The following is a 72,089-nucleotide window of genomic DNA, read 5'->3' as shown; positions in this document are numbered from 1 at the left end:
AATCAGGACCATCACGATATTTAGATGTTTGTCTTTCATCCTGACCGATCTTTGGTCAGGAGGCAAATTGTCCCAATATTTTGCTCTGCCAGCAGCGTTCAGGTGTAGGGTTTTTTTTTTTGGTGGGGGGGGGTGGCTTTCTTCCTTTGCTGGCAGACCCCCCCCATGTGTCCTGATATTTTTCTCTCTCTCATCTAGTCCCCCTAGCCCCTCCCACACTCTGAACCCCTTGGCCCCATCCCAGAGCCTGCACCCACTTCTGAACCCCAGCCTGGAAGGAGGGGGGATGAAGTGAGTGGGGCTGGGCCTCAGGGAAAGGGTGGGGGTAGATCCTGGGTTGCACTTTAATTCAAAAAGTGATCTTGTGCATAAAAAGGTTCGAGACCATTGGCCTAAGAGGTGGTGAGTAAGTATGTACATGCAAAAGAGATTCTACTTTCAGCCTTGATCATACATTCATTGAAGTCACCAGAAGAACCATAGATGGGAGTAGAATCTGGCTCTGAATGACTAGAGACAATTTTCACAAGATGTAAAAGTTCTCTGCAAGGTTGTAGCTGTGTTGGTCCCAGGAAATAAGAAAAGGTGAACAATGAGGGTTAGATTGTTCATGCATACTGAATACACATGCTGTTAGGAGACCATATAAAATGAAGTAACTAATTCAGGGTCAGAAGGAGTGAATTACAAATTGTTATAGTGAGCCATAAAACTAGCATCCCTGTTAAGTCCATTTTTGCATGTCTAGAGTAATGGATTTAACTTTGCGGGCTTGTCTTTTGAAGGTGTTGTGCAGGTTTCCTGTGCAGATGAGTATTGAGAGATCAGATGTGTAGCAATCGCTTTGTGACCTATGTTTAACAATCTATCCCAACATGAGTTTAGCTCAGATTCCCTTCCCCACACAAAGAAGAGCTCTACTTAGCCCAAAAACTTGTACATTCCACAACAGAAGTTGATCCAATAAAAGATATTGCCTCCCCTACTGTGTCTCAAAAAATCTTGGCTTTTAAAGAAAGGATGCTGGATATCTTGCATATCGAAGTCAACAGTTTTGCCTGGCTACTTCTCAGGCTCAGGCTGGCCACCCCTGCTTTAAATCTGGGCAGCTGAATCCCTATTTAGGCACATTAATGTTGTCCTTATTTTTCCAAGGTGCTGAATGCTGGTAGCTGCCAGTGCAATTGGTGCACACCCTCTGAAAATGAGGCCCATTGTTCAGGTGCCTAAGGATGAATGTAGGTGCCTGGCATTAGGTACCAAAGTTTGACTTTGGCTTAACTTATTGTCCATTTCTGTGATGGATAACACTTCCATAGTCTTGGCCACACAGCAGACATTCTTTATATGGTTATGCTGCTGCTTGGTTACACAGCTGTTAGTGGTAACGAGATGAACAAGTATGGGAATTACTGTCATGATTAGACATGGATGAGCTGATTATGTTCATAGAAGAACTCTCTCCCATTTTATCCAATAATTCCTGTAGTCAGCTGGGCTGCTTCTCTAATTCTCTCCCCCAAATCCCTCCATTTGGAATAAAATGTCTATAATTGGGCACAAGAACATAACATGATAAAGCCTTACATTTGTTTTTAAATTCTACAACTAGAACATACATTGAGCCAGGGCCAAAGCATAGTTCCATTGAAAATAGTGGGGGCACACTGACAACAGCAGATCTGGCCTAGTATTGCTAATTATAGTAGCTCTCTTTCATTATTTTTAACAAATGAAAGAAGGATAGACTTCATTAAAGCTTTTCTGACACAGACATTGGATCTTTAATCTCAATAACATCATAAATCCTGATTCTCAATAGCATAACTGAGATCTGGTTCTAGCCTATTATCTGTTGCTCTAAAGCATACTTATGCCATGTTAACTGCCTACTACTTATCCTTCCTGGAACAAGAAAATAACCAGGACCTGAGAGCTGGATCTGCTTTCTTGATATTTTTTAACTGTTTTTTTTTTCCCTAACATGTTAAACAGTGCTCAGAATTCCTTTATTTTGCAGAAGCTAGAATCCTTGTCACTGTATACCAAGTGCTAGCTCCTAGTGTGCGATTCATAATATAATTTATTAGCTGATTTTCACCTTTCTCTCTACAAATTGTGTGGAGACCGTACTTTCCTTAAGTATTCTTCATAACAAATATCTTTTTTTAGGAGGATACTCTTTAAAATCTAGCTTCTTTGGGGGTCTTTTCTCAACTTTTGAAATGAAATACTCAGGTGTGTTCATTGGACACAAGTCATAGGGTTTGTTTTTGTTGCCTGAATTAAACATAAGAACAGTCATACTGGGTCAGACCGGTAGTCTGTCTAGCTCAGTATCCTGTCTTCTGACAATACCAGAGGCTTCAGAGGGAATGAACAGAACAGGATAACTGAGTGGTCCGGTCCCAGCTTCTGGCAATCAGTGGTTTAGGAATACCCAAGTATGGGGTTTCATTCTGTACTATCTTGGCTATGGTTCATGGAGAACAGGTCTATCGATAGCTTTCTCTCTTTTTAACTTGATTATACTTCTGGTCTGCACAACGTTCCATGGCAATGAGTTTCACAGGTTGTCTAGGCATTCTATGAAGCAATACTTCTTTATGTTTGGTTTTTTAAACTGCTGCCTATTAATTTCATTGGGTGACTCCGGGTTCTTGTGTTACAGGAAGGGGTAAATAACACTTACTTTCTCCATACCATTCATGATTTTATAGATCTCTCATACTGTCTCTTCCTCCTCCCCTCCCCAATCATCTCTCCTCTAAACTGAACATTCCCTGTCTCTTTAATCTCTTGTATGGAAGCTGCTCCGTACCCCTAATCATTTGTTACCCCCTCTCTGTACACTTTCCAATTCTAATCTTTTGTTGACCTGCAGTAACCAGAACTGCACAAAGTGTGAACATATTATGGATTTATATAGTGACATTATGATACTGTGTATTCCTTTTCTAACAGTCATGCCAATTTTGCAGCTTTTTTTTTTTTTGACTGCTTCTGCACATTGAGCAGATGTATGATTGCAAGATCTATCTTGAGTGGCAACAGCTAATTTAGACCTCATCATTTTTATGTACATTTGGGATTGTTTTTCAATGTACATTACTTTGTGTTTATCAGTACTGAATTTTATCTGCCATTTTTTGTTGCCCAGTAACCTAGTTTAGTGAGATCCCTTTGTAACGCTTCTCCGGCAAAACCAAAACTGACTATCTTGAGTAGTTTTTGTATCATCGGCAAATTTTGCCACCTCACTGTTTACCCACTTTTCCAGATCACTTATGAATATGTTGAACAGCACTGGTCCAAGTACAGATTCTTGAGGGACCCTGCTATTTATCTCTTTCCATTCTGAAAACTGGCCATTTAATCCTACCCTTTATCTCCTGTCTTTTTAACCAGTTACTGATTCATGAGAGGACCTTCCATCTTACCTCATGACTGCTTAGTGTGATTAAAAGCCTTTGGTGAGGGACCTTGTCAGTTGGTTGATTGTAACCCTCACTTGCACAGAATCCTGATTCTACTTTTTCAACATTAACTTTCTAGAAGCAGTTTGCAATACTCAGTTCAGTTTTTGGTGAACATGCACGCCAATTAATCTGTTAGAATGGTACAAATCATGTTAATGGGACACAACCCATCCTATGCAAACTCATATAAACATTCACATGAATATTTGTAAAATATATCTTCCCAGCTGTAATCTGTAACAAACTTATCTGCATTCTTGAGCTGTTAATGAAACAAAATAGCATCTTTGGGTAAAACTAAGTGGAAGCAAGATTCAATTCAATAATACTTTTAAACAGAACAAGGCGGGTTTCTATCTGTTTACATTACACAAACCAACAAGTTCACAGGACCAGCTGCCACTAAATTTTCTTATTTTGCCTATTTTTTCAAAAGGAAAGATTCAAGAACAAATATTACTGTCAGTTGCTTCATTAAGGAAACCTAAGAAAATGCAAGCTTTCTTCTTTAGATCAAGATATAAACTCAACAGCCTGGCAACAGAATATACACTTGTGTCCAGAGGGAGCATTATAATCTTCTTTGTTTCTTTTAAAGTGACTTCTAAGAATTTCATGCTTTTTCTTTAAGGCAGAAATACTGATGTGAAATAATAAACCAACAATGAAGATGGGCAAACCCACTTCACCATATGTCAGACCTATTTGAATAATTCCCAGCAGTCTGTGTCAAGTCTGGAACTTCGTGCTGACTGTCCAAAGTGAACAAGATGCTGCTCCACCATTGTCAGCGCTTCTTATTTCTATGGCTTTATACCTGTATTTCTGACCATATCATGGAAATCCCAGATTGGTGTTTGAAGAAAGCCACAAGTGGATTCTAGCCATGATTAACATGTGGAATTACAGATCTTAAATAGAGGACCCTTGATAAACAAAACTGCAAACTCAGAGGCTTCCACATAGTTTGAATTCCAGCTTTGTCTCCTTTGTTTACCAGAGACCACACTGTCTGGAACTCTGTACAGCGGACATCTAGTGGCCGAATAATTTACTCGCAGTATATGTATCCTTACAGTGATCCTATCTGGACAGGAACTGTCCTGCCCGAACTTCATGGGAGGCTGGATTCACACATGTTGTGGTTTCAGTCCTCGGATACTTAGTCTAATGTGGTGTGATGGAGTCCATCTCAGGCCTGTTTACACTTGGTCCGTGTACAGTAGAAAGTAGGTGCCTGAAACTTGGACCACCTTTTTAGTTTCTCAGCCTGTAAGTTACATTGCTGTTAGCACCCCTACATCGTTGGTAAAGCAAGTTCTCAGTTCTCAAAGTCTAATGGAAACAATCTGAGTGTAGCTTACACATCACTTCTGAACTTGGCCCATGGTATGGGCATGTACAGATGCTTCAGACACTGCAGATAGAAAGCAGTCCAATACAGATGGGTAGAAGGTCAGGCAACAGCACATGAGCGGCTCTCTGCAAGGAGATGGAAAAGGAGTGATGCCTGTATTCAGGACACTTAGTATTTTCTGCTTTTCAGTGATACAGAAATGAATTGGTACATCTGTCTTGTAAGATTTGTTACAGGAGGCGAAATGAGCAGTAGTAGATGGTACCTGAAGCATTTCCTTAATATTCTTCTGGGTGTAAGTTTCCTTTTTAATTCATGTGCATCTCTTTATCCTCAACTTCAGTATGTCGGCTACCCATATTTGCCTTATGTAATAGTCTTCAACTTTCTGCTGAAAGGAGCTAACGTTAGACTAGCTACAGGCTGCCTTGCAGCCATTTCCCTAGAACTGTTTCACCTTTCCTCAACAACCCCCCCAGGAGCTCAAACAAGGTGAATTTGAGGGTGGTTCTGGCCTTGGTTCTGTGCCAATGTACTATGTCTGGCCACTAAAGGGAGGACAATAAAATCAACATTGTAGATGTACAATTCCCCTTCCCCCAACCTAATACAATCAAATATTCCTAACGTTTACTGTATGTCACAGCTGGATTAACTATACAGGTGTGGTTCATGTGTTCACTTGAATTTTTAAATGTTTGCATAGGGGACACTTTTTTTGTTCTGGGTGGAAATGACATACCCCATACTTGCACCACTGCACAAACCTAAGCATGTTGCATGCTTTCAAATAGGGCAGGATCTGACTCTATCACTGTAAAATCTTTCAGGCAGGGACCATGTCTTGTTCTGGAAGCAAAAGTGGGCATAAATAGGACTTAAATGGTAATCAGCATTGTGCTGGCCTCCTGCAATGGCAGAATTTCACCCTCTAACATTGGAGCAATCACATTTTAATTAACGTGAAAGTGTATGGAAAGCAGATTTGAAGATCACAAGGTCGAGGGTGGTCTAGATAATACTTAGTCCTGCCATGAGTGCTGGGGACTGGACTAGATGCCCTCTCGAGGTTCCTTCCAGTTCTATGATTCATGGAAATAGGATTTTAAATTTGCATTCAGCCCAGCCATGGTACAAAACAATACCCTGTAACTCATTTGACCATTGCAACTAAGAAGGGACTGGTTGTGAACTATGCTAGTTAATAATAACTGGATATTCATTGTGAATTATTCACTCCTCTGCTATGAGCGAAAACCTGGCCCAGATTCTCAGCAGGTACTAATCAGTACACACCTTTGACATGAATGAAATTACTTTTATTTAGACCAGCTAATTGATATCAAAGGTACTAGGTGAATTTGCATCAGCTGAGGATCTGGCTCCTGGAGTGCAATCACCTCTGCAGACAGCTAGCAAAAGTTTTTGATCAGTTTTATCACCAAGTTTTATAACGCCCACAAGCATGCTACAACAAAGATAAGCACTTCTCCATAAAGATACAACTAGAGCTAGTTTGGGATTTTTTCCATTAGGAGGAAAAATCATTGATGATGATTTGACATCTTTATTGAAAGTTTTCAAATGGTTTTTGTAGAGCAACTGGAAACTTGAACTTTCAAAAAGAAACTGGTTTGTAAAAACTCCCATTTTTGACACTTTCTGGCAAGTTTCAAATGAATTTTTTTCAGACAGGAATTCTTACAATCAAACATCCTGATTCTGATCTTGTATCACATCGTCTTCTCAAATGTAACTCCCTTGTCCTCAGTGGAGTAACTCCTGACTTGCACTGGTATGGGTGTGAGAAGCAGCAAGGGCTAGCCATATGGCACTTTCCACTGGGACCAGGAACAAAAGTGGTATTGGAATCTCATGAGCTTTTTGGTCCTGTTTTGCAGACAATAATTCTGAAAGTATATAGGACAGAGTTAAAAAGTGAATTTGTCTCTTTCTTGGGCAAAATTGCCATTGGAATTGCTGAAATCAATGGGAAGTTTGATTCATACACTCCAATGCCAGAAAGGACCATTATGATCATCCAGGGCAGATCTACAATTATTATGCTACACCAGTGCAGCTGCACCAATGCAGCTGTAACGTGTTTAATGAAGGCACTCTCTATGCCGACAGGAAGAGAGCTCTCCCGTTGGCATAGCTACCATCTCTCATGCAGATGGAGTAACTATGTCAGTGGGAGAAACCCTTCTGCTGACAGACCAGTGTTGAGGTCAGTATAACTAGGTCTCTCAGCGGTGTGGATTCACCCCGAGTGATGCAATTTTTACTGAAGTAAGTCTCTAGCTAGAACTGCCCCTAGGCTGACATCCTGCATGACACCAGCCAGAGAACATCCCCAAAATCATTCATGAAGTGCATATTTCAGGGAAAAAATCCAATCTTGATTTAAATGTTGTCAGTGGTGCAGACTCCACCAGGACCTTTGGTAAATTGTTCCAATGGTTAATTATGCTCGCTGCTGGGAAATGTGCACCTTTTTATGTCCAGACTGAATTTGTTGAGCTTCAACTTCCAGCCATTGGGTCGTGTTAGACCAGTGATGCTCAGACCTCAGGGGTTCAGGAGCCAAATTAGAGATCAGCATCACCCAATGGAGCCACAGGAGGGTGAATTCATTGTTTCATTTACTATACTGCTATAGATTCATATGTGAACAGTATGATGGGGAAACTTTGTGTATGCACGCATACACACACGATAGCAAAATGACTGACCAAGTATTTTATCAATTAGAATTTGTTTAATAAGATAACAAAAGCATCCTGATTGGCTAATAATTAAATCTTTGTTTCAACGTGAGCTGCAGGAACCACATTCAAGCACCACTTGCAGCTCTGGAGCTTCAATCAGTGTTGCTGTTTGACCTTTCTCTGCCACACTGCAGAGCCCATTATTGCATATCTGTTCCCCATATAGGTACTTAGCCTGTATTCAAGTCATCCCTTAACCTTCTCTTAGATTGAGTTCCTTCTATTTGGTTTACCAGTCACTATAAGGCATGTTTTCTAATCCTATAGATGACCTCATGGTTCTTATTAGACCCCCTCTCCAATTTATCAACACCCTTTGAGTTGGGACTGTGCAGGAAGTGAATTAAGACTTTAGGTCCATGAACTTACCACAGGTGAATTTCAAACTCTCTTTTGAGACTTCCCCAGCAATAGCAGAAAACCCAGCTAGAGCAACTGTTTTGTCAATGTTCTCCATTATCTGAAATTCTCTTCCTGCCCTAGAGAAATCTCATGGTACATCTTTAAGAGACAATTTAATTTATTCCTTCAACTCCATTTATTTACATACTGACAAATCCTTTTTTAATCAATCTGGTTACATTTGCTTTCTCCAAAAATAGCACTGCGTTGACTCATGACAAATGACACTTCAGCCTCTGACATCCCTCACTTCAATTGGTTTTAAGTGAATCTGAATAAACATATGATTAAATTACTCTTGCTAAAAGCATATTTTGCCATTCAGTATCTTACGCTGTAATCAGATTCAATTCCTTGCCGTCTTCCCTCTTGACAAATCCCAGTGTGCAGTGTCCTATAGAGTTGGCCCATTAGGAAACTGAATCATCTAGAATCTAAAAAAGAGAGGGGACAATTATACTAGGTCTGTAAACTCAGGGGGCCCCCAAAACATCTCTCACTACTGAAATGAGAGGGGGTGGAGCCCCAGTGAGCATGATGTATTGGAGCCCCAAATCTCTGGACATGCCTGAGGATGACAAGTCTAGATTCTTATAGAACCGTTAGCAGAATGAGTGAGGAAATTATCCTCCATAATCTCTGCAGGTATGGTTGAAATTCAGCCTCATGTAGAGAGCCCACCACAAGCCTATGTGTCCCTTAAGTCTCACCTAGCCCTCTTTGAGATCTTAAGGGGGACATAAGTACCCCATAAGCCTTGTGCTGGCTCTTCTGTACAGATGGAAATTCATTCCTGTACCTCAGTAAGTAATGTCCTAAAATCAAGAAAAGACCTTTTAATGCATTTTCAACTCTTACAAAAGAGAACAATCAAGTGACAGTACATAGGCAGGTAACTGAATAGCCACCTTTCCATTGTTCAGTGGAGACCCCGTCCATCTCTCCAGTCTTCTGCTGTGATGTGGGAGGCTGGACTGGATCAGGTCACTTCCCACTTTAATATCTAGGCAGCTGTAAGCTCATCTTTCAATGCCCTGATAACAGCAAGCTCACAAAACTTCCTACAGCATAACAAAGAAGCCTTTATTGAGTACTCGGTGCTGCCTTGAAGCTTCAGGCCCTTTCCCATCAGTGAATGGAGGGCTGCTCAGAGTTTTCTCCTCCCACCTTTGTGCTGTTCGATTGGCACTTTTGCTAAGCTAATAGTTTAAAGGCACAGGGTTCTATTTCTTGTCTGTATTTAAAATACTGCATTGGTAGAAAGCATTTGTATTTAATAGCAGCAGCAGCACTGCCAACCACAAATGTTCAAAAATCAGGCCACGGTAAATCATAAGACTAGATTAAAAAAAATAACACAAGCTTTGTGGTACTTGGCATCCAGCTTTTCAGGGTTTTCTGTAACTGTAAGGGACAGAACTGTGTGTGTGTGTGGTGTGTGTTTAAATGTGAGATTCTTGTGTGCATTTGTTTCCATAAGCTGGGGCTTAAAACAATTATTACAAGAGCTGGAAACAGTACAACTTGAAATAAGGATCTTGCTCAAATATGGAGGTTATCATTTGTTAAAGTGCTCTAGTTACTTTATGATTTAAGGAAATTAACCCTTGTTCTTCCAGCAGGCATTTTGATTGGGGGAGGTGTGGAGGATGGGGGTTCATGGAAGAGTCAAGGGGCTTTTTTATATTCTTCATTAAATATGAATGTTTACAAAATAACTTGCATTTAAACTGGAGCAGCCTGCAAAACAGTTAAATCACAAGTTATTCTTGTGCATATTTGGGGGAGGGCAGCAGAGGGAAGAATTAGCCTATGGCAAGAAAACATTACACTGACTTTTGGTTTGTCAGAAGAAACACTTTTTTGCCTTTTCTCCTCTGATCTCAACCCTAATTGACTATTTTTTTTTTTTTGACAAATCGAGACATACAGTGTAATTTTTTTCTTGCCATAGGTTAATTCTTCCCTCTGCGCCCCCCTCCAAAAAATAAAGGTACAAAGAGGTACTCTTTCAGACTTAAAAACCCAGAGATGATGGTTTTTGTTTCAAACTTTGTTTCTAAGAAGTTGCTGCTCTTGACAAACAATCAATCCTTGGTGAAAGCTTTATGATTTATGGCTTATACAACTGGATATATATATTAAAAACCTTGTAAGGGTCAGGTTGCTATATCTGCTTTCTCCAGGACTGCAGGATATAAATATACATAGAAAATTTAGGCTGAATATGATAATAAAGTCAGATCATGACTCCTGTACTTAGCCAGTGAAAGGAGGGAAAGAACATTTAATATGTATGGAAATTTCTGTATTAAACTGGAAACTTATTTATTGATGCCTTGATAGGCCCGTTATGATTAGCACCAGTGTGAGCAAACAGAAATATAACACTGAACTCAAAACACTATTTTAAAATGTTTTTCAGGGCTAAGACACAAACCAACAAAAGCAGGAATAGTCTGAGTTTTAGGAGAAGGACTCTGACATACTGTATTAGATAGAAGATGAGTGGATTAATGCTTTATAGGTGAGCCTCCCAAATAGGTTGTTTGAGGTTTCATGGCAGAGACACTTCTAACAAAGGGCCTAATTCTGCTGCCATTGCCCATGTTGAGTGGTATAGTACTCTGCGAGTAGTACCAGTGAAGCCAAATGAGGTGGGATGGGCTAGCACAGAGGGGAGAGGTGACAGTACATATCCCTGGTCCAATTTCCTTTTGATGACCTCTAATTGTAGTTTCTAGAGCTACGTGGAAAATGGAGATCCTTTCTTGTGGCCATTTTGTGCTGATCGGGAGAAAGTAAAAATCAACACTTGTTGAGATGGGATTTGCAGGAAAAAAATTTATTTCAGGAGAACTGAAATTGTTTCTTGGTCAGGCAGGCGGCCTGGTTTCCACTGAAACTTTTCACAGAACCAACATGTTCCCATGGCACCTTTCTATTGTGTCCAATCAGCATTTTCCAATGGAACTGTTTGGTTGCACAGTGGAATTACATCAGTGGAAGGATGAATGAAGAACTGGGAGGGGAGAGAATGTGTAAAAAGTAGAGCAGAACTTGTGAGTTTGTGTTAGCAGATCTTATTTTAATTTCTATCACACCTTGCTGCTGTTAGCAGTAGAAGTTCCCTTAACAAAAAATTAGCAGGCTGCCAAGCAGCCATGAGTGTGTGGCAGGGTGGGGTGCAGTTATTTTGAAGCTTCAGCCACATTTGCAGTGGAAAGTGTGCAGGTGAGCTGAGACTGGTGAGCTCTGAGCCCTATTAATGACATGGATCTTGGCCTGTCATGAGAATTGTTGGGCCATTCTTCTCTGCTAGTTCTCACAAGCAGCGCTACCAAAAAAGATTGGATCAAATAATACAGTAGAAAACACTGGTTTTGTTCTCATTTAAGCTGAATTTTGTATTAATAGCAATCACAAAATTGCCTACCTGGTGCAGTGATTCATCATAATCCATTGGTTTTAATGACATCCGTTCATATTTCTGCTGCTTACATTGGCTTTGGTTACAATATTAGATATGCCAACACATTGCTTGCCTCATACAAGCAGAGATATGGAAGGTGTCAGATACAGGGCAAGACAATATAGCAGGCAGTATAAAACTAAAACAAAAAAATAGGAATGATCAAATCTGAAGACAACATTTTTTTTGACTTTGACTTTGTCCCAGCGCTTCTAGGTTTTCATTGGGGGCGGGAGGGAAACAAGTTTTCTTTCTCTTTCCAATGAAAACCAATAAAAATCTTCAGTGGCTTTTTTATTGAGGGGAGAGGAAATAATTTTTCCATCAGCTCTAATAAATACAAGTATATGCTTTTATGCAGGTCTGTAAAAAGATTGTACACCATTCCTCATAAGGTACAGTACAGAAATACTTATTCAAAATTCATACAGTTTGCTTTGAGAGAACATTCATTTTTGTTAATAAAAATGTATGAGCTTTGTATCTCTTTTTAAATTTTAGATTTACCATATGTTGAGTACTGGATCTCTTATCTAATCTATCATTTATATTGCACCAAAAGGTGCTAAATGACATCTTAAGGTCCCTCGCAGTGCTGCATATCTATGATTGTATTGTAGATTTAAATCTGATGCTTGTAAAATACAAGAAAACTGCGTGACTTGAGTCTTGCTCCTGGAAAAACTAGTAGTCACTTCCCTTCTGGTCATAGAGGCATATAAAGCCAATTATTTGTCCAATCACTAGGTAGGAAACATTGTAAGACTCCTGTAGATTCCAATTCTGCTGCTATTGGCTTATATCAGCCCAATGGATTCGAGAAGCTAGGTACCATTGGTCCTAAAATGGGTCAGTCATGTAGGTGGAGGAGCAAGTGGTCTGTACACCTCTTGAGGGAGCCAGGGTTGTCCCTGAAGGTTACTGTTAGAGGGATTTTCCTTTACGCTTTTTACTTTCTGGCTTTTTTTACACAGACCACAAGGACCAAAAGACTAGATGTTTGAAGTGCAGACTATGTGATGTCTGTTGGCATTAGTTTTTAAGCAAGCATGTTTTGAAGCCCTGTGTACCAGTTGGACTTTCAGTGTTTTTATTTTTAGCTGTGGTGCTGCAGAGCATTTACCTCATATTCCCCTTTCCAGCTCTGACACTGCAGAGCCTTGCCTGTGTCCCTGTTTCTTCCCCACCCCAGCAAACATTCCAATTTCTCTTCTCACTTTGTGTTTGACTCCAGTTCATACAGTAATATTCTCCACTATACTTTATCCTATCATTTTACTGAAATTTAACTAACCAATCCTAACATTGTAACAATTCTCTAATCAATTATATCTCACTATCTTAACTTATACCTAACAATTTATTATACAGTAGACAAACAATTAGAGAACCAGACCGATTAACAATAGAAAAGTGGGGGCCATAAAGATAACATACAGAAATGAGGGTTTCACAGCCATTGATAAGTGATTTCTTGCCAGACAGGATGCTAGCAAACTAAGTGTTCCTTAACAGTCTCTTTATCTGGTCATGATGGGCCCTATTAGGACAGGATCATCTTCCTAAGAGCCCGATATCACTGTGTTTCAGTGTGACTGGTTTGGAATGTGAGGATGTGACTGTGTATGCTTCTCGGCTTATGGCTGCACCTGCTGCTTAGCCAAAGGCCTTGGCCTAAGAACAAGGCCTCAGACTATCCTAGTGAGAGAAGGCCCTTACAGAGACAGACTTGTGGGGTTTTTTAAACCTCTATAACTAGCTACATGATAAAAATACACCTAAGTTCTTAAAGTATAGGCCTTTACCAGCAAGCCTGAATATCTATATTCTAACAGTTATCTACATCGCCCTCAAACTCATTGAAGTAATATAGCTCAGTATTATGTCAGGTTTCCCACTTGTAAAACTATCTGCACCTTATAGTTTAAGTGACTTATCAAGGCTACAGAGAGACTGTCAGAGCTAGGATTAAAATTCAGAAGAGCCTAATGGCAAGTCTTGTGCTCAAGGCACTTACCTGGAACAGACCTGCCATTCCAAGTTTAGCCGGTTGACACAGTGATGCTGAAGGAGTTCAAGGGACACTGAATACCCCAGTCATCATCTCTGAGGGGTGTGTTTAAAACATTCAGTTCCAATCCCCCTCTGAAATGCCTGGCTACCATTGAAGCCATGTATATGCATGAAACAAAGTCCCATCTCTCTCCCAGAACTGAAACCAAAATTGTCTGAGATCACAAAACTGTCTGAGGAACGTAGCAACCTGTAAGCTATGAAATTCCCATGTGAAACTCCCGTTCACATCCATGAGACTGTGGAGCAATAGAAGGCATAACACATATATGTAATTCTTTGGTTCTATTTTCATCAGTCTATGGCTTGGTTTTCCCCATCCATAAAATGGGGATAATGGCATTCATGTTTAATGGTTCTGAGATTTATGGATGATATAAGAGCTAGGTATAATTATTTTTTTCAATCTTCTGCCTCTTCATTTGTCTGAGAATCTAGTTATAGATAAAGAAAAAACACTTCAGAACAGGGTAAAACTTTTTTCTGGAAAATTTGTGGGTTTTTTTTTTAAAGTTTCACTAGATTACTGAAAAGGAGCCTATACATTTTGAGTTTGTTTGAAAGGATGGAGGGGTGTTTGAGGAGGGGGGAGAAATAAGTATCTTCAGCACAGATGGAACTCAGCTGAAAGGAATATTCCAAAGCAGTAGTAATCAAGTGCATAACAACTCAATCTAGGGAAGATTTGGGCAGAAAGGAGGATTGAGCAGGCTATGGAAAGAGTATCTTAATGGCTTTGAGAATCTGTCACCCCATGCCTCTGTTTCCCCATCTATAAAAGGAGGATCATGGTACTAACCTCCTTTGAGATCTGCAATTGAAAAGCACCATATGTTGTTTTTGTTTATTAATGGCCCACTCTATTGAATTTTCCAACATTTCAAAAGATGAATAATCAGTTACTCTGGCTACAAATCATCAAAGAAACTTTATTTTTAAATGAATGATTTATTATAGATAAAAAGATAGTTGTAGAGTATACATCTGACTGACATGCAATGCACACCCGCTTCCCTTGTGTCTCACTGGAAATTACAGTAACTAATGTGGAAATGCATTTTCAATTTGGATTCATCTTGCAGCTCCACAGCCCATGAAGGGTTTTCAGGGAGGGGCAACAAATGAGCCTTTTTTTTGTTCCTGTTTTGTTTTCCCTGCTCCCATTCCCCCACTTTATTCACATGAAAGGACAACAAAAGACTTAAGTCTAAAATCAATTATTCTCTTTGCAGGCAGTATCAATAGGAATGACCAGCAAAGATTTAAAGAAAATTTCAATGCCTAAGGCTGGGGGAGATAAAGGAGCCTTGCTTTTATCCTATCATGGCGTGTGTCTCTGTAAGCTTGTGTGTCTAATGGCTGATTATATAAGTAAGGGGACTCTGCTTATGAAAACTGGCATCATTCCAGCCAGTATCTAAGGTGCCTCTATCCACACAAGTCAAACAGACTATCAGAGACACCTGGCTCCCTTCACAGATAAAGACTCTGATCCTGCAGTAATTAGTCTGATTTTCTGAGGGCCAGTTCTTAGGATCAGGCCCAAAGTTCAGACTTGTTAACGGCTCAATGGGCTCAAGTGAGAATTAAGCCCTTTCCATCCTTATGTAGCCTGCATACTTGAAGATTGACTTCCCCTTATGTGCAAGATGCAATTCCCATGGTGGCAAATGGAAAGATTCTCCTTGACTTTAGTGGGGGTTAGATGGGACTCCCAAGAAATTTCAGTGGGGGAGGAAAAAGGGAAACATTTTTAGAAATGCCAAGTGTATTTGCACTTCTAGATCTCTTAAACTTGTGCTCCCAATGATCTCAGTCATTTTGAAAATATCCCTGGGAAAACAATGAGCTCTAGAGTCTACTGGTCTGGCATCCAATCACGAAGTGGTATTCTCCCAAGAATATTTCTGATACGGCTTTCTGTGATAGTGACACATATGGTAAGCTTGGGGAAACTTGGAAGATCACATGGTCTCTCTTGCATGTATATTTAAGTTAAATATTTTTTTCTTGGATTTCCACAATAAGTGCGATTAAATAAAAGGATGGTGTAGATAAGTGGTAAGATGTAAGGTTTGGGGTATTATGAGAATAGGATTTCCTTTGAATAGTGTATCTGTATATTTTTTTAAACAAAGATGATTCATTAATTTAGTGTGGAGGAAGTTTAGAAATAGATGATCTACTGGGGTTTACTTTCTCCACCCTAATCAGTGAAAGATTGATCCCTGTGGTACATTTCCCATTGGCAAAGCACAATCTAACTGCTGGAGTCATTGAAAACTACACTTCCATGACTACTATTTACCCCTCTCCATTCTGAAAATTGACCATTTATTCCTACCCCTTGTTTTCTATCTTTTAAATCAGTTATCAATCCATGAAAGAACCTTCCCTCTTATCCCACGACAGCTTAGTTTGCTTAAGAGCCTTTGGTGAGGGACCTTGTCAAAAGCTTTTTGAAAATCTAAGTACACTATATACACTGGATCCCCCTTATCCACATGCTTGTGGACCCCCCCCCCCCCAAAGAATTCTAGTAGAGTGGTGAGGCACGATTTCCCTTTATAAAAACGATGTTGACTCTTATCGAACAAATTATGTTCATCTATATGTCTGAGAATTTTGTTCTTTACTATTGTTTCAACCAGTTTGCCCAGTACTGAAGTCAGGCTTATCTGCCTGTAATTGCTGGGATCAACTCTCGAGTCCTTTCTAAAAATTAGAGGATAGCTAATGTAATGCCAGTCATTGGTACAGATTTAAATGATAGGTTACAGATGACAGTTAGTAGTCCTGCAATTTCACGTTTGAGTTCCTTCAGAACTCTTGGGTGAATACCATCAGGTCCTGTCCTGGTGGATTATTACTAGTTAGTTTATCATTTTGTTCCAAAACCTCCCCTAATGACACTTCATTGTAGATGAGCTTTGCCCTCATTTTAGAGACTGAATCACTGGCTTGATGGATTAACAATGAGCTGTTTTGGATCATCAAGTTAATACAGCAGGCTGACAAAAAATTGTTTTTAGTAATCCTTGCATCAAGATTGACTGACTGAAAGAGGTGTTTTTGCTTTAATCTAAAACCCACTCATCAAGAGATCCTGTCTGAACAGTGAAATCAACTTAGCTGGTGTAAAATGTAACTGTTCCTTTTAAAGTTTAGAGCAGGGGTGGCCAACCTGAGCCTGAGAAGGAACCAGCATTTACCAAAGTACGCTGCCAAAGAGCCCCTGTAATATGTCAGCAGCCCCTCTCAGCTCCCTCCCAGTACCTGTTACCCACCAGCAGCCCTGCCAATAAACGCCTCCTGATCAGCTGTTTTGTGGCATGCAGGAGGCTCGGGGGAGGAGCAAGGGCACTGCAGGCTCTAGGGAGGGGATGAGAAGGTGTGGAATGGGGGCAGGGCCTGTGGCAGAGCCAGGGGTTGAGCAGTGAGCACCCCTTGGCACATTGGAAAGTTGGCCCCTGTATCGCCAGCCCCAGAGTCAGTGCCTCTGCAAGGAGCTGCATATTAACTTCTGAAGAGCTGCATGTGGCTCCAGAGCCACAGGTTGGCTACTCCTGGCTTAGAGCCTGAATAAGGAAGACCACACTGAGTGGTAAGTATAGAAACCAAATTGGTTTCTAACCACAACCTCGCTAGTACTATGCTTCCTCCTAGAATTGCACCTTTTTGATAGCTGTTCTACACTTCTTATTCCCCCTCAGATGCCCTATGTGGGTTCACCAAGTGCCTTCAAACGGTCGATTACTGAACAATTCTTGCAGCCAGCAATAGCCACTCTGAAAAACACTTTCACCTCAGACACTTTACTAATGGCATGGCAGACTTAGGGTTTAGGGATGAGGGCATTTTTAAAGCACTGTCTCCGCAAAGTATGGTCTCTCACAGTTGCTCAATTAGAATAAGGAGTCATCCTTATCTTAAGATAAGAAATGGGGGGGGGGGAATTAGACAACTCAGAGTTGACTTGAATTTTGTCTATTTCGTGGGCTTGAGATCTGTGCTGCACTTCAGTGCTGTTACTGGGACCAGGTGATAGAGGAGGTTGGTCAGAGCTCTGACATTGGCAAGGGTGGGGGCCCTTGGGAGAGAGCAGACTGGCATAGCTGATGATCCAGAGTCTTCACTTACTCTTACCCTGGGTGGCCTGCCCATAGGAAATAGGAGGAGTGTATTTTAGTTGTTGACCTGGGAAAGCACTCTTCCCTTCTGCATAGCCTTGACCTGGGGGGGGGGGGGGGAATTCCTGTAGCACCAGTTTCACCACCAGTTAGGTGGCCTGTACATGCTGGATACCCTCCATGTGCTAATCCTCTCGCAGGGGACTGGCTCCAGGCCTGAGGTCACTTATAGTCCCCTGAGTGGGACTTCCCAATATTTCTGGAATTCCATGCCTGCAGTCACATGGCATCTGTTCTCTCAAATTCCAAATCGGAGGGGCTTTCAGGGGAAGCAATGACCAGCTCCCATCTTGGTGATAGTCATGGGGGGCTCACTCTTAGCTTCAACACTACAGGTTAAGCCATTTCTTAAATAACTACAGCCTCCCGGCAACATACATCCTTCTTTCATAGCCCACACATCGAGGAAGGCAATTGGAAACCAAGCTGTGGAGGCGCCATCAAGGTAAAGTTCATAACTTCCCTGGTAACTTTCACCCTAAAACCAAAGAACGACCGTCACACTTTTATCAGAAACAAATTCCACTTTAACACCCAACAATTCAAGTCTATACTAAGGCCCAACTTGGTGTGGTCTGTTCTCCTCACATGGCATAACAGGCACTTAAAGGCAATACACCCTGTCTAGGGAAAGATTCCCTAGTGCAGGAAGTGTGGAAGGACAAGCTGGAAGGCTGCTCTTCTGAGAACCACCCCTCCTCCCCCACCCTCCCACCCCCCAAAAAAAGCTCCTGTGCTGGGGCCTGCACAGATAGTGAGGACTGGGCTGCAGCACTTGAGATTTCTGGCAGTGCTGTGGTTCATAGGCTGTGAAACACCATGGTTCCTGATTCCACCTATGCTACAAGTTGGAGGCACAGCACAGAATCTGTGCCCCAGCTGTGAACTGGAGTTGATGATGCTTCCTCTCACCCGTGAACTGTCTTGTCTACTTAAATTGTAAGCTCTTCAGGGCTGAGACTCTTACCACAGCTAGTATCTCTACACTACAGCTGGAAGGTTTAATTTCCAGCTTTGATTTGAGTAAGCATGCTAAATGCTGTAGGTGAGGAGATGAGCTAACATCATAAGAATGGCCATACTGGATCAGACCAAAGGTCCATCTAGCCCAGTATCCTGTATTCCAACTGTGGCCAGTGGCAGGTGCTTCAGAGGGAATGAACAGAACAGGTCGTCATCCAGTGATCCATCCCCTGTTGCCCGTTCCCAGCTTCTGGCAAACAGAGGCTAGGACACCATCCTGGCTAATAGCCATTAATGGACTTATTCTCCAGGTGTTTGTTTTGGTGGGTTTTTTTTTTTAAAAGAAAACCCAACCCTGTTAGTCTTGGCTGTCACAACATCCCAGGTGGGATTGTATTCAGTGTTGCTAAGCCAGCCTGCTGCCACAGCGACACTTTTAATTTCAGCACATGAACACTCTATCAAAACTAGCACATACTCAAAATTAAACCCCTAGCTCCAGTATTAACGCACCCTGTATGTGCAGACCCTGATCTCAAGTGGGACTCCAAGGTAATATTATAATACAGCTGTTAATAATGAAAATCCCTTCCCCTATCCTAAAAATTAAGCTAGTTAAACTTTCCTGCATCTGTGACATTGTGAGGATTCAGTAGGTAGCTCTTGTGAGGTACTTTGAATTTAAGCAGCTTTCATCTGTTGCAATCACATACATCAAATCTCCTATACTATACTTCAACTTGCGTCCTTACCGATTCAAAGTAATCTTGCTTTACATAGTTTTAAACTTTAAAAATTACATCTTGCTCCTTCTCTTTATTGAAATATTCCTCCTACTCATTCACAGGGTAACTGAAGGAATGTAACTTGTCTGTTTAAATGCATTTGAGGGTCAACTTTTGTATTAATCTGGTTTAGTTGCTATTCAGTGTGCCTGACCTACTTAATCTTACTAAATTTATTTAAACAGATTTTTCTTTTCAAATCCTAAAGGAATTCCAATCCAGTTTCATGCGTGGTATCATCTCTGGCTATAAAGCATCACATCAAATAAGATGAATACTATTGGGGCTTTTTAAACAAAACAGTGAGAAATCCAATCTTGGAGCCATTATCTGCTCATATGCATACTTCCCCCCACCCCAGTCCCCCAAATCTCTTGCAGACTCATGGTATGTGATCCTTTCTAACAGTAGACTATTTTTAATACAGAGAATTTTGTTTTATCAATAGTATTGTTACCAGATATTTTAAAATGATTCTGCATGGGATTTAACTTGCATTTATACTGTAACACTTGGCATATACAGGCTTTGGACCTGATCCTGCAAACACTTAAGCCCTGTTTCAAGAAAACACAGAAGCATGTCCTTAAGTCCATCCCTCTTCTGTGAACCAGGTAGCACATGCTTAAATATACGTTTCCCTAAATCCAATTGAATTCAATGGAACTGTAAGAATATGCTTTGTTAATTGGGGATGATTTGATTAATTGCAGGCTTACTATGAGTGTTCCCACTAATTTCAATAGGACTGCTCTTAGTAGCAAGTCCTACATTCAGTGTTAAGTGATTGCAGAATTGGACCATTTATTTTATTTAAGGCATATTAATATTTTTGAGAAGGAGATAAGGAGCAGTTCAAACATTCTATTCCCTTTTTGTGTCCACAATTTTATATTTGAACAGAATTCCAACCATGTATGTAGACATCTCAGCTGAGCATGGTTTGATGCAACTTTTACTCCTGAGGGCATTCTGCGCCAAAAAATTAAATTCTGCATGCAATATTCTAAAATTCTGCAAGTTTTATTTGTCAATAAATACGTATGGAGAGGTTCCAGCATGGCGGTGGGAAGCACAGGCCACAGACTGCACAAAGGTGGGAGATCACCCTGCAGTGTCCCCACACCTGGGACATGGACTCAATGGTGAGGCTGTACCTGACCCTGACACAGCATAGGGCCTGGGCCTGTCCTAGAAACACCCTAGGGCCGTGCCCCTTTGCACCAGGTGCACCAGTTCTGGGGCAGGCAGACTCAACCAGGCAGGATCCAACTGTAAAGGGGCTCAGTATTGGGGGGGTCCATGTGTGGGGTGAGAGGGTTGTGTGGGACAATCTGGGTGCAGGCAGCTCAATGGGGGGTGTCTAGGTGTGTGGGATCTAGATGCACAGAGGCTTCTTGGGGGTATTCTAGGCGCATGGGAATGTGACTCTACAGGGGCTTCCAGAGTGAAGGTGGTTGGGGCTCAGCAGAGGGATCTGGGTGCGTGGAGGGGCCTCAGTGGGGAAGAGTGGGGCTTGGTGGGATGGGGGGCTGGGTGCAGCTAGTTGGGGGTCAGTGGTGTGGGTGTCGGGGCTTATCAGGGTGGAGGTCTGAGTGCAGAGAGCTCAGTGGGGGTGGTCTGGGATGCAGGGGTGGGTGTCTGGAGGCAGGGGGTCTTGGTGAAGAGGTTCTCCAGGTGCAGGGGATGAGGTTTGGGCATGGAGTGCTGGGGTGTTCTGGGTGTATGAGGTAAGGCTTGGCAGGGGTGTCTGGGTGTAGAAGGTCTGGCTGCATGGGGGTTGGGAGGATGGAGGCATAGCTACACATACAGTGACCCCCCCCCCCACCCCCCAAACTGAGGAGTGATGGGGGCAGGAGGATGCTGAGCTTTCTGCAACTGGGGGGAGGTTTCTGGGAGATGGGATGGGAAGAGGAAGTCTTGTCCTCTCCTGCCTCCAGCCCAGCCAATACTAGCAGCTAGTCTCGGCTCAGGGTAGGAGCCCCTGGCTGGGGTGTGCCCAGACCCATGGTGATTGATCTTTCTGTCAGCTGCTCTGGGTGCCTGAAACTATGTTCCTGCACAGCTAGGGAGTGGTGCATGACTGTTCTTGCAGCTTCCCTGTCAAAGTCACTTTTCTATGGGGAAGCAAAGAAATCTGCAGGGGACATGGCTCCTGCACACATGCAGTGTCACAGAATTCCCCCAGGAGTAAACTTTGAAAACCTAGAATGAAATCTCCAGTGCAGGTCCCTGTCTCTGGGGAGTCCCAGACAATGCAACAAGAAATGAGATATCAGGAGTCCATGTAGGCAGATCTCGATACAGGAGCATGGTCTGATGTATTGAGCATAGCATTGCAGTTGGACCAACTGTACACTGGGGGGGGGGGAATGCCAAAATGAAAGAAGGAGGAAGCAGCCACATCTCCATTACAGCCCTTTGCAGAGCAGTGTATATACCATCTAAATATTGATTCATAAAGTGATACTTATTGCTAGAAAACACAATCCACACATGGGCATAACTGCATATCTACCAAACATGTTTACAAATGCTAATTGTAGGGGTGAATGATGTCTCAAGTTTCTTCTGGTGACAAGCAGGGTTTTGTTGCATGATCTCTGTCTTCTGATTGCTTTTTATTAGCACACAGGTAGCTCTGCCCAGATACCATCACTGTGGTGCTAACTCTTTCTTAAAAGTATCATTTTGTTAGAATATGCAGTGTTGCTGTAGCCACGTGGGTCTCGGGATACTGCAAAAGAAAGGTGGATGAGGTAATATCTTTTATTGGAGAAACCCCCTTGTCTCTCTAACTTGTGGTAAGAGCTAAAACAGGTGAAAATTTCCAAAGTTTAATGCTAACTATTTTTGATTGAAATTTTGGGGGTTGGGGTGGAATGGGATAACTTCTGCAGCATTTCTTGAAAAATTCATCATTTTTTGGCAAAATTTAAACAATTTTGAACATGGCAAAACATTGACATCTGATAGAACCCAAAGTATATTCAGCATGGGGCAGATACATAGTAAGACTATATTTTGTGCCAAAAAGCTAACAAATTCAGAAGACAAAACAATAAGTAGGGGTGAGAAATGGATTCAGCACACAAGCAAATTAGTATCAGTGAAATATTGTAGCTAATACAGCTAATATAGTCTTTGGCTTTATAAGCAGGGGACTATCAAGTAAGAGTAGGGAGGTGATAAATCCTCTGCATATAACACTGTGATCCCATTACTGCAATAATGTCCAGTTTGGATATTGAAGTGTTGGAAATGGTCCAGGAAAGAGCTACAAGAATGATTGAAGGCCTGGAAAACAACTTATAGCAGTAGACTAAAGATGCTCACTCTAACTTAGCTTATCCAAGAGAAAGCTAAGAGGTGAGTCAGTCATGGCATACAAGTAGTTGCATGTAGAAGATTGTTAGTCTATGGGAAAAGGGCATAACAAGATCCAGTGGTTAGAAGCTGAAGCTAGACAAATACAGACCAGCAATGAGGTGCATCTTTTTAACAGATGGTATCTAGGCACTACTGAAACATTTTTAGTGTGGTCGAGTCTCCGTTTTGAAGTCTTTGCACCAAGACTGGTTATGTTCTAAAAGAGATGCTAAAGTTCAAACAGAAGTTAGGGGCTTGATTCAGAAATTACCGGATGAAGTTCAGTGAATCAATGAATCTGACTTGTGGGATTTTTTTTGTTTTGGGTTTTTTTTTCCTATAAATTATCCCCACTCTATCCTCTGCCTTACTGGTAGTCCCTAGCTCGACTCCTGTCTGCAAGTCCCTAACTATAGGTATTTCTCACAAACCCACTAAAATCCTAATTAAACTAAAGCTTCTAGCTTACGCTCTGCACCTCTCTCCATAAGTGCTGGAACTATGGGTGCAGGGAGTGCTGCCGCACCCCCTGGCTTGAAATGGTTTCCATTATACACAGAGTTTAGTTTGGTTGAAGGCTCTCAGCACCCCCACAATGCAAATTGTTCCAACATCCCTGCCTCTCCCATTCACCCACAACTCAAGAAACCCAGCCTCCGGCATGGGTCCTCCCCAGACCATTCCAGGGCAGAATTAAATAATGCCTATGATACAGTCTGTAGATGCTGAAGTGGATTCAGAATGCAAATAGATGGAGAGAGGTGAAAGCATATGAGGCTCCCATGGCTCCTTCTGGATCTGCTGCCACCGTTCCAGCTGCTTCTGTGGGTACGTAAGAGCCTGGAGGAGGCCCTTCAATAGTTTTTGGGAAAGATGAGGGTGAGTGTGTGTGTGTGTGGGGGGGGGTCATATTGGTGGGAGGGATGTTTCATGCATTGCATGCTGGGAAAATAATGTGAAAGGACTGAGTTTTTTTTTTTTAAACTCCACTGCCTCTTTATTAAAAGAACTAGTCTGCTAGCTGCAGCACCTAACTAACTCTTTTGGTGCCTCTCCAAAAGCTTCCCTCCTGCAACCTGGCTTCCTCCCTCCATGTTCCACGCAGCTTGCTGCAAAGGTGGGAGGTCCTATGAGTTGTGTTGTCCTGGAAATGCATTTGCTGAGATGCTATAGTGTTAATGCTGATTTTGGTGTCTGCTGGATGTGCAGTGGCTGATACAGAAAGACTAGTAGCTAAAGGGAATGGGAGGAAGTGGGAAGGCAACCAATCAGCAGAGGGCATATGCATCTTTCATGCTATGGTCTCTTTTGGGTGGGAACTTCTAATGACTTATGTTTGTGCTTAGGACTTTCCATTGTGCCCACAGCTGGGGTATAAAAACCAAAAACAATTCTTTATGAATTGCTGTGGCTAGGAGGCAGAGCCCATTGGAGGGAATGGGGCCAGGAGGCATCACTCCAGCTAAAGCCAACAGATTAAGTTCATCTGACCCAAAACCAAATAGTTTGGTTTTGACTTTTTTTCTTTTCCTAATGGAAAATTCTGCCCAAATCAAGCTCTGCTCACAGAAAATTTGTGGGAATGAAACTCCATTTACCAACTAGAAAAATGTTCTCTTTGAATTTTGCTGAAATTATCCAGTATTTGAGGTATTTCCTATAGTAAGCCTATGAAAAAGCAGGGAAATGCTGCACCTCCTGATGTCTGGTGCCATTCACTTCACAACTTGTGCCTAAAGAGCTAGAAATCATTTATTTAGGAACAGGAAATACAGGTTCGATTAGATCCTCGGCTGGAGTAAAACGCTCTAGCTCCACTGAAGTCAAGGAAGCTGCAAGGCAGTGTTGCCAATCCAAGTGCTCCAAAAATGAGACTGGCTTAAAAATATTTTGTTTTAAACAGGAAATATTTGTTTTCCAGTGTTTTGAGTCTAAGGTCTCTGAGTATTTGGTTTGTGTTTTCAAGTTTTTTTTCTTTACAACTATAAGGGCTAGAAACTTCCTTTTAAATTAATAATAACAAGCACTGAGATTCTAATGTAGTCACATGCTTTTAGGAGCTGGGGCTTTCAGAAAAACACCAAATATCGCAAGCATTCAGTAAAACTGCAAGACTTGACAACACTATGCTGCTTTAAACCAGCGGAGGGTCTGGGCTTTTAATAGCATTCTCTTCACATTGTTTGCTAAACCTGTCATCACTAGGTTTGAGAATGAACAGTGGCAGATGGACAAAGACAGACGGATAGAACACTTCCCTCAAGCTAAGGGACTTTGCAGAATGTTAAGCCTTTTATACTTACTTATTTGTCATAATAAGTTGCTACCTGAACTCCTGTAACAGATGCTGTCAACGCTGCTGAATGTGCTAACTATTATAAACTGTAGCAGGCTCGTACTGTGCTGGTTCCTGTTTCTAAATGCAAGTGGGAAGCTATGGATACAGATATTTGTAAGAGAAAGAAGGTGTGATCCAGCACAAACCACTCCTCCAAACGGAAGTAAAATTTGTAAGTGTTAAACATCCTGCGGCATTAAAGGAAGTTATAATGTGGGGATTTCAGAGTTCCATGTTAGCATTACTGAATCCAGTGTGAGAAATAAAGACACTGGTACTGCAGATAGGCTCTTCTCACAAGACTAAGAGCCCAAATTCCAGTGCAAAGAGTATCCACTTCCACGTTTTGAACCTGTGGAACCCTCTTGTTAGGACTATCACTTCGGTGACTGCCCTGGATGTGAAATTCCTTTGTATGTTCTCTTCTAAGCCTCCAACTAGAAACTTTCTTCCAGTCCTCGGAGAGTGAAGATGTATTCATTATTTGCACTGCAGGACTATGCAGTTGTGCTATAAGGTTCAATTATATTGCTGCAGCTCCAAAAAATTTTTGGGACTGTTTCAGTGCCCTGCAACGTGTAGGACAGCCCTGTCGAAACTGAGATGGTCACATGATAAAACAGGTAGAAAACCTTTCTTATGGCCTCTTTAAAATCATTGGAGGCTAAAAAGATGTGGCCTAGTTACTATTGTTTTTAAGTATCCGGTAGTTTCTGGATTGGGCCATTTTGGATCTATTGTGCTTGTATTATAATATGATCTCTAGGTGCTCAGCACTTGTGGAACTCAGCTGCCTATGTGGAAGCTTAAGTGAGTGACCAATTTTTTTAAAACAAATTAGTCTCAGAAACTTGGCAATGAGTCAGTGCTCAGAACATGCTGGAATGTTCCCCTCGCCCTCTTCTAGTACTTCTGATCATTGTCAAGTAAATCGTCCCCTGGGTTCTTGTACTTTTTTTTTTTTTTTTTTTTAAATAAGGATCCTAGCACTACTATAGTTATTTCATGAGTGGGCAGCAGAGTAAGGGCTGGAACTTGTATTGCCTAAATTAATCCTCCAACTATACCTTGGTTGAAATTTTGTGCCTTAAGAGAATTCAGCTAATAAAAGGCTTAAAATGAGCCAGAGGTCGTACTTTACCCAAAGCTTCAAGTGCTGAGAACATTGGCAGCCCCAATCCCGTGAGTAGCACCTTGACCTATAAAGCATTAAGGGAACTTTGATAAGGTAGCTTGTAACAGCTATCACCCCCTCCTCACAATCTACTGAGATGGTAAACACAGTGCCCGTGCTTGCATCATACCAGGCACCCCCAGAGTGCTTGATAAACGTTGAACAACACAACTCATCTGTTATCATACAAGGCCCACTTGCCCCACCAGGCATTTGCAAGGATGAAGGGCTTATTGTGGTATGTGGTGGTGGTTAATGAGCCAGTGTGATAACAGTATATTTGGTTACCCATGTGAACAGCCTAAGGGCTCTCATTTGTTTGATCTGTTCTTGGTGAACAGAGCCAGAGGCAATTGTGATGGGCAGTTGTCATAGTATTCTTTCCTCAATCTGAACCTTAGAGTCCAAAAAATGAGGTACTAGCATGAAATCCTTTAAGCTTAATTACTAGCTTAGATCTGATATGCTGCCACCAATCAGGATTCTGAGTACCTGATAAACTCTGGTCTCCCCAAACCTTCCCTGGGGATCCCAAGACCCAAATTCCTTGAGTCTCACAACAAAGAGAAATAAACCATTTCCCTTCCCCCTTTTTACCTCCTCCCAGATCTTTCCTGCCTGGGTACACCAGATTACCATGCTTCAACTCCTTGAAACATAACACAGAGATCAGGTTTCTTTCCCCCTTCTCCCCCTCACCCAGAGGCAATACAGATTCAAGCTCCGTGAATCTAACACAAAGAAGAAATTTACCTTTCCCTCCCACCAAGTCCTTGGAGTACAGACTCAATACCTTAGCATTAACAAGGAGTAAAAAAATCAACTAGGTCTTTAAAAAAGCTTTTTAATGAAAGACAGAGTAAAAATAATCTCTGTAAATTTAAGATGGAATATTACAGGCTCTTTCAGCTTATAGAAAATGGATAAACAGCCTTATTCAGAAAAAATACAATTTAAAACATTTCCAGCAAACTACACATTTGCAAATACAGAAAAACAATTTAAAAGACTATACTGTCTTTTTCTACCTTTGTACTTACAAATTGGAAACAGAAGATTAGAGAGCCTGTAGATACGTGTGGTCACTCTCAGAGCCTAGAGACACAAAGGACCCACACCCAAACTTCCCTCCACCCAGATTTGAAAGTATCTTGTCTCCTGATTGGTCCTCTGGTCAGGTGTTGCAGGTCACTGTTTGTTAACCCTTTACAGGTGAAAGAGACATTAACCCTTAGCTATCTGTTTATGACAGCAGTAAAGAAAATTTCAAATTAATAAACACAGCAAGATCACAGGCAATGCACTGTTCTTAAGGCAGGGACAGCTTGTATTTAACTACTTATATTTTCAATTAAACATGATATAACACTAACACATCAGGCAGCAACTGGAGCCTGGTGTTAATTACAACCTACACCTGCCTGATTCTTGGAGTCCATCCTCTATCATGGAGGGCAGACCCTTGAACTCTGGTCTCTGTAGCCACCCCACATCCTTACACAACAACAGCAGCTCCAGGAAGGCTGAATTGCTTAGATTTTTTTTTTTTTTAATGTACAGCTCTGGATAGGGTGCAGCATGCCCACCTCTGACATGTGAGGACCATGCCTGGAGAGACAGCTTCCTCAATAAAGTCATAGCGGCAGCCAAGTCTACAGAGTGGGCATATTGAATCTGTCCTTCCATTACTGAATAAGCATTAAGCTGAGAACTTGATCTACCAGAAAATGTTGATTGAAAACAGAGGAAAATGTTGTATTTACCAATGGGTGGGGATAAAGAATATTTATACATGACTAGGCTTCAATCTCTTATGGGAGGTGGAAGCATATTGATCACAATCAAAATCCCTTAAATTACGTTATTGGCACCCAGGCTTGAATCAATAAGGCTATTTTTAATGGGCCTTATATTATTCTGTTCCAATTTATTTCATTGGCTCTTCCGTCATGCTGCCAAAAACCTATTGATCTCCTGGTTTTAATTGTTTTTACATTGGGATGATCTTTGTGCTTGGAATTATGTTGCCACTTTCAGGTTGCATTGGAATGTGGCTGAGGTTCTGTCATTCATTTCAGTTGCTTTGTCACTGGCTTGCCAGTCCAACTGCCATGGAAGCCTTGATTGGGAGTTCTGGTAGTCTGCTTACATCACAATGGAATACTAAGAAATAAGGGAGGGAGAATGCCCCTTAAAAGATACATTATTCCATCTGGAAGCCTGTTGGGGATTGAAGTGGAAAGTGAGATGAATATGAATGGGGAACCACTCGGATCTCCATTTGTGACATTATGACTGCAAGGCCTAGGGACATGTGGAGACAAAAGAGAGCCTAAATTTGAACAATGGTGTAAGTGGGTGCATGTCCACTGACGCCAAATGAATTGTATCTTCTTGCATAATATCTGAATTTGGCCTGATATGTCCTGGAAACCAAAGAGGAAGAGATATTTAACAGACGTGGTTTCTTTGATCTTGACTCCACTGAATTTAAATGTTGGAGGCACAGGACAAGATGTGAAGCATCATGAAAGCACATGTTAGAAATCAGAACTCTTTTGGTCCTTTCAGATCATCAACTGGAGATGGATGATTGAGAATGCTGTGCCAAACTTTATAGACTCCCTAGTGTAAAGGGGGAAAAAACCTAGATCCATTTGGCTGAGACTGATCAACAGACACGATCTCCAGCTAAGACTGCAAGGTGCTGTACATACACACAAGACAGCTCCTTCCCTGAAGAGCTTACAAGCTAACATCCAGATTGTGCAAAACACCTGTGTGCATGCTTAACTTTAATCAGTCCCTGTTCAGCAAAGTACTTAAGCTTAAATCCTATTGAATTCAATATTTAGATTGTCAGCTGCACTCTTGTATTACTGCATAGTGCCTTGCTTGGTGTGAAACTGACCCTTACCTGGGGCCTTTCAGGAGTTATCACAGTGCAAATAATAATAATGTAACTAATTAATTAGATTAACGCAGTACAGAGAGTGTCGCATAAACACCTCAGTCTTCCCCTTTTTGCAGCCTAACATGATTTCTTCTGCCACTTTTTATGTACATTGCAGACTATTCACAATTTTCCAGTGTCTGTCTTCCGCTGATTACACTTAACAGCTTGCCTTCTGTACTTGCAGTATGGCTGCTAATAATGTTACACCTCATATAATGGTGTTAAGTCAGAGCAATTCTGTTACCTCTATTGTCGACACCACCATGTGCCAGTAGAAGCTGTCTTATCTTGGAAAGGTGGGAGTTTTTGTAAGGATCTAGCATTTTCTGAGTATTAGCATATTGCTTACCAGGAAACAAGAATGCATGTTGTTTCCTCGGGGGTCTATCTTTAGATTCTATTAAACCTGTTATTTGGTTAAGAGAGAATTAATCAGTTCAAGGAAAGTGGTACAAAGGCACAATTTTTTGCTTTAATTGCCTCAGATCAGAACAGTGTGTTCTTGCCAAAAAATTTAAATGCATCACTTTACAAAGCTGTTTATGTTGCATGTGAATTATTTAGGATAAGTTTCATTATGGTGATTAATATGCATGACACTGCCTCACAATATAAAACCGATCAAGTCTGGATTGGGGGTTTTGTGTTTTTCTTTAGATGCTGTACAACTTGGAGGAGGGGGCGGTGGGGAATCCTTTATAAAAATCTCAATGCCTTTAATGGGTTAAATCTCCGTTCATATTTCCAAAGACGTGATCATACCTTTGAAATGTTAATTTATATGCACAATACCTTTTGTCAAATACCCTCCATGTGGAGCAGCTGAGCTTGTGGAAAATGAAAACTATATTTCCCTCTGATCTCGTGCTGTGTGAATCTCTGGAGTTTCACTCTAGTGGGTTTCCTCTTTAATTAACATTCAGGATCTGCACCCCCCAGATGCAGACTTGAATTTGAACAACCCACTCCCCAAATGAAAGAGAAACTCCTTTGGAATTACCTGGTTTCACTTTTTTTTTTTTTTTTTTTTCCTTATCAATATCATACAAGACTCTGGATTTTGCAGGAAAAGTTGGCCCTTACTGCAGATTTACAACCCTATGGATGAATCTGGATGGATTCACCCCGATTTTGTTTTGTTTCAGGTTTTATTGTATACACTTATAGCTGTAATTAAAAGCACAGAACTGGTGTTCTGCTGTCACAAAACTTCTGGGTACTCTATGCTTTCAACATGTGCGATCTTAGCTAGTGTCATAGTGTAAACTTAGTTCATACTGGCTGAGCATCATTATTAACCCAACCTATGGCCTAAGTGTTTAACGAAGGGCTCTCTTTTCACTGTCTGGGTCTTTCCTGTCAGACTCCCCAACTCTTGTTCTAGTGAAATTTCTTTTAAAATACTACTTTAATCCAGCTTCTGAGGGAAGGGGTGTGTGTGTTGCACAGTGATATGGAGTGGGGAGGGTATAGACTGGATGGTTGTGATGGTCCCATCCAGCCTTGGGATCTGAGAAGCTCTGATTTCCCCTTGTTCACCTCCTCCCTTCAGCACTGCCCGCCGCCTGCTTAGAACACCTGCAGTTCTACATTAAGATGATGATTATAATCAAATTTCCGGCTTCACAGCTTCAGCTGGTAACCTGCTGGGTTAGGTAGCAGTCTTTTTTCTTCTGACGCACAATTGGTTGGATGTGTTCCTTTTTGTCCATTGGCTTGTTTTTTCACCTTCCTCTGAAGCTTTTGAGATGGCCATATCTGGAGATGGGACACTGGATGGGTGGTCTGGTGCTCTGAGTTTCAAGATTCTTGGCTGGTATTTTGCTGCTCAGGGCCATACTGATTTTTCAGATTTGAGATCAAAGTAATTCACCCCTCCCCGCCCCAAGATCAGATTGGCTGATAATTTTGGAGGTGGGGGTTGTCGTCTTCTGCAGCATGGGGTCTGATTCACGTGCAGGATCATCTGAGCATCTTATCTTTTCAATTGCCTGCCATTGCCGGGGCCATGGAAGAGATCCAAACACCATCAATACCCATTCTCTCCATATGACACATGAGTTTTTAATCTCCGAGGACTGCTTTAATTTGGCAAAAGTATCTGGACTTAATATAAGGAGATCTGGGTGAAAATTAATGGCCTTTTTTGACACAAAGTCAGACTAGATGACTTCACAATCTATGAAGCTATCAAACATTTTGTGTTTGCTTTTTGAGGAAGGAAATTTTAAGACTTTACTTTCAATGGGCAAAATTCTGAGGTCCTTTGCTTGAGTCAGGGCCGATTATCAACTTGTAAACTCCCATAGACTCTAACTGCTTTCCCAAGAGATGGGGAAAAAATGTAAACTGAGGGCAGACCTCTGAACTTGACCTCAAACCATTGCTTTTGCCCGGGAAGGCCCTTTCCTAATAATTCTAAGCAGAAACTAATAGGGAAAATTAAAACTTCTTCAACAAATTAGATATTGAATTTAAAACTTAAGAATGGCCATACTCAGTCAGACCAATGGTCCATCTAACTTCTGACTAGTTACCGATCTATGAGAGGCCCTTCCCACTTACCACACTACTCTTTAGCTTAACAGCCTTTGGTAAGAGACCTTTTCAAAGGCTTTCTAAAGGTCCAAGTACTCTGTATCCACTGGATCCCCCTTGTCCACATGTTTGTTTGACCCCCTCAAAGAATTCTAATAGATTGGTGAGGCATGATTTCCCCTTTGCAAAAACCATGTTGACTCTTCCCTAAGAAATCCACATGCATTTGATCATTCTGTTCTTTACTATAGTTTCAGCTAATTTGTCTGCTACTAAACTTAGGCTTACAGGCCTGTAAGCCTTTCTTCCAAAAAAAATGGCATCGCATTAGCTATCCTCCAGGCATATTTCATATTTGAATTCTTTCAGAACTCTTGGGTGAATGCCATCTGGACCTGGTGACTTATTACTGTTTAAATTTATCAGTTTGTTCCAAAACCACCTACTGACACCTCAGTCTGGGACAGTTCCTTAAATATCACCTAATTGCAATTAGTGAATACATCTGACAACAAGCAAATAATGAGCAGCAACATGGGTGAGTGGCTTGTGAACTAAGAGGCCAAAAATTGTCAGAAAAGTTGTTTGCTGTGAATGGTGCACCAAATCCTTGTCGTCGTCAAATGCTACTGATGTCCTTGCTGCAGAGAGTCGTGAAGACAGCACTGTAGGTGAAAGTAAGGTGGTGATTTGTATTTTGCTAAGTAATACCATTAAACTGTGGTACACGTCCGTCCACTCATTTTACAAGTAAGGTGAACAGCTGGGATGTTGTGATTCAGAAACATCTAGCATCAAATCTTGTCAAACTCAATAACACAGAATGTATTAGTGTCCAATAAACAGCCATTAACCACCCAGCATTGAAATTTACCAATTACCAAACTGTTCCAGTCAGGAAGCTACTTGCTGTTTGCTGACAACACATTAATGAATCTCAAGTCTTAACCTTCCCTGAATTCATGAATAACAATTTGGCTCCATGAAACGTGATCACTATGAAATGCGAACATCAGTTGAGTCTAAACATTGGTTATAAGTTTGAGATAATAGAAAGAGAACCCTATTCCATCACTGGAAATTTAAACTCTCATAAAACAGAGCACTTGTCACAGTGATAAATGGGTTTTCTTGTTGTTTCACTGTCTGTATCATTTCCCAGTCAGGTTCTTCTCAAATACACAGACAACACTGTGGAAGCTGAAGGTACAATTGTCTGGATTTTATTTCTTTTCTAGGGAAATGAGTAAAGGTCACAAAATGCTTGTTTTTAAAATATGCTTGACATCATTTTTGATTGAGTCAGTATGAAAACTCATTAACTTAATGCTCGTCACCTTCACAGAACAGACATCTCTTATGGTTCTTTCAGTTCTGGTTCATTCTGTTAAGGCTTGATCCAGAGACCACTGCCATCAACAGAGACTCCCTAGTGTTAAGTGAGTTTGGGATTAGTCCCTCAAAGGTTTTCAATCTGGGTTCAGTTTGGATCCCCTCCCAAAAAGTTTGGAGGGTTATTTGGCATCTGAGAAATGGAACTAGAAATTTCATTGAAACAAGCCCTTGCATTAGTGCTCCAGCATGTCTTGCTTCCAGTCGAGCCATGAACTTTACCAGAAATATTTTTTTTATTATTTCTTCATTTTGGATTTAATTCTTTTGATTCCAGTCCTTGTTGGAAAGCACAAGCCCCAAACATGAGGGTAGGATAGGGCTGTGTGAGGAAAAATAAATAAGATTTTAAGAAGTGTACTGGGTCAAGTTCTCTGGTGTGAATTAAAGAGAAGATCAGAGTTAGATGATTGGTGGTCCCTTCTAGCCTTGGAATCTATTAACAAACTATAGCTGTGAATCAAGAGTGAGTAAAGAGAACCCACGTATAGTCTGACCTACTGAAAATAACTGTGGTTAGCCCTGAAATATTGCAAAGTAGTCGAATTTCCTTGTTGGTAGCAATCCACCCCACAGCACAACATGACTACGGTGCCTTTGCTCAGCCTTGCTGGATTCTGAATATTAATTTGTACAGTAATTGATTAAAATAAAATCATGGAGAGCAGTCTATGATCACTGAGTGTAGTAGGTGGGGGGAGAGACCTTTGTCTGTCTTACTAGGATGCTGAAAATCTGCAAATATTTGAGTAATACCAGTGATGAAATGTTGATGTATAGTAGAAATGGAGCAGATACTTTTTTGCCAGTGTTGTGAATGCTGAGGCAGAAGCCAGCAGTGTCACTTCCATGGGACACATTGTGAGGTAAGAGGCATTACCTGCCGAGTAAGAGGTACCTGCAGCCCCCAACTGGCTAGTGCATGTTGCTCTCAATAGTGAACTCTAGCAAGATGGACACAATACCCTTATACAAATGAGAAGCAAATTGTACTTGCCTAGGTACATATTTATGTGCCTTTTGTTTCCAATATATAAGTACCCATTGTATTGCCGGGGTACCTCCCCTCCCCTGCCACAAACACAATTCACGATGTGTGATGCAGTTAGAATTGGTCCACTTGTTTTCATTGGAAAGTAACTTAATCTATTATTTGGTCTACAACAAACTTTTTGGAAGAATTTCATTTTCAGTTATACTATCTTTTTTGGATGGGGAAAAATTAAAAAAAAAAAAAGATGGAGTGGGGAAAGCCACCTATATCAATTTTTTTACATATATATGTCTGTCTCTCTCTAAATATTTTGGAAAACTGAAAATGATTCATTTTCAGGAACCATTTTTGAGGGGTGGGGATGGAGAAACACGTGTGTTGGTTTGTTGAAAACTAAAAACAAAAGTTGTGGGAAATAGTGACTGCCAAAAAACTGCCTAAAAATAAAACTACAGATACACATTTTCTCCAGATGCACTGTACGGATTGGCCATATGTAAATAGAATATTTGGGGGATACCTGACTATGGTACTTACTGGTTGCCATTGCCAAAGTATATGAGCACCTCGCTTTTTTTAAAGCATTTATCCTCACAATCCCCTTGCTGAGGTAGCACAGTGTGTTTATCCCCATTTTACATATGGGGAGCTGAGGAATGTGGAGACTAGCTGTATGTCTGTGCTGTGCAAGAAGTGTGATTGCAACTCAGATGTACCTGTGCTAGCTTCAGTTTAGCTAGCGCACTAAAAATAGCATTGCTGCAGTGCTGTGAGTGGTTAGCCACTCCACGTATGTACCGAGCATCTTAGATGGGCTGATAGAATCATAGGACTGGAAGGGACCTCGAGAGGGCATCTAGTCCATTCCCCTGCATTCATGGCAGGACTAGTATTATCTAGACCATTCCTGACAGGTGTTTGTCCGACCTGCTCTTAAATCGCCAATGATGGAGATTCCACAACCTCCCTAGGCAATTTATTCCAGTGTTTAACTACCCTGACAGGAGGTTTTTCCTAATGTCCAACCAAAACTGCCCTTGCTGCAATTTAAGCCCATTGCTTCTTGCCCTATCCTCAGAGGTTAAGGGGAGCATTTTTTTTCTCTCTTCCTTGTACCAATCTTTAATGCTTGGGTCACTTAACCGCTCTTCTGCTATGGCTACTCTACTTTTAGCACAGTAGCTTGATCAGACCTTGATAGGGTGACCAGACAGCAAGTGTGAAAAATCAGGACAGAGGGTGAGGGGCAATAGCCCCAAATACTGGGACTGTCCCTATAAAATCGGGACATCTGGTCACCCTAGACCTTGGGATGGGTAGGGCTTCTGGAGCTGAGAATTGCATATCCAGTTCCAGTGTAGATACCCCCGCAAGTGACTTGCTTTAGGGTCACGCACAAAGTTTGTGCCGGGACAGGGAATGAAACACAATTGTCTCAGTTCCTTTTAACTATGCTTTAACCACTGGAACATCCTTCCACCCAGCCCTCAGTTCAACATCTCCTTGAAAGAATGAATGATGTAAAGCAAGTCTCAGCTCAATAGAGCAGTATTTCTCAATGACCAGTTGTGGACTGGTGCCGCTCCCTGAGCTTTCTCTGACACTGTTTAAGAATGCAGAAAGCCCGTCCTTGGTATCAAAAAGGTTGTGAAACACTGCAATAGAACATCCCTACATTGAGTAGCTCTATCAAGTTGTTTCACTTTAAGTTGAATATCATCAGCTCTTTGAAAGAGGAAAATAAGATTTATCCACTCTAGTGGCATTTGAGTTTGCAAAAAAAAAAGTTTGGTACACATTTATTAGTATCAGAGGGGTAGCCGTGTTAGTCTGGATCTGTAAAAGCAGCAGAGAATCCTGTGGCACCTTATAGACTAACAGACGTTTTGGAGCGTGAGCTTTCAAAGCCATTGCAAGGGTTTTGTCTAATCTTACATTATTCACCTCCTGGTAGGATAATGAAGACCCTGTATATTTAAGCAGTGAAATGAAAGAGGCCCAAATTAATGAACAACATAGACTGTACTGTACGGGGGTGGGAGGAGGAGAATCTTCTTGTCATAGGATGTAGGTGAAGAGACCGGATCTACTGACATTTTTACATCTCCAGTCAAATGTCACTGTGAATTGAAAGTAGAACATATAGAAAGTTGCTGCTGCTTTTTCTGTAGGAGCTGCAGAATACAAATCCTTTTCCATGAAATCATTATTAAAAAGGTCATCCCACTACATATGAAAATACCATGACAGTTGCTGTAGTGCTCTTTCAATTTGGAATAGGCACTTGAATGCCATCACAGAGGAATAGCAGATATTCTATAATTAAAAGTAGATTGTATTTTCACAATCCCACTATATAAATCCATGGTACTCCCACACACCTTGAATATTGCATGTAGTTCTGGTCTCGCTCCCCCCCCCCCCCCCCCCACACCATCTCAAAACAGATGCATTAGAATTGGAAAAGGTATGGGGATGATTAGAGGTATGGAAGAGCTGTGTGTATGTGTGTGTGTTTTGGGCAGTGAACAATAGGGACCTGATCTCACCCATAGGCTCTAGATGCTACTACAGAGCTAGTGACTTAATAGTAACAAATCATATTCACCAGACTCTTCAAGTGTGCAGAAGTGGCCATATATGTGAAGACAGACTTTCTCGTGACATTCTAGTACTTTTTGCTTCAGGCCAGCAGTACTTTATGAACTTCTGTTCTCATGGTATTTTGCCCTGGACTCTGTAAATGAATCAGTGCATAAAGAATCAAGGGTTAAATGTATCTGAATATTTTCTGCACCTTAATGTTTGGGTTTGGTTTGCTTCTGGAAATAGGCAAAGGTTCAACAGGGTTGAAAATAAACTGGTTGACCCATCCCTAGACTTACCCATTTTGTTACTTTGATCTGTTTGAATTTGGGGGGAGGGGGTTGGGATCCCTGATTCACAATTATTTTCTGAATAAAGTCAATGTGTTTGGTTTGCTAAACACATGGAGCTCACCTTAATTGTCCACAAATGTCCAGACAGCTGCCAGGTATATGTGAAAATGATTGTGAACCCTCAGTTTCATTAACTGTAGAAGAAATTTGTATCCATCAAGAAAACTTATATCAGAAACTGCATTCTTTGCTATATACTATTCTGTATTACAGCCATGCAGTCTCATTGCATGCACTCTGCAGGCTGGAACACAGTCAATTTTCAATATTGCTTTTTAAACTCTTTTTTGTAAAGTACATAAAATTAGGCTAGGCACTATAAAAGCTGAAATCAGCCAATCAAATCTCATTGTGGTGATATGAAATTATCTGTGTGTCCAGAAAGATTTTCAAAGCAATAAGCCTGAATCCTGTAAAATCCTTGAGCTCTGCCCATGTCCTCTTTAAGTGATACTCAACATCTCTCAGGACATATGCACCATTTTACAGGCATTCTTCTACTCTGTTTTCTGTAATACAAGCGAGTCCATGAGTTTGGCTGTTGCGCTTGTGAAATTAAAGCTGTCTCTTGTACCTACAGATGGAACTTTCATCAAACTGCAACAAAACCATCCTCCTTTTATTCTGCTTTTTGTCTTGAGGTTATGTAGCTTTGCTACTGACAGGAACATGTGATACTAGTCAAGGAATAGAAATTGTCTGTGCCCCAAAGTGCTGAACACTTCAAACAAACACAACCTCCCTATTCTGGGCTATAGTTTGCTTTCTTCTTTTTTTTCCTCTTTGTGGTACGGCTTTGTGCTGACTTTGTGGAGCTGGTGCTGTGAGATTAGAATGATAATGTGTGAAATGAAAACTCCTGCCGATCGTTCTGCAATCAATGCTTTGTGTTGCTTTTTCTTGGCTGCTCTCAAGTCTCCAGGTTAAACTTTTCTCGATTTGGTTTACTTCCATTTTTTTTTTCCAGATCATCTCAATCCTAGAGCACTTCCAAATGTTGGATGGTAGAACAAAAGAAGGGCTGTACTGGGTCAGACTAAAGTTCCATCCAGCCCAGCATCCTGTCTACCGACAGTGGCCAATACCAGGTGCCCCAGAGGGAGTGAATCTAACAAGTAATGATCAAATGATCTCTCTCCTGCCATCCATCTCCACCCTCTGACAAACAGAGGCTAGGGACACCATTCCTTACCCATCCTGGCTAACAGCCATTAATGGACTTAACCTCCATGAATTTATGCAGTTCTCTTTTAAACCTTGTTGTCCTAGCCTTCAAAATCTCCTCAGGCAAGGAGTTCCACAGATTGACTGTGTGAAGAAGTCTCTCAGTATCTCATGAGTCAAGAATTAAAGACCCATATAGATCGCATGGGGAGTTAAGAGACAGGTCTCGGAAATCAGGGTTGAATTTCTGAGCTGTGCCTGCAGCACAGCCTCCTGAAGGCTGCCTCTGTTACTCCCCTTCCATAGTGGCATGCTGTATGGAGACTCCTCATCTGCAGTCTCTGGAGGGCAGAATGTCTGACTGGGGGCTTGGGGAATGTGAACATAGCCCACCTCAATTGCTGATGCTGCTGGATACTCCTTCCCAGCATGGATCCAGTAGCTGGAGCAGCCAGAAGGTATAGGTGCAAACATGCAGGTGATTGCCTCAAGCCAGACTCCACAGCAGCGTCTAGTGACTGTAGGTGGATGTGGTTTGGAAGGTGGAGGAAGGCAAAGCGAAATCAGGTGTTTTAGGGTGTGGATGACTTTCTTAGCAAAAAATTGAAATGTTCCTGGGAAAAGAGTCACTTTTCACCAAATATTTCATGACTTTCACAAAACGAACAAGAACCCAATATGTGACTGAAAATTCAGTCAGCCAATCAGTAGATTTAGCCATCATGTGAGATGCTGTGAGATAGCATCTCACAAGTCTGAAAACGTTGGTCTGTTAAATATCATCTGAGATACAGTTAGTGTGAGAGTAGCTAATAAACAATTGTTCATCATGATATATTGCCTGTTTAACTCTCCTTCATTGAAGAGACTCCGAGAGCGGTAAATGAAAGTACAAAACAGGAAAAACAAATCAATCTCTTCTTTATGAACCTGACTCTTTTTTTTTATATTGATCAAGTGAGTGATATTTTCTGATTTCTAGGTGGAGATGGCGGTAAAGAAATGCCTGAAATAGACTCTCGGTTCATTCTAGCAGTTCAGTGCAGATGAATGCAGCACATCATGCAGCCATTTTATGCTTTGATAGCTACATTTACATTTGACTTTTGGAAGTGTGCATTTTTTCATTTGATTAATTTGAACCCAAATGATTGGTCAATTTTGGCAAGGGAGGGAACCTGTCACTAAGGTCTCCAGGCACACGATGCATATGCAAGTTGAACACAGCCGTGTTCCACGCACCCACTCTTATTACACCTGGCACATGAGAGAACTGCAGGCCTTATTTAATATGGTTGGACCGTAAGCTGTGAATTTGTGGATGTCAAATGCAATAGGAGATTCTCACAGCCCGCAGCAGGAAAATAGGGATCCCAGAACTCAGTCTTCCAATTTAATGGGTTTCCAACAAGGTTTTTGCTACAATTACCCTCCTTGGATCCTGGTCTAACCTGCACAGGAGTCAATGGAAAGATTGCCATTGACTGGAGTGGGAGCTGCATCGGGCCGTTGGACAGAGATTTTTCAAAGCTCTGTATGAGATTTGGGAACCCTCTCCTAATAGCTGTGCACCCAAACCTCTTAAGCAGTTTTGAAAAATCTCAGTCTTAAAGCAAGATTTTCAAAGGCAAAAGGGAAGTTAGTAACTTCCATTTGTGCCTTTTGAAAAATCTATCCCTTAACCTAAGCAATTCATTGGGCTGGAGATTTTGTGTGTGTGTGTGTGTAGTGGCTGGGGTTCTTCTGGAATGTGGGAAGTTTATTTTTCTTGATGTTGTGGTGGTTTTTTAAATAATGATGTAACCAGGTTGAGCCCAGGGGCTCCGGTACCAGCCCACCACAGCCAGATTCAGGGGTCAAGGGAGGGGAAGCCCTTGCTGGGAAAACTGAGTGCTGAGAATGCTGTGGCCCAGAACTCTTCAGGGAGCAGAGCAGTTTCAGAATGGTAAGAGATGTGGTTTCATGTCTTTGAGTGAGTGATAGAACTCTTGACTAGTCCGTGTGAGGGAAACTGAGTCACAGCTAGAAGGCTTTGTGGCCCAGGATCTGCTAGGAGTGATGACACCCTGGTACAGTAGGAAATGTGGTGGTTCAGGACTCTGCTGGGAGCAAGGAAGACTCGGGGTCAAAGAGATCTGGTTTCACACTTCTGGGTGGTGGAACTCTTGCTTGGCCTTGGTGACCTAGATGAGTGTGAAGCAAGTTCTGGGGGGAGTATGAATGTTAAAGGGGGGGAAGTCTGACTGCCCAATAGTTAACTCAGGGTAGATGGATTTGGGGAGCTTTGGGATTGGAAGAGCTCTTGAGGTTACCCTGCAAGGAGTAACTGGGCTGCTGGAAGCTAGGGTGAGAGCCTTACTGGCCTCAAGGCTTTGAACCACAGCAGCATAGCATTAAGGTACCCAGGATTACAGGGCAGAAAGGGACGGAACCCCTTGCTGAAGCACCCACCCATTGGTGTCATGTAACAAGTTACTATACTCAGTAGGTGAGAGTTACAGCGGGCCTGAAGGGACTTGCTGGTAAGTGAAGGGTTTTGAGTAGGCAGAGACTGAAAGTGATGGATCTTTGGTTTGGGAGGAAGTTGAAATTAATGGATTTTGACAGGATGGGGAGAGAGAAATATTGCAGTGTGTCCCCAACTGTGGCGGAACATTTCTCCGGGTTCCCCTTGTTGAAGTGTCAGCAAATTAAAATATCGCTTTCAATGTTTACATTAGAGAGAAAAATGAGGTGTAAAGAAACAAACAACGCTTGGGGATTTTTCAACTGAAGTGTGAAATGAGATGGAGGGTCAACATGGGGGGGAGGGAAGCCCCCAGTTACTACAAGTGGTGATGGGCCTTATTAAAAGCTACATCGATAGAGATAGTGGAAATGGAAGGCTTTTCCGGGCAGCAGGAGCTGCAGTGGAGACAGCGGTTGTAACTAGTGGTGAGACAGCAAGAAGAGGCTGGTGCTGCAGAAGTGGACGGGGTGAGAAAGGGAGGACAGAGCAGCATGTGGAGAGAGAGAGAGCTCAGCTTTTTTAGGAGAGCTCTTTCTCCCTTTTTAGCCAATGCTGTGAGAGCTTCCTCTGCTGTTTTGAGTCTACTGCATAGCTCGTGAGGGGACCGCAGAGAATGTGGAAGAAGGCCCACGAGGTGGGCAAAGCAAGTTCATAGAAGGATAGTAACAACAAGGGCAACTTTAAGGCAGGTCCTGAAAAGAACGAGGAGTCAGACGAGATGCTTGGACTTTATTGTACATAAGAAAATACACACTCGAGGTTAGTTAATTAATAACGTTAAATAAGCAGGGCCCGGTAGATCTCCTGTTAAGGAGAAGTATGTTTCTCTCAGCCTCCCAGAGAGACAGCCAAAATCCTACACTGTCTACTCTCAGAATAGACAGTTCAATTGATTCTTCCTGTTTGCATTTGAAGGTCAGTAGTGAGAGGAAGGATCCTGTCACCCCCATGTAATCCCTGGAAACCTAACAGTGGAGGCAGGATGCTGCATCTGCAAGTGCCCATTGGATGAAATGTTACAGATGTTCTGCAGCTCGTTTCCACCACCACCCCACCTCCAAGCTATCATTGACCCCTTGCATCAAATGGAGAAGTCTGCAGTTTGCCTTTGGCCTTGCCTAGCAGGAGGACCGCACCATGTGTTTAGTCTGCATGAGTCTAGCACTTAAGACCCCACTCCTGGAAACGCATGCTAATCTTTACACCAGTGAGCAGTCTCATTGAAACCAACAGGGCTACGCAGTGCAGGAAACTCAGCATGTGCATAAGTCTAAGAGATCAGACTTTGAATGACTGTGGTACCCCAGAGTCCAGGTTCTCAAAGTGGATTTACAGGTCAGTCCTCAGAGGGGTAATTACTATTATCACCACTTTCCAGATGGAGAAGCTGAGGTGCAGAGGAGCACTCATGTGACTTTGCAAAGAGTGGTGTTTGTCCCAGGATATCAGAGACAAGATAGGTAAGGCAATAACATTTATGGGACCAACTTCTGTTGGTGAGAGGCGCTTTCAAGGAACACAGAGCTCTTCTATAGAATTTGAAAGCTTGTCCCTTTCACCAACAGAATGAAGTCCAATAAAAGATATCATCTCACCCACCTTGTCTCTTTGCAAAGAGTGGCAGTATTAGAAGTTAAATCCATGCTTTCTTATCCTTGCTCTCGTGACTCGATTAGGCCATCCCCCACGAATCAGCTGCATCTCTCATACTTCCAACTCAACTGTAACTCTCTGCTGAACTGCACAGAGTTTGATATCAGCGATGAACTTGACCAAGAACCATTAGGAAGATGGTTTGAGTCAGAATTCAGCACTCCGCAAACCAGCAGTGGTGCTCGAACACTGTTTACAGTGCGAGGGGTGGGGGAGAATGGACAGGGGGAAGGGGGCTGAGGCTGGGACCACAGCTGGCAGCTGCTGGGACCTGTGTGGCGGCCCCTGCACTCCTAGTTCCTGTGCCTATGGAAACCAGGGGTTTCCCATTGGATTTAAGTCCAGATTGCTGCAGAAGATATGGATTTTTCTCAGGTTTTGCCACATTTAGATTAGTCTGGTGCATGTGTCTGGATTACTTCTTGGAGTGGTGGTTAATCAGATTATACCTGCAGTAACTTCCACTGTTCGGCTCCTCTCTCCTTTATTGTGTTCTCCCTTTTGATTTAAAAAAAAAAAAAAAAAGCACACCTACAAATAGCTCAAACAGCAGGTGCAATCACTTTTAATCAATCCTAGAAACATACAAGGGTCTCCTGGATGATGGTCTATTAGAGCTGGCTGGCAAATGGAATTCCCATTACAAGTGTAATTTTAAATTAAAAAAAAAATCAGAAACAAAATGAAAAGTCAATTTCCTGCAGAATGGTAATACCCCAATTTTGTTTAGAGAAAGTTAAAAATGATATTTTGTTTCAACCTCTTTGAAAGGTTTCAGAAGTTCCCTAGGTTGCATGGAGCCTTGGTAGCCTCTCAGCTGATGGGACTGGGAGCACCAGAGCTGGAGAGCCCAGAAACCCTAGCTCTGGGGCAGTCTATATGGCAGGCTGCCCCAGAACTGCTGAACCTGGAAACTGGAGCTCCCTAGCAGCTCCTCAGGTGGGGCAGAGGGAGAGCTGGGAATGATTTCCTGGTGAAAAACCCTGAAACTTTTCTGTGGAGAACTTCAAATGTGCAGAAAATGAGTCTTCCCCTGGAAAATCATCCCAAGAGAAAATTCATAACCTGGTCACTCTGTACCAGAGCAGTGCCTCCATACCCCCAACTTAAATTAAAACTCCTTTGTATGTGACACTGTAGAAATGCATAGAAAAAGAAAATTCCTGTCCCGAAGGGTTGACAAAGTGTGAGGAAGAGAAAATATATTCACTCTCATTTTATGGAAGAATTGAAACATGCCAAGGTACTTAGACAGACATATGCCTGTCTTTAAGCATGTGAGTAGTCACACTGAAGATGGCTTACATGCTTAAACTTAGTCATGATTTAAGCACTTTGCTGAACTGAGCCTGAAAGATTAAGATCCTAGACCAGCAAAGCACTTATGTGTGTGGTTAATTCCAAACAAGCAAGTAATCTCATCCCTATACAGAATATTTAAGCAAGTGTTTGTCAGACTGTGTTCACCAGGACTGACTGACATGCTTGAAGTTAAGCAAATGCTTAAGGAGAGTGCTGAATAGAGGTGAGAAATCTCATAAGTATTAAGTACATACTGAGCTGAATCAGAGCTCAAGTCATGCCAAAAAAAACTCAAGGAGAGAGCTTGGAATTTAACCCAGCCATAAGCACCAATTCCATGGGTGCTCTGGGGCTGGAGCACCCATCGAATGAAAAGAGTGGGTGCTCAGCACCCACCAGCCACAGCTGTTCCCCACTGCCACTCATCAGCTAATGAGGGGGCTGCATCACTGCCCAACAGTTGATGGGGGCAGAGGCTCTGCCAAACAGCTGTTTGACAGCTTGGGAAAAGGTTTGGGGAAGGGGGAGCGGAGCGAGGGGGGGGTCTTTGGAGGGGGATAGAGTATGGGCAGGGCCTAGGGTAAAGGAGGGGTTGCGCACCCCTCAGGAAAAGAAAGAGTCGGTTCTAGAAATGGGAGTATCAGCTGGCAAACATTGGCTTTCTAGTTGCCACCACTGAATATCATTATCTATTTTATTTTATTTCCTGAGTGGCGAGCTCTGTTCCATACAAGACACAGAATGAGATGTTCAGAGAGCACACAACCAATGCCGAGACTGACTGTTGTGCATTCCATATCGGACAGTACAGCTGACATTACTTGTGAAATATCTTTGGCTTACACAGGTACCAAAGGGCTCTGTGTCTTTTTGAGTAATGCCTTTGAGTTCTTCACCTTTTCATGCTATTGAGAGAGAGCTAACCACAGCACTTTGGATTTTGGCATTTGCTTCTCAGTAGGAGCAACACAGCAGGCTCTGAGTTTCATTTATTTCTTTATTTTCCTCTAAGAAATGCCTTTGCGAGGGATGATTTAGTGGTTGTGATTCCAGTTAAATTCTCTCTAAACATGAAAACCAAGAATTCGGCAGAACAGTGCAGCCTGCCATCCTATCAGTAGCCCCAGGTTGCATCTCACACTCAGGTTTGCAGATGCTAACTTTCATTCCCCATGGGGGTGATGGTTCTAACTGCTGTTTCTTCTTTGTGCATTCAAAGCTGTCTTATTTTTTGAATACTCTTTTGTGGAGGTGCAGAAGAAAAGACAGAGTTAACTTAGTCTCTAGTATTAAAACCTCCCCCAGAACTGACAGAATCTTACTCGTTGCCAGCCTCTAACATCTTGAAAATCAAATTAGGCACAAAATTAAGTCACTGTTGCATCTTGCAGCAGACGAAATAAGCCCTGCAGTTGTCCCTCAGCCCTGTTTCCCAGTCCGGTTTCCACCCTCTGAGTCCCTGCCATGTTCTAAGAGCATGAATCTGAAGCAAGAGCAGCAAAACAATGCTTCCAAATGTCATCTGAAAGGGAGTAGAGAGATGACACCCCCAGCTGAAAACAAGACAGTATGAAAGATCTGATGCTGCTACGACATGCTCCATCGTTGATGGGGAAACCTCAGTAGACTGAACTGTGGCTCAGCTCACTTGGGGTCAATCATGTGGCTTTGTTGCTGTGCTCATAAATTAGTGTCCTTGGGTACCGCTGACACTGGTCAATGCAGAGGTCTCCACATGCGGCAGCACTACTGGAAGGTCCAGTCTAATGCACTGGAGTCTCTGACTCACTTGGGTCTGGCCATTGGTGCCATCAAGTCATGCCCCGAGCTAGGCTATTCAACCACATGTTACTGTTGTAACCCTTGTGTCCAATTGGGAGATATCTCTTTTAAGAGATTTATCACAGGGTAGGGAGTAGGAATGAATTGTGTCTGGGTCATTGCTGCAGATGCACAATTAGCTCTCCACACTCAGAATCTTTTGGAATGGGAAGTGACACTGTGTGATAGCCTCAGAGTCCCTGAGGCATAGGCACCCACCAGCAGCCCTCCGTCAGCTGCCCCTCCACCCCCAAGTGTTTGCCACCCTCCGGTGGCCCTGCTGATCAGCACCTCCCCCTCCCTTCACTCGCCTGCCTGCCTGCTGCAATCAGCTGTTTTGTGACATGCAGGAGGCTTTGGGTGGGAGAGAAAGGGAAAGGTGGGGTGCACTGGTGGAAGGGGGCAGAATGGGGCAGGAAGAGAGAGGGTGGGGTGGAGCAGGGACAGGAAGAGGCAGGTGGGGGAGGCGCATTGCAGGAAGGGGTGTAGTGAGGGTGAGGCCTGCGGCAGAGTCAGGGGTTGAGCACGCCCTGGCGCATTGGAAAGTTGGCGCCTGTGCCATGAGGGCAAGTAGTCAGGGCAACTTCTTTGCAAAGGCCACATACCATGTGTGAGTTGGGAGAAACTGAGCCCCAGGAGCAGAAAGCAGGTGGCTTTCCCTAACTCTCTCTGAAGCATTTTGCAACAGGGAAGCTCAGACAATGCTAAAGCAAAATTGAAAGGGAAAATAATTTTCTTTAATTTTATACTTGGAATGTTGCTTGATTTTAGCCAAACTTTGTTAAATTGTCTCAACTAGTATGATTCACTAACTTTTCTCTTATGTGCCTGTGGTGATGGTGAGTCGTTTATTTTGCTGATTTAAGTTTTGTATGTTTGTTCTTGTAACTAGTTTTTTTCTAATCTATAAAATTAACTGAATGATTGGTTAATTACTTAGTTGACTAGCTAACTGAGTGATTGCCGCATAGGAAAGAGAGTCTGCCTGGCTTCCAGCTGACGATTTCTAGAAGCAATTGGAGGGAAGATGTTGCTGTGTGTTTGACTCATCAGACTGTCTAGTTTTTGTTGATCTGAGACTCAGGTAAACTCAGCCAATGTTTTTGGGAACTATGAGTTTCTTCTCAATGTATTTCTGTGGGTTTGGCCTATTTATCTTCACAAACATAAAGAGAGAAAACAAATGAAATTTAATGTGTGTTATAAAGTAACCATGCTATCATAGAATATGAGGGTTGGAAGGGAATGAGGAGATCATCTAATCCAACCCCCTGCTCAAAGCAGGACCAATCCCCAGATAGATTTTTGCCCCAGATCCCTAGATGGCTCCCTCAAGGATTGAGCTCGCAATCCTGGGTTTAGCAGGCCAATGCTCAAACCACTGAGCTATCTCTTCTCTCCCCCCCCCCTCAAATAATTAATTTATTTATAAAAATCTTATGATAAAGAATCAAAGTTTGTACTTAAGAATTCACTTAGTTCCTTTTGTTCTTTTTGGACTTGATTGTAGAGGTGGTTGATCCTGTGCAATCCTTGCTGAAAATCCTCACCGACTGAATTCTAGATCTCCATGTGCCTTTCTATGGGAGTTGTTTTTAGGCCCTAGAGAAGGGTAGTGATGTAAACCCTCGCCCACCCAAAATTATACTGTCATCCTTCCGCCCCCTGTCCACTTGTTGCTGTGTCATGTCTTAAATTAGGCCCTGATTCAGCAAAACACTCCATCATAATAGTACCTAGCTCTTCACAGCAGATCTCTGTATCATCAGCTCAATGAGGAAATTAAGGCACAGAGGAAGTGACTTGCCTAAGGTCACCCAACAGGCCAAGCCAGGACTAGAACAGAGGTCTCCATCTAGCGCTTTAGCCACTAGGCCACAATGGCTCCTAAAAGGATTTCACCACATACTTGAAGTTAAGCACATGCTTAAGTTCTTGGCTGAATAAGAAGAGGTTTCATTTCAGTCCCCTGCCCCGAAGAATTCACAATCTATCTTGTATGGCACCTAGGTCAGTGGGGTCCTGGTGCTGTTGGTGGAGCACGCTTATAGCGATAACTCCAATAGAAGTGGTGTTCTGCTCATTTAACAAGCTGTGAATGGCACACAGGATTGTAATGAAGGGAAATCTGCTTTATTCTGAGTTAATTTTCTCTCTCTCCCATGTGGGGCAGTGCCTTGGTGTTTGGTTGAGTGGGGATATTTCTGGTCTGAAGATGATCTGAATGTGTTTTTCGTCACAACAGTGAACAGGAAGCCTCACGAGATTTGTGGTGATTCCTGTTTCTGTTCAGACTTAGATATGCCAAGAGAACAACCTTCCTGATAAAAGGAAATAATTTAATGCACAATTAGTCTGCCACAAGGTGTCATTGAGGTGAAGAGTTGAGCAGGATTCCCAAAAGGACTAGACAATTGCAGGTACAAGGAGAATACTCAGAGTAAGGTTTAAAAATAAAAGGAAGACTTTGGGAAGAGAGAAATCGTCAGCTGCATGCTGAATCCACACTCTAAAGGGGGTTAGGAAGAAATTTTCCTTGGGAGTAGCCAGGTAATGATGTAGCGGTCCATTGCAGAGTTTCCTTGTATTTTCCTCTAAAGTAAGGGCTACTGCTCCCACCCAGCAAAAGGACATTGGACTTAACGAACCAATAGTCCCATCCAGTCTGGCATTTCCTACGTATTTTGGCACTGTTTTATGGTTGTCTGTCTCTGTCTTTGTTCTGCAGAGGTGGCCAAGACAACTAAAAGAGAAAACAAGAGAGAGAATTCAGACCATCAGAAAAATGGGTGGATGATTCCTGTTCCATTCAAGCTTTGGGTGAAGATTTGTGTAAGTGCGGTCTGTACTTTAATCGAGCCAGTTCAATTTTCTCTATTAATGCATGATGCTAGTGAATGTTAGCAAAGAAGAAAAATAAAGTTTATTGTTAAGAGACAGTGGTTGTCAGCTCACCTGCTATCTGTCTGTGTTGACTTTCTTGTCAAAGCTGTAAATGTAAACTTCACATGTAAGGGTACCACTTCTCAACAGGCATGTAATACAGCAATTATAAATCCACGTAGATGTTTTTGTTGTTTTGGGAAGTATAGGGTGTGGTGATGGGGAAGAGATGAAGAAAAAAAGACAGCACACAACAAAAAAATCTAGGGACAGCCAGTCAAGTGCAGGCATGAGACCGGGACAAACGTTAGAAAAACACCACCTTTCTCCTAAGCTGGGTATGATTTCTGTCTTACGTTGATTAGCCAGAGTATTGTGGCTGAGTGAGGATTCACTGGTGCAGCGCCTCCTGCTGGTTGTCCAGGGAATTAGCTGTTTTCCAGCTCTGGAGCACCCTCTGCCAGCTGATGCCTCACTTGCCGCTGGCCCCATGTCCCTCCCAGACCCCTGTGCCCTTGTAGGTCAGGGTTCTGCCCCTGCAGTACCCCCCACAATCTCTGGGTCTCCTCTCCACAGGGAACCCCCAAACTTCTATCCCCACCTTGCCTCACTGGCTAGTGCTAGTCACCATCTAGCCCCTGTAAACCACTCATCAGCAAGGGGCGGGGGGGGGAGGTTGGACCAGCTGCCTCTGCCTACCTATGGGCTGCCCCTCTGCAGCCCCAGTACTCTTTGTAGGCCTTTGACAAGGCCTGTGACCTTGAGTTTTACTAGGCTGGAGCTCCCTTTGCTCTCCCCAAGCACTGTTCCACCCTAGGTGGTATTCTCAGCTCCCAGGCAGCCAGGTCCTTCCCTCTCAAAAGCTAGAGAGAGAGTGTCTGTCCTCCTTCTGGCCCACAGCCCTCTTATAAGGACCAGCTGGGCCCTGATTAAGATGGCCACAGCTGTGCTCAGCTACTCACTCAGCTTCCCCACCTGCTCTTAATCCCTTTTACCCAGCTGCAGGCCCCTCCAGAACTGCTTTTAATGCCTCCGGGGAGGGGTGAGGTGACTACCCTGCTACAGGTATAAAGAAAAGAAGCATTCAGACTTCCAGGTATGCACTATATTTATATTCTTTCTTTGTCTTTCCTGTCGCCTGACTTCCCCCGTGCTTCTTTTGGCTAGGACCACATCTTGTCATGTCACATTCACCCAATTAAGATTGTTTGCTCCCCACAGCGGGCTTGTTCGAGGTGCTTGGAAAATATTGACACTGACAAAATGGGAGGGCGGGCGGTGATCATTTTCAGGGCCTGAAGGGTATCAACACCCAAAGGAGAATGATCCAGTGAGTTAACTAGGAGTGATGGGTGCCGGTGAGTAAACACATTGAGTCTGAATGTGAGGCGTGTTTTCCTAATGGAAAGAGTTTACTGGATCGTGGAATACTCTCCACGATATTAGCTGAGTACGAAGGGGTACCAGTCATGGAACAGCAAACACGGAACTGAAGGACCGTCCCTGTCCCAAAGAGCTTGTAGTCTGAGATGCGACAACTAATGCTTGACTGATTTAAAACTGAACTGTACAAGAAGTATACACTGTGGGGACATATCTTGTACTGGACTTTGGGAGTAGTTAGGTGATCCAATGGACTTGTAGGGTGGGATTTTCAAAAGCACTCAGCATTGCCCTAAGTCTGCTCCTATGGAAGCTAGCAGAAAGCTCCACTGAGAATAGTCAGTGCCTTTGAAAATCCCAAGCTAATTAAGGGCCAAATCCTGAGATTTCACTCCATCCCAGGAAAAATGTTCTTACCTTCAGTGGGATTTGTTGAGTAAGGGCTGAGAAAAAGCTGTGCAAAGCCCTCAGAATTTGGCAGTGTTTACAGTATAGTAGTGTGCAACTTAACATAAGAGAGGCCATACTAAGTCAGGTGAATGGTCCATCTAGCCCAGTATCCTGTCTTCCAACGCTGGATGCTTCAGAGAGAATGAACAGAACAGGGCAAGTATTGAATGATCCACTACCTGTCATCCAGTCCAAGCTTCTGGCAATCAGAGGTTTAGGGACACCAAAAGCATGGGATTGCATCCCTGACCATCTTAGCTAATAGATATTGATGGACCTGTCCTCCATGAATTCATCTAATTCTTTTTTGAACCCAGTTGTACTTTTGCCTTTCACAGAATCCCCTGGCAATGAGTTCCACAAGTTGTTGTGTTCCACAGGTTGACTTAGTACTTCCCTCAGGAATCCTGGTTTGATGGAGCATCTCTCTCTGTTTCTGATGGCCTCTCTTCTAGGCTATACTCTCTAAATTTTTGCTTCTTGTCTGTCTGTCTACATGTAAAACATTGGTGCAGCTGCAGTTGTGCCTCTTTGACACTTCACTATAGAAACTCATTACAGCTACAGGAAGGGTTCTCCCATTGCTATGGTTAATCCACCTCCCTAGGAGGCAGTAGCTAGGTCAATGGCAGAATTCTTGCAGGGGGTTGGGACTTAGTGGGAGATGCTGGGTGCAGGGGGAGCTCTAGGTGCAGGGATTGAGGCTTGGCTGGGTGGGGGTTCAGGTGTGGGAGACTTGATGCCGGGGCCCTGAGTGCAGAGGGGGGTGAGGCTTGGCACGAGACTGTGGGGACTCCAGATGCATGGCGGTGGGGCAGTGATTTACCTCTCTGCCCTGGGTACCCAAAACAATGTGCCTGTTCTGCTGGGGAGGGGCACATAACTGCTCTTGTGGCTTCCCTTTGCTTCATTTTTCTGCGGGGAAGCAAAGAAATCTGTGCAGGATATGAATTCTGAGCCTTTGCAATGGCACAGAATTTCCCCAGGAGTAGTGTGTGTCACACACGCCATACTCATTGTATACAAGGCTACAGATGTCACAGCATTACATTAGTCCAATTCATCTGTTAATAACTAAAGGCAAGAAAGACATTGGCCAGATGGTGTAAACGAGCATTGAAATCAAAGCAGCTAGGTTGATTTACTCCCACTGAGAATTTGATGCTTGAAATTGAACTTTTAAACTGCTAAGACACTAATGCAGAGTTCCATATGAGACAATTCCACAAAGCAGAAGCTGGACATGGAAATGTACTTATGAGCTTGCCAGTTCACTGGTAAAATCACAAGCTCAGTATAAACCAGGAACATCTAAGAAATATAACCACGGCCTCTGAATATTCAGACATAAGCTTGTTTTTCAAGCAATGCGTTCGTTAGAACAGGGCCAAAAGGAAATGAGTGAGACGACAAGGAAATCCAGACACCGTACTGAGAACAGAACCAGGTGATTACTTTCCCTTTCCAGCTGGCTGCTAGAGAGAAGGCGGCTGAAGTCTTAAAAGATTAGTGTGATAGCAGTCATCAGTTTGTACTGTTGCCCATACAGCAACTTGCTGTAAGCCAGTACAACAGCAACAAAAGATGGAAATGAATAGCGCTAGAGGACAGAACATTCATATTGTCTTTCAGATGGGCTATACAGCTCTCTCTCTCCTGAAACACCTATTCCATGCACATGTTTCTTCCCACCTCGGCATTCGTTCTGTCAGTCTTCGTTACAGTAGCGATATTTATTTTCTTCTCCTCTGCCTACAGTCTGAGCCACTTGCGTATTTTTAGCTAAATTAGCTAGGTGGTTTGTATTGCTATCCCATGGGTGACCTAGCTGCTCAAACTAATAGCATGTTTCTTTGTCAACGTGTTACACTCGGAGCTTGTTGGAGAACATTTTATTTGTCCAAATTGCAGCAGTGTAATTTGTGAATAATAAGGCAAGTGGAATTAATGCCTTTTGCAGCTTTCCTTTCTTACAAGGTTGAGCATAGCTAGATAAATAGCTTTCTTTTCTTGTCCCTGACCCCCACCTCTCTGAATTCCAGAACATTACTCTTTTGTAGCTGTTCTCACTGACACCACTTCTTCGCTTCACTCCATTTGTTCTGAGGGCATTAGCAAGTTGTGAGTGACTAACAGGTGGGAGAAAGACATTTGGATGAAAGGAGATCAGGAAATTTGTGACAATTTTTTTTGGCAGGAAGTACTGATTCATCAAAACTGAAACTGTTCACTGTACCATAGCCATTTTGACACAACTTCTTGGGAAAGATTTCTCAGGATGGAATTTCTCATGGAGGGAGATCAGAACAGGCAGAAGCCCAATGATTAGAGCGCTCACCTAGGAGTCTTGCTCTGCTTTTCCACCCAGCTCTAGTTCTAATATTATGCCCAACATCACAGTATAACTTATATTTGGGAAAGGGATGTATGTTTGTAAAGCGCACACCACAATGAGACCTGTTCTGGGTTTGGGGCCCTGCTGTAGAATGGGGCGTCCATGGGCTAGTGAAATACAAATAGAATTAATAATAAAAAGACCAAGAGAAATTAAATTAGGATGGAAGGATTGATACTTCCGCTACTCGGGTGCCTCTGGGGAATTCTCCAGTCGCTGCTTAGGAGTGGTTTACACACAGATCTTGTCCTGCAATGGCTATTTCAGTTTAGAAACCAGCATAGTTTAATGCAGTCCAGCCTCCTAGTGTGGGTGCAGGTATAGTGATATAAAGATGTCTTATAGCATGATTTGATATGATGACTTAGGGTCACACAGGGAGTCTGTGGTGGAACCAAGGGTTGAATCTAGGCTCTTGGGTACTACTATGATGTCTTAACAAGAAGGCCGGCCTTCTTCTCCAGCCATCTCGTGGTAACAGATATGCAGGGCTGGTGGCTCCAGGGTTTTTGCCGCCCCAAGCCGTGGGGAGCAAAAAAAAAAAAAAAGCCGCAGCCATAATTGCGATCAGCAGCAGTTCACCGCTTTCTTCTTCGGTGGCATTTTGGCGGCGGGTCCTTCCCTCTGAGAGGGACCGAGGAACCTGCCACAGAATTGCCGCCGAAGAGCCCAACGTTTCACCCCTTCCCCTTGGCTGCCCCAAGCACCTGCTTGCTGCGCTGGTGCCTGGAGCCGGCCCTGGATATATGCAGAAGCACCTCTGTCTGTGGGCTACTCTGATCAACACGAAAAGCCCAATGTAGACTCCTGAGATTTGTGCTGATACTAAGTTTCACTTGGTTTTATGTTACAACTGAACAAAATAACAAATTTCCCCCTGGTTGTTTAACAAATAACCAATAAAAGCCTTGAGCTTCCCATGAAAGAGGACATTGGGTTTTTTGTCTGAACCATTCCCAAACTGGGTTCTACTAGGGTGGGGTTGTAATGAAACTTGCTTTTTTTAAAAAAACAAAAAAAAACCATTGAGCGCATCATAAACCTGTCCCCCAAATATGGATTCAAAAGGTGAATTGGATGATATCCACAGCATCACAGAGAAGGCCTTGAAATGGCTTATGGACCAACAACTTTAGCTAACAAACATGCTGCCGATGCTGTATGTGCATACTGTAGACAGACTGTTCCACATTTTCTTGTGAACATGACGCATGGCCCAGTTGGAGATAAGCGTGTTTTCTAGAGCGATTGGACGTTGACGCTTCTAGGCTGTCATATTCCTTGGAAGATTATGGCAATGTATCATTTGTCAGCCAGACCAAGGCTGGGAAGGGATGTTCTAATTTTATCAGCACTTAATGTATTCAGAGGAGGAACAAATGACCCAAGCTCCTTCAAATATCAGTATAATTCATACCGACTTTTGTGCAATTGAGAACTAATTTATATTGATCTCTGAAGCATACAGTGTAGCAGGGAGCCAGTGACAGAGTTTTGGAGGAGTATTTACTGCAACCATTTGTTAGTCCTAAATGGCCATAAAATCTGATTGCAAAAGACAGGGAGACTTTCTCAGCTGTGCTCCCCGCTTGAGACAGGTGTGAGAGGAATGGCTCTTGCTTCACCCTATGGCAGACAGATCCCACATGGAGGCAGACTTTCAAAAGAGCTGAGCACCTAGCAGCTGATGTCATTCTCAAGGGGAATTTATGGGTGCTGAGCTTTTCTGAGGAATCTTAAGGACCAAACAATCCTAATACTCTATGCTGGGTAGTTCTGGTGGCAGCCCAGAATCTCCTGCCATCCATCTGGGGCGTCCCCTCTTTTAGTGCCCACAGGAAGGGCATGGGAGGGAGGAAAAATAACTTAACAGGTGACCACCACCAAAGAAAATGGAGGCTTGACTCTCAGCTGGTTCAACTGACATAGATTCATTAAGAATCTGGGCTATCCATTTCCTCATACAACCATTACTGAAATACTAGCTCTCTTTCCGACTCACAGCACAAGGAGCACCACAAATGCCAAGACAAATTCATTTACTGTCATCTTTACTGCTGCTAAAGGTGGTGTCCAACCTGTTTTATTTAATTCCCTGTAAAAGGGTATTAAAGCAAATGGCTTCTCAGAGACCCGGATCCCATCGGAGAGTTCCTTCCACAAAATGTCAGCTGCAGGATTAGGGCCTTAAATTCTAAACCTTTGTCCCTGTGCTGCTGCAAAACTCCCAAAGAAACCAGTACAATCTGTGGTGCTCCCTTGTCCAATATCAGGTTTCAGAGTAGCAGCCGTGTTAGTCTGTAGCCGCAAAAAGAACAGGAGTCCTTGTGGCACCCTAGAGACTAACAGCTTATGCAAAAATAAATGTGTTAGTCTCTAAGGTGCCACAAGGACTCCTGTTCTTTTCGTCCAATATCAGTTTTCTGATCTGCTTTGGTTTGTCTTGTTCGTTTTTTTCTTAAAGATAGTGCTTGGCTGCCCAAGTGACAGCATTTACTGCTACAAGCATTTACTTCAGAGGTGATTGCAGAGTGATCCAAAACCTCAGCTGTGGTTCTGCCCACTCTGGCTTTTTATCTCGCCAAGGGAAAAGCTTACAAATTAAACTGCCACAGGGAGAGTTACTTTGGAGGAAACTCATTATTTTGCTTTTTTCACGGCTCCTAGCATTATGGCGACTTTTCTGTGTAGTAATGGGCACCTGTCAGGTTGCAGCAGATAGACATTTGGCAGCTCTTTGTTGGTGTATCATCCTGGTATGATTTGTCTTTAAATTCCATGTTCTACCCACTGACCCCTTCCCCCCCAGTAAAGAGAAATAGAAACTTCCTTTTTTTATGACTTCCATGTTCTCCTTCCCCACCCCCACGCCACCCAAAATGCCAAGGCTATCTACTTTGTGTTGACCCCTAACCTGAGTATGCCAAAGATATAAAGCCTGATGTTCATGTGTTCTCTTCTAAGTATAATTCCTGGCTCACAGCAGAGCTTTATGGCTCCTGTTCAAATATTCTGCAGGAGTTGTGTACGATATTTGCTGTGGTGACACAGCCTGGCTCAATCATATGACTCAAGATATTTTGCTTATGGTAAATTCATAATGCTGGACTGTATTTCAGGGTGTCTGTGAATCTGAATTTGAACCTGATTTGTACATTAGTATTTCTGTGAATCTAGTTCAAATGAAAAATCGCCACTCCCCTCCCCTCCCCTTTCTATCAGAGAAACCATGTTAAGGCTAGGGGGGTTAGGCACCAAAATCCTCACTGAGATCTCCAAGTGTAAAAGGATAGCAAGGCTCCATTGCTAAGCACTCAAAAGTGAGAACTACCAACATTTAAGTTGCTGTGCAACTTTAACTCTGCCCCTGTGTGTTTCCAGCATTTATTGACATAACTCACAGTCACTGACTTTCGTTTTTGCCAGTGGGTGCCTGACACTTGCTCCTCTCTGTCCCCTGACCACCATTCGCTACTCCTCTCCCACCTCCTGCCTACCACTCACTCCTTCCCTGCCTTTAAGGGCAAATAACATGGGGGGGTGACTGAAAAGAGAAGTGGGGCTTCTGTGGAACAGGCAGAGTGGGGATGGGAGTAGGTGCAGCATGGGTGAGGCCATAAGGGAAGAGGCCAAGTGGGGGCAGAGCACAGGGTGGGGACATGGGCTGTGGGTGCTGAGCACCCCCTATTTTTTTCTGTGGATGCTTTAGCCCTGGGGCACCCACAGAGTTGGCAGCTATGACATAACTGTTTGGAGAAAAGCTTCTGGACTTTATTATTAATCTCATATGTACAATTGAAGCTTCTTGTTTGCCCTGTACAAATGGTCGAGCCAATAAAGGTTGACTCTATGGACCACCTTTATTGACTTATGACCTTGTTCTCCTGGACTTCCATGGGAGCTGCACCCGTGGCAGTGAGGACAGAATCCGGGTCTTTGACTTTTCAATACAGTAAGTTTTCTGCTCTCCAAGTTCTGTATTTTAATGATATAGGTCCCCATTCTGCAACCCACCTTACTTGCATTGAGTAGTGTTTAGACAGGAGTAGTCCCACTGAAGTCAGTGCGATTACTCACATGAGTAAGTGCTACCCAACTCGTTTTATGGGGCTAGAATTGGGCCTCAAAGGACCAGTGTGCACCTTTACTCACATAGAGACATAAGAAATCCAGGCCCCAGTGAGGCACATGGTAAAGTTTCCATGGGCTTCAATGCAGCCAAGCTTTCCATAGATATTTAAGGCTACAAGGATTCATTATCAGCTACATAAATAAGAAGAAAACAAAGAAAGAAGAAGTGGGGCCGCTATACACTGAGGATGGAACGGAGGTTAAGGATAACCTAGGCATGGCCCAATATCTAAATAAGTACTTTGCCTCGGTCTTTAATAAGACTAGTGAGGAGTTTAGGGATGATGGAGGGATGATAATCGGGAATGTGGATATGGAGGTGGATATTACCGCATCTGAGGTAGAGGCCAAACTTGAACAGCTTAATGGGACAAAATCGGAGGGCCCGGACAATCTCCATCCGAGGATATTAAAGGAACTGGCGCGTGAAATTGCGAGCCCGTTAGCGAGAATTTTTAAGCAATCGGTAAACTCGGGGGTTGTACCGTACGACTGGAGAATTGCTAACGTAGTTCCTATTTTTAAGAAAGGGAATAAAAGTGATCCGGGTAATTATAGGCCTGTTAGCTTGACGTCTGTAGTGTGTAAGGTCTTGGAAAAAATTTTAAGGGAGAAAGTAGTTAAGGACATTGAGGTCAATGGTAATTGGGACGAATTGCAACATGGATTTACTAAAGGTAGATCGTGCCAAACCAACCTGATCTCCTTCTTTGAGAAGGTGACGGATTACTTAGACAAAGGAAATGCGGTAGATCTAATTTACCTCGATTTCAGTAAGGCGTTTGACACGGTTCCGCATGGGGAACTGTTAGTTAAATTGGAAAAGATGGGGATGAATATGAAAGTTGTAAGGTGGATAAGGAACTGGTTAAAGGGGAGACTCCAGCGGGTCGTACTGAAGGGTGAACTGTCAGGCTGGAAGGAGGTTACTAGTGGAGTCCCTCAAGGATCGGTTTTGGGACCGATCTTATTTAACCTTTTTATTACTGACCTTGGCACAAAGAGCGGGAATGTGCTAATAAAGTTTGCGGATGACACGAAGCTGGGGGGTATTGCTAACACGGAGAAGGACCGGGATACTATTCAGGAAGATCTGGACCACCTTGTACACTGGAGTAATAGTAATAGGATGAAATATAATAGTGAAAAGTGCAAGGTCATGCACTTAGGGATTAATAATAAGAATTTTAGATATACGTTGGGGACGCATCAGTTGGAAGCGACGGAGGAGGAGAAGGACCTTGGGGTATTGGTTGATAGCAGGATGACTATGAGCCGCCAATGTGATATGGCTGTTAAAAAAGCAAATGCGGTGTTAGGATGCATCCGGCGAGGTATTTCCAGCAAGGAGAAGGAGGTGTTAGTGCCGTTATATACGGCGCTGGTGAGACCCCACCTGGAATATTGTGTGCAGTTCTGGTGTCCCATGTTTAAGAAGGATGAATTCAAACTGGAACAGGTTCAGAGACGGGCTACTAGGATGATCCGAGGAATGGAAAATCTGCCTTATGAAAGGAGACTCAAAGAGCTTGGCTTGTTTAGCCTGGCCAAAAGAAGGCTCCGGGGGGATATGCTTGCTCTATATAAATATATCAGGGGGATTAACGTTAGGGAGGGAGAGGAATTATTTAAGTTTAGTACTAATGTAGGCACGAGGACGAATGGGTACAAACTGGATATTAGGAAGTTTAGACTTGAAATTAGACGAAGGTTTCTAACCATTAGGGGAGTGAAGTTCTGGAACAGCCTTCCGAGGGAAGTAGTGGGGGCAAAAGACTTATCTGGCTTTAAGACTAAGCTTGATAAGTATATGGAGGGGATGTTATGATGGGATAGTTTAATTTGGGCAATTGATCTTGGATTATCGGCAGATAAGTCTGCTCAATGGTCTGTGAGGGGATGTTGGATGGGATGGGAACTGAGTTACTGCAGAGAATTCTTTCTTGGGTGCTGGCTGGTGAGACTTGCCCACATGCTCAGGGTTTAGCTGATCGCCATATTTGGGGTCGGGAAGGAATTTTCCTCCAGGGCGGATTGGCAGGGGCCCTGGAGGTTTTTCGCCTTCCTCTGCAGCGTGGGGCATGGGTCGCTTGCTGGTGGATTCCCTGCAGCTTGAGGTCTTCAAATCTCAATTTTGAGGATTTCAATAACTCAGTCATGGGTTCGGGGTTGTTATAAATGTGTATGGGTAGGGTTTTGTGGCCTGCCTTGTGCAGGAGGTCAGACTAGATGATCATATTGGTCCCTTCTGGTCTATGAGTCTATTCCTAGGTTGGCCTGCTGGGTGATGTTAGGCAAGTCACTCCACTGCTTTGTACCTCAGTTTTCCCATCTGTAAAATGGGAATAATGGTACTGACCACCTTTGCTCAGTGATTTGAGATGTATTGGTGAAAAGCACTTATATAAGAGTTTAGCAGTAGTATTTTAAAAAGGCTTTTTTTTCTATACTCCTAATGAGTCTAGCTGTCTGTCTTTCCTTTATATTCTGGGCATCAGGGAGTCTCTTCTAGAAATCACATCATAGATCTGAACACACACAGGTCAACATCAATAGACATTAACATTAACCCCAAAACACTATTTTTAACAGCAGTTATACATAAAGAGCAATTCAGACACTAGATCCAATGACGCCTCCTCAGCCTGCATCCTATTGTCCTGATCAGTTTGCATCCCTTGCACAAAACTCCACTGGTCCAGTAGGGTGTTATGCCAGAAAGGACGATGAGGCCAATTATGACAGATCATGTAAGGTGCCAAGCAGCCTCATATCCCAAAGGAGAGGCTTAGGTCAGCATGAGGCCCTGGTTAAGGATTTTGACCCTTCTACTATATTTGAGGACAAGCAGTGGTTATTGCAAAGGTCTGGGGTGAAGACCAGTGGCAAAATTTTCTCCCCCCAGCTTTGTTATCAGACCAGAGGATGAGCCTGTGCAGGGCAGCGAAGGTTGCCACTCCCCCACCCATGCAGGATTCGGGTAGATAAGTGGGTGGAGCCTCAGTTCTGCCTCCTCCAATGAGCTGCCAAGCACAGCTGAGCCAGCATGGAGGGAGATACAAGCTATGCCAGGAAAAGAGCTGATGCAGCTTTCTTCCTCTATCGAGCAAAGAGAAGTTACTCTGAGCTACTATTGGGTCCCTGCCTGCTCCGGGAGCAACAGAGCCCTTGATTGCAAGGTGCCAGTCCAACCCACAAAGGTTATCTACAGCTAGCCATTGGTTATGGTGGGTAAAAAGGCACCCAAGTAATAGTAAAGGGATGTCGAAGCCTGGTGAACAGTACATAAGGAAGGTTGGATGATGATAGCTGCAGGCAGTACTTCTGATATGGAAAAAAACCTGTGTATCATTCTGTCAGGGGACTGTGGTTAGGAGTTGGCACCATTTCTAAATAAGTCTGCTGCAAAGTACAGACTCCTGGAGATAAAAGTTGTGTGGCTGTTCTTGTAAAGGAATTCTCTCTCCTAGCACAACTTGGAGATGCAGCTGCAGTTGGGTGAGCCCAAGCCCCTTAAAGAAGCTTAGTTATAAGGCTTTGCAGATCATAGCAGAGAGACTTATGACCTTCATAAAGCTGAGAAGGACAAACACTGTTGCTTTAAAAGCTTTTAGGAACTGATCATTTTTTCCCTGGCCACTTGTCTGTGGCAGTTATAATAAATTCACTGTCCTCTGTGAGTTCCTAGATAAGCCTTCTCTTATTACAAAGCCACGACAGAAGATACTATAGTAATATACAAGAGTGGCCCCAAACATAGCAGTTTATAAAAACATGACAGCACTGTTTTGGTCTATTACTAATTAATGGGGTAGCATTGTAATGGACTAAGATATCCAAGGAGTCTGACTGGTGAAAACACCGAGGTTGTGTGTTTGGTAATACCATGTGAGGACTCCATGTTTCCTGGAGACTAAACTAGCTCTGTATTAAGAGAACTTGTTTACAGAGATTTAGCAACTGCAGCTGGCTTTCTAGTGAGATGCACAAAGACTCTCATGCATCCTCCAAACTGTTCCCTCCTGCAACCCGTGCTCCTTCCTCCAAGCAGGTTGCTACCAGCTGTAGTTTAACTTTAAACAGGCAAAATAATGTTGCCCTTTCTATGTTTTTTTTTTTTTTTTTTTTTCAACTTGCTGCTGATTCAGACCCAAATGCCACTGAAGTTTATGTTTAATATTATTTGGACTCCAGTAGCACCTGGAGGCTCCATTGTGTTACGATGGCATTCCCAGCTGTACTATGATCAAGGCTCCATTGTTCTTGCCATGATGCATACATCAGTTAAGAGCTCATAGTCTTGGCAAATCAAAAGGATTGTTGTCCCCATTTTGCAGAGCAAGAACTGATGCACAGAGATATTAAGTGACTCTCCCAAGATTACACTGAGCCAGTGGCAGAACCAGGAATTCAACCCGGATCTCCTGAGTTCTAATCCAGTGCCTTAACCACAAGTCCACTCTTCATTAAATACTGGATAACAACTCAGTAAGGCTCTCAGGAAGTGAGGTCCTTTCCTTTTCCATAATCTTTTATCTGAGGCTCTCTGTACGTCATTTTATTAAGCCTCAATGGTTGGCCACATCCCCATTTTACAGATGTGGAAACTGAAGGCTAAAGAAGTCAAGTGACTTGTCCCAGTTCCTGTAGCAAGTCAGTGGAATAACTGGAAATGAAAACCAGTTCTGACTTCCAGTAGCTCCTTTAGGCTACGTCTACACTACAGACTTCTACCACCATAGTCAGGGTTGCGAAGAGGTGTGATCCCTGACCAACTTCACTGTGCCAGCCATCGTCCCTAGATGGAGCCATGCTAGTAAAGCTATGCTTTGACTGGAATAGCTGGTTTCATTCAGGAGGGGTCATTTTACCATCTCAAAGCAATATGCAGCTTTGCTGGCACAGCTGTGTTCGCATTAGGAGTGTTGTGCCAGTGTGGTGTATTGGTATAGCTATACCAGGAAAGCACTCCTCCTATAGAAATGGGCTTAGCCAGGGATTGTGCTCACTCCTACATGCTTCTAGAGAGCTGGAAACTCAGTAGCATCGGAAGCCTATTCCCATCAGGTCATACATCTGTAAGTGTACTGACACACCTGGCATAGTGGTACCTTTTTTTGCATCTGTGGCTTGGTCAATCTCCCAGAGAGGAGAGGTGCTGCCATATTCTGCCTCATCCAGACCTGCCACCTCTGCCATATACTACTGTTTCCATTAATCTTTGAATACGTGTAGAGCCCAGTTCTCACACTCACACTGTATTTTGTTCTGAGTCTTGTTCTGCATCCTTCACTATCATGTCTGAGCCCCTTCCAGTAGTACATAATTGACCCAATAACATCTATTGAAGGCTTTAATGGGAGCAGGATTAGGCCCCTAGGCCAAAAATCCTCCCTTCTAAATCAGAGTGTTTGTGAAGACTTTCAGTGGAGTTGGTCAGTTATATCTGATATTTGAGCACATGCTATCTTATTTGACCAAGAGCCCACTAGCTTCAGAATGGGGACCAGCTGGGCTCTGTGACTGATCATGCCCACACCACTTCACTTCTGTTTCCTCACCCACCCTTGGTGTGCCTTTTTTGTTTCGACTATAAGCTATTCAGAGCAGAAAGGTCTTTAGCTACCACCATGATATAAATAACAGTGGGGTAAATCTGGTCTGAGCATAGCCATATCTGGAAAAATTATCCAAACTAGTTTCATTGGTTTCCTAGTTTCACTTTCCAGTTTTTCTCTAACAGTCTTCAAACACCAGGGGTTCACCCCATCCCACCTCCCCTTTTCCATTTTACAAACAGCTCTGGACTGTTTGCCAGGAGAGAGTACAAACATAACCATACAGTCGTTTCAGGATGTTTGCTGTGAGATGACTTGACTTATTTTATGCTATTTGTAAAGTGACAGGAGATGTTTGTTCCCTGGTGTGGATTTTCTGCATGAGACTGAGTGTCATTTCAAAACACTTACTAGAGCTCTGCAGCGGTAGCTGTGCATTTGGGGGAATATTCCGCAAGGGTTAAAAAATAAATCCTATAGCATTCAGTAGAAAGTGGTCTCCCTGCTGTGGAATTCCATACAACAGTTTTAAAAAAAAAATAATCTATAGAAAGAGGCCAAAACTATAACCAGGTTCAAAAAAGAATTAAATAAATTTCATGGAGGATAGGTCCATCAATGGCTATTAGCCAAGATGATCTGGGATGTAATCCCATGGTCTGGGGATCTCTAGTCTCTGACTGCCAGAAGCTGGGAATGGGAACAGGGGATGGATCACTCGGTGATTGCCTGTTCTGTTCATTGGCCACTGTCAGAAGAAAGGATACTGGGCTACATGGTGGGTCATTGGTCTGACCCAGAATGGCCGTTCTTATGTAAGAAAATCATTCTCTGTTAAATTCTACAGGTCTTTAGAATAATTTCCATGGAGCCCTATTAGAAATCTCTATTGGTTTAATCCCTGCTAAAACCCAAATTCAGCAAATAAATTAAGTTTAGAATGAAATATGTGCCTATGAACAATCCCACTGAAATCAATCAGAGCCAACGTTCTGTAGAACTTTTCTACAAGGATTAGGATAAAGCTTAATTGAAATGCAACACAGTGCTGAGGGGAAGTAGCTCATCAATTTCTTGCTTCCTCCGGTTTGAAAAATGCTTTTATGCTTCCTCCATCTCACTTTAGCATCAGATACTGGGAGGCTGATGGTGGCAGGGGGAGCGGGTAGTGGAACATATTAACCAAGGAGCTGATCCTGGAGAAGCCATGTGCCTGGAACTGTTGTGGAAATCATTGAATCAGTTGGCCTAGCTCCATTCACGTCCATAGACTACAACAACTTACATCAGCTGAGGATCTGGACCAGAGTGTTAAATCTAAACCAAGAGCTCAGGGACACCTGGCTTCCAATTCTGAGCTCAGGCTAGTAGCCCACCATTTCTTAGACTCATAGACTTTAAGGCCAGAAGGGACCATCATGATCATCTAGTCTGACTTCTTGCACATCACAGGTCATAGAAGTCATGCATCCACGCCTGTGACAGGCCCATAGCCTCTGGCTGAGTTACGGAAGTATTCAAAAAATGATTTAAAGACTTCAAGTTATGGAACATTCACCATTTACTTGAGATCAAACCAACAAGGGACCAGTGTCCCATAACCCCCGCCCCCTGGGTCTCTGCCAATCTCATCCAGGGGAAAAGTTCCTTCCTGATCCTCAATATGATGATCATTTAGACCCTGAACATGTAGTTGAGCCCAATGAGCTGGACACCTGGGAAAGAATTCTCTGGGGTAACTCAGAGCCCTCGCAAATTCATGTCCCACCTCTGGGCATGGGAGGTACCTGCTTGTAGCAGTTGAGGATGGGCTATATGCCATTATAGGCAACCTCATCATACCATCCCCTCCATGAACTTATCAAGCTTAGTCTTGAATGAAGTGAGGTGTTTTGCCCCCCACTGCTCCCCTTGTCCTTATATGAAATGTAAATTTTAAATATTTCCTGAGGTAATAATCTAACTAACTCACTTTTGTGAGCAATGCGGTTTGCAAAGGCTAATAAGTGTTTCTGTTATAGGTCTGCAGGGGAGGCTGGTGTCTCTCTGGCTGTGTTTATAAAGGATGTTGGTGCCAGCAGCAAAGCTATTTGTCTGTCCACCGAGATTGTGTGACCAATTATTTAATCCTCGTAATGAGGCAGAGCTGTTATGTTTTACTTTGATTATCACTGAGTCTTGAAATGGTTACGGTTCTCGACTTGCCTCACTAATCGCATTTGGAATGTGGTGCTCTGTAGTGAATAGCTTGTGTAATGAATGACAAGTCCAGCTTCTCGTGATGATTAAGACATCAATGTCAATAGCAGCCCATCAGGTAGGAAGCTTGATTTACTTAGGAGCTGTGCAGTATATGGCGTGATCCGTTTTGTTGGTCATGGGATGGTAATTGTGTCAAATTGATCTGCCACTTAGATGACCCCTTGCTGCTGTTGGATGCACAGATAGTGATATACAGCCACAACAAAATGCACTTTTCTATCTGTGGCTAGCCAGAAGACTGTGACCCATCCTCTCAACACAAGCCTGGACGCAGGCATCCAAGCCCCGACTATTGAAGGTCACTACCTGCATGTGAGATGATCACACTTAAATTTTACTTTAACTAATTCAGAATGCAGCAACCATCTCCTCAGCAACATTAGCCATAGAAATAGCATCATCATCCTCTGGTATGACTTCTCTGTGTTGGTTCTTCACTGAATACCCCAGTTCACTGTGCTGTTTGCCTGCAGAATAGCAGATTGAAATCCAGGTCATGGTATCCAAGGTCTTTCACACAGCTTACCCATGATACCTCACTCTTCATGATGACTTCTCCCTCCACAGTGATGTTCTTCAGGTACTGTGGAGCTATTAACTTCAGATCTGAAGCTTGTGATAACAAGAGGCATGTCTTGTCAGCAACAGGTACTGCGGCTCATCACCAGAGCAGGCTGGAATAGACATGGTGTGTCAGCGTCCAGAGCGAGATGTAAGTCATTCCTTATCCTTCCCACAGATACAAGTCAGCGTGACAAGAACAGGTGGAGCAGGAAATAGGTGGAAGGAAGAGAGACCTAAGGAGCAGTAGGGAAAGAAGGGAGTCAAGAAAGAGAGAAGGAAATAATTTTTATAATTATGTTTATAAAAAGTAGCCCAAGAGCTAAGAAGAAGAGACAAAAATTAAGACAATTAGGCCATTGACTTAGTGTGATTGTGGTTACTTTTCTCTTGGGAGGTGCAGAGAGAAAGCTGCAATGGTGCCTAGGTTTCCAACAGTCCTGCATTAGTGTGGGACAGGAGTGGGTGGGTGAGGCTCTGTAGCCTGTGATGTGCGGGAGGTCAGACTAGATTAGTACAGGACATTTTTCATCCCATATTTCAATACAGCTGGGACCAGAGCAGTCTGGAATGTCAATCCAAGATGGAGCAGTGCTCCAGCAATTTACTTTGCAAAGTGTTAGTGGCTGACACCTTGACCTGGCACACAGGGTTGCAACGCCACTTAAATTTGGCCTGACCACCCCTCCATCTGCCATGCAGCACCCAGAGCTGGAGAGAGAGAACCCCTAGAAAAGACTGGGGAGAAGGGACCTGCTCTTAGAGACTCAAGTCAAAATGGGAGACATCTGGCAATGATGACAACCTTAGATGGTGCCAGTATAAGACCATAGATACCTACCTACCAGAGTCCAATATTGCCAACACTAGTGTTCAAAAATCATGAGTCAGACATTAAACATCATGAGATTGGCTTAAAAATCATGAGACTTTAAAAAATAGATGTTGAATTCTTTCTTTCTTTCTTTGCCTTCTGTTATCTGAACTGCTTAGGTGAACTCAGGTCCTGTTTTCAACCACAAAGCTAGTGCTTCTTTTCTTTATTCTCATGTAATTGTGGGATTCTGTGAACTGGGCTTTGAGAAATCTACCAAATATGGTGAGACTCACCATAATAGTGCAAGAGTTGGCAACGTTGAAAGCTTCTGGAGGTCGTATGGAGTTGGAGGGGGTTGGCTTTGACTTTGTACACCCATTCCACGAGCTTAATGTTGGCATTTAATGAAAAAACGAGTAATTGATCAGTTTTGCAGAGTTGAGTTGAGTCATTGTACAAACTGGGAGTGGCAGTGAAATTTCACTATGCCTGAACATTAGCAAATGTTTATTGTATCTTAGTCACCCAGGCAATGAACTGGCAGTTTTGGTACCTCTCCTTCTTCACACAAGACTCTTAGAATGCTTCCAGTTTGAAGAAAAAGGAAGAGGCTACAGAAGCAATGAATAAATATATCATAAAATAAATCCTGGAAAGATTCAGGGACTCTGATTAACATCAAATGCACGAGCAGAGAGAGTTCTATAGAGGAGCACAGTGACCAAAGAAATTACTGGAACCGAGCTGTTAAGAAGAGATAAACAGGGTCCTAACTGGCTTTGTAGAGCTCATTTGAGATATTTATTCATGCACAAAAAGCCCCACAACATACAAAATAACACAACTTAGAAATCTTTCATTAAAAACTCTTGTACCTGATATACTGTAATGAAAGCAGAAGAGATATTTCGAATTAAACACAAGAAAGTTTCATGTCCATACATTATTTTGCAGGCAGTTGACTACATAGGGACTGATTTTCTGATTTGGGAATATTTTCCCCTCCTCGGAGAAGCTGGACGTAGAGGGGGTATAAACAAGATATCCAAACCTTGGCAGGTCAATTGTTTTTTTTATAGTTGGAGAGAATAAGTTTCAAAACAATTGCTATCTTAATATCTTTAGCCACAGATGATTGCCTTCCATACCTGGGTATTAAGCAGTTTCTAAATATTAGAGTGATTGTATGGCTCAAAGAAGGTATATATTGACCTTGTTAGGGAGGTCTCTGGTTTGAGCTCAGCTAAACAAGATAGCAATGAAAAGTTGCTACCATCTGAAGTCTATTTGGTGGCTTATGGACAATGAACTTGGTGATCTCAGTCCATTGGTAACCCAGTACCCATTTAAGAAACAAAAGCCCAACCATCATATTCGTAACATTGCTAGCAGTCAAGGCAGAGGCTAAAGATCCAATTCAGCAAAGCACTTACACACAAGTTTTGCTGAAAAAAGGCCTAAATAGGTCGTGGAGGCCTAGGGTGCTTCTGGAGAGATGTTCTGAACTGTTGGGGGGTTGGTGGCTGCTAATGGGGTTGAAATTATTTGAATGGAAAAAGGTTTCTTAGTTGAAAATTTGACATTTTTAAAAATTAAGTTATTTCCTGAAAATTTTTTGATGCTGACAAAAAAAATTGTTGACTTTTTTTATCAGTAACTTGAGAGCTGGTAGTATTTTAAAGAATCCTTATTGAGGTTGCAGGAACAAACCATCCTGATGCGTAGAAAGAAAGAATAGGAAATATGGCAGGTGACCAGCTTTGGCTTAATGGTGAAATCCTTGCTGATATTAAACAAAAAAAGAAGCTTACAGGAAGTGGAGGCTTGGACAAATGACTACAGAGGAGTATAAAAATATTGCTCAAGCATGCAGGAGTGAAATCAGTAAGACCAAATCACAACTGGAGTAGCAGCTAGCTAGAGTAACAAGAAAGGTTTCTACAAGCATGTTAGCAACAAGAAGGTCAGGGAAAGTGTGGACCCCTTACCGAATTGGGGAGGCAACCTAGTGACAGAGGATATTGAAAAAGCTAATTACTCAATGCATTTTTGCCTCTGTCTTCACGAACAAGACCAGCTCCCAGACTATTGTACCGGGCAGCACAGCATGGAGAGGAGATGACCAGCCCTCTGTGGAGAAAGAAGTGGTTCAGGACCATTTAGAAAAGTTGGACAAGCACAAGTCCATGGGGCTGTATGCACTGCATCCAAGGTTGCTAAAAGAGTTGGCTGATGTGATTGCAGAGTCATTGGCCATTAACTTTGAAAACTCATGGTGATCGGGGGAGGTCCCAGATGACTGGAAAAAGGCTAATGTAGTGCCTATCTTAAAAAAGGAAAGGAGGATCATCCAGGGAACTACAGGCCAGTCAGCCTCACCTCAGTCCCTGAAAAATCATGGAGCAGGTCCTCAAGGAATCAATTTTGAAGCCCTTTGAGGAGAGGAAAGTGATCAGGAACTGTCCTCATGGATTCACCAAGGCCAAGTCATGCCTGACTAACCTAATTGCCTTCTATGATGAAGTAACTGGCTCTGTGGATAAGGGGAAAGCAGTGGACATGTTATTCCTTGACTTTAGCAAAGCTTTTGATACAGTGTCCCACAGTATTCTTGCCGGCAAGTTTAAAGTAGTATGGGCTGGATGAATGGACTGTAAAGTGGATAGAAAGTGGCTAGCATCGGGCTCAATGGGTAGTGATCAATGGCTCCATGTCTAGTTGGCAGCCGTATCAAGCGGAGTGCCCCAAGGGTCGGTCCTGGGGCCGGTTTTGTTCAATATCTTCATTAATGATCTGGAGGATGGCATGGATTGCACCCTCAGCAAGTTTGCAGATGACACTAAACTGGGAGGAGTGGTAGATATGCTGGAGGGTAGGGATAGGATACAGAGACCTAGACCATTTAGAGGATTGGGCCAAAAGAAATCTGATGAGGTTCAACAAGGACAAGTGCAGAGTCCTGCACTTAGGATGGAAGAATCCCATGCACTGCTACAGACTAGGGACGGAGTGGCTAGGCAGCAGTTCTGCAGAAAAGAGCCTAGAGGTTAAAGTGGACGAGAAGCTGGATATGAGTTGACAGTGTGCCCTTGTTGTCAAGAAGGCTAACAGCATTTGGGACTGTATAAGTAGAAGCATTGCCAGCAGATCAAGGGACGTGATCATTCTCCTCTATTCAACGTTCTCCTCTATTCTCATCTGGAGTACTGTGTCCAGTTTTGGGCCCCACACTACAAGAAAAATTGGAAAGAGTCCAGTGGAGGATAACAAAAATGATTAGAGGGTTGGAGCACATGATATGAGGAGAGGCTGAGGGAACTGGGATTATTTAGTCTGCAGAAGAGAAGAATGAGGGAGGATTTGATAGCTGCTTTCAACTACCTGAAAGGGGGTTCCAAAGAGGATGGATCTAGATTGTTCTAGATAACAGAACAAGGAGCAATGGTCTGAAGTTGTAGTGGGGGAGGATTAGGTTGGATATTAGGAAAAGCTATTTCACTAGGAGGCTGATGAAGTACTGGAATGGGTTACCTAGGGAGGGGGTGGAATCGCCTTCCTTAGATGTTTTTAAGGCCCGGCTTGACAAAGCCCTGGATGGGATGATTTTTGTTGGGGATTGGTCCTGCTTTGAGCAGGAGGTTGGACTAGATCATCTAGTGAGGTCCCTTCCAACCCTGATATTCTATGAATAACTTAATTGATTTTTTTTTTGTTTACTGAAAACCTGATTTTTTGATAAATGGAAAATGTTATCAGTTCTGATGAAATCTGATTAAAAATGTACACCATTTTCCTTTTTAAAATTAAGTGGAAAATGTGCACATTTCAAAGTTGATGCTGCCTTATATAGTGCTTTTTGTGAATAGATCTCAAAGTGCTTTACAGAGGCAGTGTCATTTTTCTCATTTTATAGATGGGGAAACTGAGGCACGGAGCTCTGATGTGTTTTCCCAAGGTCACCCAGCAGCAGATCCAGTACTAAAACCAAGGTCTACAGAACCCATGTCTAGTTCTCTATCCACGAGGCTACACAGTAGCAATGGCAACTTCCTTGTGTAGTATCAGAGGGGTAGCCGTGATAGTCTGGATCTGTAAAAGCAGCAAAGAGTCCTGTGGCACCTTATAGATTAACAGATGTTTTGGAGCATGAGCTTTCGTGCATCTGACAAAGTGGGTATTCACCCATGAAAGCTCATGCTCCAAAACGTTTGTTAGTCTATAAGGTGCCACAGGACTCTTTGCTGCTTCCTTGTGTAGTCATTACACTTGTGCAATGCCCGTGTAAGCAGAGAAATCGGCTCCGTGGCGCTGGATTGAGCCATAGTCTCCGTGCCTAGAACTCTGGCTGCCAGAGGCATGTCATCAGCTTCTGTAGTTTGCAGAGAGCCTGGAACAGTAGCCCGAATAGAGATGAACTGCCTCATTAGTTCAATGGCGGAACACTGTTTTGCAGAGCCCCTTCAGCACCACCTCAGCAGGAGTCTCTGGCAGGAGGGAATCTGGTCCAGTCCCCCAAGCAGGTACATCATGGACAGTGGGGTAAGTATTAGGGGCCTCTTACTGCTGCCTCTTTGGGGCAGGAGAGAGGGAACACTTGCTGCTTCTGAGAGAAGGAGGAGCCTGGGTGCCACTCCTCTGAGAGGGGTGGCATGGGGGAGTGGGAGCAGAGTCACAGTACCTCTGAAGTCCTGGGTAGCCTTCATCCAGCCCTACCGATCTGGCAGCATTTCACAATTTCACACCCAGAGGGCAGAGCAGTGGAGAACAAGCTCGCTATCAGCAATGCTATATGTTGGGCCCATATAAATACCTACAGCTATAACAAGAAGCACATCACGCAGCAAAAAACAAACAGGCTGCAAAGGTGGCCAATAGCTCCCATTTAGGCTCCTCTGTTGCTGGGCTGATTGTTTTTTTCCCAACCAGACGTAGTTGCAACTTTACACCACGGTGATATTATGGTCAGTTATCTAAGTAGAGCCTTGCCAATCCCAAGCGTTCAAAAACCATGAATCAGGCCTCGAATCATGAGTCTTGCTTAAAATAATATCGCTTTAAAAATGGTGTGTGGTTTCTGGGTCTCTGGTGCACGTGGGTCCCAGTTTCAACCTTTTCTCCATAAACACGAGTGCTAGCAACCAATCTACATTTCGGTAAAAGCTGAAATTCTCACTTGACTCTTGGGAGCAGAGTCTTCAAGTAAAATACCTACAATTGCAAAACTTACAATAAAACCATGAGAGTTGGCAACATTGTAAACATAGTGCTCGTGGAATTATTTCCATCTTTGAAGCTCTTGGTGAACATTCAGTAAATCTCAAATGCCCCTGTGAGATAGGTTAGTCGGTGTTATTTATCCTTATGCGACAGAGACAGACAATGAGTTCCAGTGGATAGGTGTTTGAACAGGAACCCCTGGGTGCTTCCATTCCTGTGCTCTCTTAGACCACATTCTTTTTCCCTGTCTTTCTCTGTGCACCTTGTATTTTTTGATTGTAAGCTCTTTGGGGGCAGGGGCTTTCTCTTTCTAATTGCATGTAGAGTGCTTAGCATGTGACCGCTAAGTACTACTGAATTTGTCTCATAAGAGGGTCTGATTCTCCATCATCATAAGCTGTCAAATACCATGGGCTAAACTGGCAATTTTTTTGGATTGCTGACATTTTGAATCCACTTTGCGCAGATAAATGAGGAGATAATTGTTCAAGCTGTGGACAATCTGGTTCTCTCTGTGCAGTTTATTTTAATTCTATATCAGTGTTTCTCAAACTGAGGTCGCCACTTGTGTATGGAAAGCCTCCGGTGGGCTAAGCTCCCACTGGCCGCGGTTCGCTGCTGCAGGCCAATGGGGGCTGCTGGAAGCGGCGGCCAGTAAGTCCTTTGGCCCATGCCACTTCCTGCAGCTCCCATTGGCCTGGAGCAGTGAACTGCGGCCAGTGGGAGCTGCAATCAGCTGGACCTGTGGACAGGGCAGGTAAACACATCAGCCCGGCCCGCCAGGGGCCTCC

This window comes from Chelonoidis abingdonii, chromosome 10, assembly GCF_003597395.2.
Source record: "Chelonoidis abingdonii isolate Lonesome George chromosome 10, CheloAbing_2.0, whole genome shotgun sequence".
NCBI lineage: Eukaryota > Metazoa > Chordata > Testudines > Testudinidae > Chelonoidis > Chelonoidis abingdonii.
Note: the sequence above shows the minus strand (reverse complement) of the source record.